Raw genomic sequence first — 60948 nt, 5'->3', positions numbered from 1 at the left:
CACCTCATTAGGAAAAATACCACACATTCCTGTCCCACTGCTGTGTGCACTCACATCAGTTCCCATGATCACACCATTCACAGACTTATTATAAACCATCAGATAGAAATAATATGTCCACGTGAATAGTGAAAATATTATGAAAAGCTGATCTGTCTAAGAAACACAAGAAAAGCTAAAATGAATATGGTTTATGAATGAATATGGACTATTTTGTCTTTGATGAGACTGTAGCGTGCAGGCTAATAACTTTGAGCTTATAGCTTGTTATAATAGCGTTGTTCTATTCAGTTAAAAAAATCTCTAGAACTGATATAATGATTTTACCAAGCTCACATTTGGTTGTTCCCCGCTCCTCAGGTATGACACACATGCTTCCTTTATGGAGACGCATGACTTGGATCTGTCCTCCGGCAAAGAGGATGTCAGTAAGACATTAATCCAAAACTCAAAAGCACAGATTGTGCATGTAATACATACATTTTCATTGGAGGAACAGTGCAGACAGAGCAGCTATAACAGCTATAATGGTCTTGATTATCCTCAATGTCTCTACATCACTGATATTATTTTAAATTATAACACTGGCTTTTAAGAATTGTAATTCAGCACAGAAAGTATTGTATTTAAAGAAGTATTTTTGTCATTTTATCCAGTAAAATATCATACATTTAAACATCATAAAATTGTGTTAGATATTAGGATTTTATATGTAAGATATTAAGACCAGTTTTCAGAGAATTCTGAATAGGTTTATTTGCTCATCTCATTGTTAATCTTATCAAATGTTTACCGGAAAACAAAAACTTACCAAGAAAATTATTTCTTATGTGCTCTAAACCAGATTACCCTAACAAGACATAATTAGTGGTCTTTACTAAAAAAGCATTACAGCATTGACCATGTGACAACAGGAAAGATCAAGTGAGCTGTTACAGGGAATTGGGTCTAGAAATGGTTGATAGGTATTCAGCCAATGTGTTGAGTTACATCTCATGTTTTACAAGCATTTTCATTACACTCTGAGAATGAGAACAGACAAAAACACAAGACAGTTCAGGCTTAACCTTATATAGCTTGTCAGCTATCCTATATGTCCTAGTTTGATGTTTTATAAAGCTTTAAAACTTTATAATATGTGACCCTGGATCACAAAACCAGTCTTAAGTAGCAAGGGAACATTTTTAGTAAAAGACAAAAATACATTTTATGGGTCAAAATTATCGATTTTTCTTTTATGCCCAAAATCATTAGGATATTAAGTAAAGATCATGTTCCATGAAGATATTTTGTAAATTTCCTACCTTAAATATATAAAATCTTTATTTTTGTGAGTGGATGGCCTGCCACAGTGCCCCTGATTAACAACTTCAAAGGCAATTTTCTCAATATTTTGATTTTTTGCACTCTCAGATTCCTGAGTTTTAAACAGTTGTATCTTAGTCAGATATTGTCCTATTCTAACAACTCATACATCAATAGAAATCTTATTTATTCAGCTTTCAGGTTATGTAAAAATCTCAATTTCGAAAAATTGACAAATAAGACTGGGTTTGTTGTCCAGGGTCACATATATGAATATATGTCATGGCTGAGATCCTACACCTCACATTTATGGGATGAGACGTGTCACAGCATTCACATGGAACAGGTCAAGCATTTGAGTCAGGGTACATTTGACATAAAAAATGAGTCAGGTGATTGGACAGAGCACACCTCATTTCTGAAATAAGTGTAAATGCTCATTTGCCAACAGTGAACCAACTGTTTACATCTAAAACAACTTTCATGATATGTACCTTGATATGTCATTTATTGTAATTCCATTTGTTTTAATGGATCCTAAAATATCTTTATAATGTTAATTTCAGTTTTTAGAAATTAGGATTAAAATGACTACTGTCTTATTTTCTATTGATTTGTTTGACATAAGGCATAAAAAGAAAATGAAGAACATTATTTTAAGTCTAGTCAAACTAAATCATGGAATGTTGTCTTGATATTCTTATTTAAATAGAAGCAAGTTCTAGAAGCCAGCCACTATTGCTGAACATCATGTTATTTCTTGACCAAAAGATTTCTTGAAACTAGTGCACAAGGTTGCCAGATTTTCATCTTTAAAATTAACCCAAATTATTTACTCTACTTAAAAATACGTATTTACTTAAAATACTTGAAAATCACTCTATAGAAATCATAAAAACTCTTAGTTTTTATAAATAACTTCATCTCACCTTAAAAGTGACCTCTTAACAAACATTATATGCCTTTAATGAAATGAAAAACAACCCATGGCAACATTTTAAAAATAGTCAAATTCTGCGGGACAACCATGCACCTGGCAACCCTACTATACAAGATAATAGACAAACACAAACAAAGAAATGAATCATCCTTGAAGGGTTGAATAAAATGGCCACAATGAAACACCTGAGGTGTGCAGGCACCCAATGAAGACCTGCAGTTCTTGGTAATATTTTTTCTCTCCATGCTGATGTCACAAACAAATATTAGGTGCTATGGCATCTCTGTGGCAGTGATCCATTCAGCTTATTAAAAAGATGCCTGCAGCCTCCCACAGAGCTTAAGAAAGCTTTTGAAACTGACACTCACTTAGACATGGTGCAATGTACAGTATCGGCAACCGATATTACATTTCAATACATATTACATATCTTTTTAAGCTAACAGTCTAATTTTTAAGTTTTATAGGCATTGGACACGTGTCACACCAGTAAAATGGCAGCTGTCATGCAAGGCGCCTACCCTTGTGACTTCTTACTGCGATTCAAGTGATTCACGGCCAGATTCAAAATAGGCTGTAACAACTTGCTCTCGTAAAAGAAGCAAAGTGAAATCCAAGAAGAAAATAGTATCATAAACGAAGACATACAGTCAACACTGATTATGATGTTATGTGTCATCATGTAACTCCATATACATTTCCTGTCATCTTTGTCTATGATATGGCGTGGCGGACCCCCCGGCTTCAGGGCAACGGCAGCTAATAAGTACTAGAGCGTCTTTATGGCAGGCACCTCAAAGTCCGCTTCATGTTCCGTTCAGGTTACAGCTGCATTCCACCCAATGTCTAAAGCATTTCACTCCTCAAAGTGGTTCATTTTTTACCCTTGCCCCCTCTAAAATGCACCTGACATCAAATCACACACAGTGACGCATGGAGCATGACCAGAAGTTCCAAAACATGCTCAGATGTGGGAGGGGGCAGATGAACATCCTGGTTTTCACCACAACATATATAAGTGATGCTTGGTTCAGATGCTTTAAATTTAATAGAATAAACCAATATTGAGGAGAATTGGAACATACACATTTTACTGGGATCAAGTCATGGGAATCCTACAGGTTGATGAGCTGGTATGCACTTCTAAATAATGTTTCAAGAGCACTTTTATTTTTAACATGCAGAAGATTTAATATTTTAACTGATGCTCTTTGTCAAGATACACTCTTAGAAAACGCTTCACAATGCCATAAAAAAAATTTTTTTGACTAAATGGTTCTACAAAGGACCTTTAACATCCAAAGAAACTTGATGTTTCACAAAAAGTCTTTTGTAGGGTAAAAACTTTCTTTAGATTATAAAAAAGGAAATATTTCTTTCTGAATATGGTTATTCTATGGCATTTTTGTGAAGATCGTTTTGAAGCACTTTTTTGTTTTGTTTTTAGTTTTATTAATATTTTACATTAGCTTTAATTTTTAGATTTTTTACATTAATTTGTTTTTATTTATTTTTTATAATTTTAGTGCCTTAAACTTGTCTTGTTTAGTTTTAATTTTAGTAAACTAACATAACATGGCATGGTCACAATTTGGATTAAGATTTTTAGGTCATTATAATCTCTTGTGTTACTTTATATCTCAGCTCAGGTTTTTTACTTGTCCAAAGAAAAACAGGTAAATTTAAGCTATATGATAAATATTTGGAAAGAACACATGAGAAAAAATGCCTTTTTAAAGTACTTGACATACTTAAATATGTATTACACCTCTTTTTATATTTATTCTATACTGTCGTTAGGTCACAGGGATTGGAAACAAACAGGAGGACCAATATCCACCTGAAGAAAGCAGGAGTTCTGCAGGCCAATTGAAACAAGATAACAACCTTCAATGTAAAAGTGAAGTTATTCTCAATAGCTTTAATGTAAGCCAAAATATTTATTTCATATACCTTGGTCACACTTTATCTTTAATGGTTTTGTAAACTGATAACTACACTAATGACCTCCAGATCCCAGAAGACAGTCAAAGAATAAACACAAGGGCACCAGAGATAGTGGTAAATATCTCCGCAGAGTGACTGCATTGGTAATGGCTTTTCAAAATAATCATCATTAGTAGGAAGGCAACTGTGAAAGAATATCTCATCATCTCACAGAATGATTTCGTCGATGAGGACGACTTCCTGAGGGCGGCACTGGAAAACAAACTGCCAATGATCAAGAGTTACCTTGCCAGGGGTGCAGATCCAAATGCTTGTGACAATGTGAGTGTTTAACCAAAGTCAATTCTATTTCATAATATCCAGAATAACTAAAATGAGAAACTTTGTTCTTTGTAGTTTAACCGAACAGCTCTACACCGAGCTTGCTCAGAAGGCAACGTTGAGATTGTGAAAGTGCTTTTGGAGGCAGGAGCCTCAATAGAAAATAAGGACAAGGTATTGCACGTCTATGCATATTTCTGTATCATACTTTTCTATAGATATAAACATGGATATATTTGTATCCATATGACAGCATACAACATGGATACACGTTGTGCACACTGAAAGTTTTGAATAGTCCTAATAACTCACATGGGCTAGATCAAACAAACAAAACAACTGTATTTCCAATATTTCTTTGGTTTTCTTGAGGAACGCAAGCATGAAAGTTGTTTTCTGACTTTGGACATCTAATAACATCAGAAAACAACTACACTACTTTACTCATGGTTGTGTTAATCTCGTGTTCAGCTTCAAGCAACTGAAGTTCACTGTGCTTGTCGTGGTGGAAGCTTGCCTGTGCTTGAGGCACTACTTAACCATGGCGCAAAGCTGGATTCAAGAGACAAGGTAAAATACGATCATTTAAATACTTTGTATAAAAACAATTTTATACTGTAGCTGATAATATTGTTACTGCCATGAAATGCTCACGCTCAGCTTGGCAGCACACCCCTTCACGTGGCTGTGAGAACAGGAAACTACGCATGCGCCGAACATCTCGTTCACTGTGGAGCAGATGTCAACGCAAAAGACGTTGTAAGAAACGTCACTCTTAAGTTTGTTTAATAGTTAAGAAAGTGTAACTCCAAACTTTAAACGGTTATTTTTTGTTTACGCTATTTGTTTTGTCTCAGGAGGGCGATACACCAATGCATGATGCAGTGAAACTGAACCGCTTCAAATTCATACAGCTTCTTCTGTTGCACAGGGCAGACTTGAAACACAAAAATTTTGTAAGTATTTCCGAATAATAATAATTAAGTTGCCCATGTTTATTTACACAATTTAGAGTCGCAGAGGTTTATCAATCTAAATGTATTTCACTGATGCATCTTTAAACTGTGCATGGCTCCATCTGCTGGCATTATGTAACATTAATTTCCTCTTAAATGGATACTCCACCCAAAAATGAATTACTCAACTTTAAGTTAAAAATTTCTATTATTTTTTTCTTGTTTCTTTGTTCTGTTGAACACACAGAAAGATATTTGAAAGAATATTTAGAAGAAAATTGGCAACTCAGATTTCTGGGGTAATCAGGTGCCCCAGAACTGTTTGTTTTCCTAAATTCTTCAAAATATCTTAACAGAATAAAGAAAAATATAGTCATTTTTTCCATATGGTATTCAATGGCGCCCCAGAAATCTGTTGCTAACATTTTTCTTAATATCTTTGTCTGTTTTCAACCAAACAAAGACATTTTTACAGGTTTGAAAGAGCTTTAGGGCGAGTAATTCATGACAGAATTTTCATTTTTGGGAGGACAATATCCCTTTAAACATTTTTTTAGTAAGTTAGCGGTTTAGATATTTCACAACATTTTGTATCAAGGCAAATTTGCTTTAAATATTGTTTGTTTACATACCTTTGCTTTGTCTTCTTTAAGGAGGGAAAGTCACCTATGGACTATGTTTGTGATTGGCAGAATGGAGCTAAAAGCCTCTTTGACAATATTAAGGATGAAAAAAAACTAGAAGCCTGTACATAGAAAACATTTGTCAAACACATATATTGACAAAATATATCTGGGGTTATACTTAAACATCTGCATTGTTATGTTGTCTGTGTATTTAAATCTCAGAAAGGTGCTTTATAGCACTCTACATGACATCACACCTTTATAAAAGGAAACGTTTATGAGTGTTTAAATATGAAGCATGGTACAGTCACTTTTTATTAAATGATATATGAGGCAAAAAAAAGAAACCTAATGGAATAAGGTGCTTTCACTTTTCACATGAAATGGATTGCCTGAATATCTCAGCAATTGCTGAGATAACATATACCTTTAAACCATGTTCGGGCATGTTGATGGTATTTTTTATATATGTATTATAAATGATCATGTTACTACAAAATGTAGGAATGCATGGGTCATTTTGTATTCAGTTTAATTCATCTGTACATTTTGCTTGCAATCATTTTACAGGTTGGCAAGATAAATCTGAAATTTTACCCTATGTGTATGATCTGTCTATTTATAGTGGATTGCAATAAAGTGAAACAAAAAATCTTCAATGAAAAAAAATGCACATGTATATTTAAAAACGCCCTCTACTGGCTATGCTGTTTCTGTTTTGGCCTTTTTAGATGCCGGTTTGTCCTCTATTTGCTCCTCGAGAGTGTGTGGTTTCTTCATGGTGTAAACAACACCAGATGCAGTGGCTCTCGTCTCTGTTTTAAATGAAGCATGTAAAGTATCTGTAAACAGCATTTTAAACCCATCCATATCTAATATACATGAAATATTGCAGGATGAATGCTACACCTCTCATACCCATCATTATAAATGCACATACAGCAAACCAACAAGCGATCTTACTCCAAACACCACACTATATAGATTTATGCCCGTACCAGAGAAATAAAAAATAGTGCATCTCTTGCGAGTCATTTACCTCCATGCATCAAGACAGATCTGCAGTTAGTAGAAACTGCAGCTTTCGCGTCTCCCTCAGACAGGCCAAACACAAGCCCTCTGTAATCTGAATTAAGAAACATAACACACACACTGACAGTACAAATGCAGTAAAAGACTTCATTCAGTTTCATTTTAAAAGGATACAAATTGGCAATGTCATATGGCCCTCTCATCTCAAGAGACTAAAGAACAGGGAAGAAATATTATTTCACATCATACTGTCCACACGAAGGGCTCCACAATAAAGACAGACCCCTAGTCCAGGGTCGGCATGTTAGAGTTCCATTTACTGAACCGTCATTTGCCTTAATCACTCATTCATCTTTTATACATTTTATGCCTTAAACTTGTGACACATTGTTACAAATTCTGTTGATTTAAACTTATTATCTAGCTGGATAACATAGATGAGTTTTTGTGTAAATTGCACTGATAGTTTGTATAATCATGCATCAATGAATTTATAGCTATCATGCAATTGCATTATAGCTGTGCAATCTCCATATATTAGTCATCTAGTCCTTTTTTAATAAAGTCATAACATTTAATGAAAAATAATAAATACTTATTTTGGCACATTATAATATTTTGTGATGGTCCAATGCAAATATGCAGGGCAACTGAAAACATGAGGGAAAAAATCTGAACCCTGCACACACGTTAGCTAAATATATTAAAGCCTGTTCTTAAATATGATGTTAACTATATATCATGACTTTTACCTTCTCAGCTCCACTGGATATGATGATATTCTGTAGAAATGGTTCATTACATATTTAGTACCAGAACATTAATCATTAATCTTTGTAAACAGTTATGACATACTTTCCCTTTGCAGACTTCCATAAGGCAGGTGGCATTAGCAATGGTGTATCTCCTCATGCTGGAGTCTCTGATGGCTGCTGTATAACTTATGTCAAAGAACACTCCCCTGTCAATCGCCTGCATTGACCAACATTGAATTATAGAAACAATGATGAGACCCTTCAACTACTTTTACAAACACCCTATATAAAGGGATCTCTATTAGATTCACAGTGTTTCTATCTTATTACTATTCTTCACACGCATCACTGACAGCATGTAAAATCGGGATTCAAAATGCTATAACTCACCCCATTAACTGGAGCTCTTTTAAAATGGAAGGGCTGCTTTTCAGCCACTGCAATGCAGATGATGTCAACATCAAAAGTCATGCAGGCTGCCTAGCTCAGAGGGGGATAAAATACATATGAATGTTTATATCACAGTAGTTTGTCGTCATCAGAAATGAAAAGAAAATAATCAACGTATTTGCCAGAATAACAGGAAAACAATTTAGAAATCCATTTTCACTTACGTGAAAGAGTTTTTCTGTCTTAGGGTACACAGCCACAAGGTCAAAGAGCTTATATTCATTTGTGGGTCTCTGAAAAAGAAGAGTACCAAAATTTCTGTGTAGAAAAATGCATAACAAATGTGTTACAGCTGTTGTTAAGGTGCACTTACAAAATGAGATGCATCAGATGCCACAATGGTCAAACGATTTAATACTTTGATGGGTGTTGATTTGCCCTATAAAAAAGCAGTGATTTTTTAAAACATAACAGTCCACATAATTTAAATATAATATTATGGAAACATATGTCAAATAATTTACCTGTACTACAGGGAATTTCTCAAATATATCTGATACACTCTGTGGTTTAGGAATTTCCTGTAATAGTTGGAAAGAATGCCATCATCACGTGAAGTTTTTCTAAGTTTAGAGAATATTGTAATAAAAATGTATATCATACCGATTTCTTCTTTTGTGGTTCAACTACATAGTTTATTGCCACTGTTGAGTATCCAACTAAAATATAAACGTGTTGATGGCATCAGATGTAGATATAAAGCAAACGTAAACAGTTTAACCTTCACAACCAGACATGAATTATTTGTGAACACTGTAAATAATTAATGAGCAACGCACTGACGTTAGAAAACACTGCTGCTGTAAATAAATATGCTAATGCTTCTACTTACGGTGAGCAGCGGTTTCTATTATGCTTCTGAGTTTGTTCTTATCGTGACTACTGATGATGTTTAAATCCAAAAACACAGACATATTTAATTCATTAACGCTGATATGTTAAGTTTTATCGCACGAATCCTTTAAACTCATGTACTGAGAGCCACATGCGTACACACATCCTCCTGCTAAAGCTTGAACATGACGCGTGCGTCACGTGAACGAACGGCGTTTTGTGGGTTTTGTAGTTCTGATGTGCCCAATCCTCCGCCAATCCCCCTTTCCAGCCGACCGTAAAAACAACAATGCGGTTCACTTCCTCTGATGGGGCGGAGCTACTCTCTAGCGAATATTCTGATTGGTCCGATTTGAACAGAAAGCCGCGCGACAACAAGAAAGACTCGTGTTAGCGAATAGCATCGTATATTATAAACAAAGTAACCAAACAAAATCGAGTAAGAAACGTGTGATTGTAAAAGCTAACGTTACATTTACACGTAATTCAAGATGTATTTCTAAATTCCTGTTTAGTAGGGATACGTGTTGAAGGTATGGGCTCATCTTTCCTACTCGTGGTTTTTGTTTCGTTTGAAGCCTCTTAATCAAAACTTTACTATATTATAATTACACTGTTGTGTAGCATAAATAAATTATGTTATTAACTAAACATTTCCGTACAGAACAATCAGAACAATGGAGTCATGTCTGAATTACAAACCCGAGCGAGTTGGCTCGGTAACGGTTGAAGACCTGAAAAAGGATCTATTTGCGGAGTTCTCCAAACTATCAAGGGTATTATTCCAAGATATACTTTGTTTTAAAGCTCTTGAAATAGATGCAAATATATTTAGTCTTGCATGTTAAACCATATTTCTGTTCTCTGTAGGAGTCGGTGTCACTGAAGAAAGAGCATTTGCAGGTCTATTTGCGTGTGCGTCCGTTCACTGCTGCGGAAGGAGAGGAGGAGGTTTATATATTTATATAATAAATACTGTCTAGATAGGCGTTCAGTATAGAAAAACATCTGCCATGTCACAAATGATTCTTTACAAACAGAAGTGTATCTCAATTGAGACACCGGATACTGTGGTTCTGAAGGCACCAAGAGCATCTCTGACAGCCAGACAAAGTGAGAGACTCGGACCCCAGCTTGCACAGCGATTTCAGTTCTCACAGGTATGAGGATGACCACAGGCAAAGTCTTTCATTGTACAAGCCTTGGTAGCGTTGACATTTAAAGGAACAATACGGCATTTTTAGGAGGATCGTTTGACAGAAATACAATATAATATACAAAACAATTTCTTCAGAGGTGTATAAAGACCTTACGTAATGAACCATTAAGTTTGTAATACCTTAGAATAAGTTATTTATATCTACATACAGAGCGGGCCTACATACATTGAATTCGCCGCCATGTTTTGTACAGCAGCCCTAAACGGACAAACAACTCTACAACGCGCGTTTTCTCTTCCTCTCCGCCGCGGTATCGTGGTGAAACGGATCGTGGGATGATCCGTGATCCGTACGGATCGTGCTCTCCGGTGCAGAACGCATGTGACCCGCGGATTAACTGAAAGTTTATTCATCATTGAGTAAAACAGTAAAACGCGCTCTCGCTCGCTCTCCAGATTCAGCTCCAACGCGCTCTCGCTCTCTCTCTCCAGTATCTGGACGAGTACAATATTAAAGCGGTTCCAGATAAACAATGACGCTCAAAACTGCTCCGTCACACAGCTAATATTACAACAACAACATATCTTGGTATGTGTTACTCACATACTGATCCGAATCAAAGCAACCTCCTCGGGGGTGATTTTTAGATGATCTTTCTCCAACGTCTCTCTGCTGGAAAGTATCTCCATAGATATCTGTGAGTACATATCTGCTAAAAGACTTAGTCCTAACGTGTCTCTGCTGGAAAGTCTTTATAATATTAACTCAGGTCCTAGCTCCTGCCTGACTTTTATGCTTCTTTTTAAACTTAAAATCCACAAACCTTTTATTTTATGTAATACATAAGTCATAGCTCTTTCTACAGTCTTTCTAATGCCTGCAAAATCTCTTCCCTGCGTCAACATGAGAACGACATCTTTTTGTACTGTGGTGGCCACCGTCGTGTTTGGACTAAGTGATTCCTGGCAAATCTATAATACAACGCTAGTGGCCGCTGTTAATTAAGAACTGCGCCTTTAATAGAAAATCTTTTTTTTAGGTGTATGGCCCAGAAACAACTCAAAGACAGATGTTCGATGGGACAACAAAGAGTCTTGTGAAAGAAGTGCTGGAGGGAGGAAATTCCTTGATCTTTACTTATGGAGTTACCAATGCTGGGAAGACGTTTACATTTCTTGGTGAGGATTTTGTATAAGGCGTCTTGTAGTTTGCTCTGGATTTTAATGCTAGCAAGGATAGTGAAACTAAATTGTTGGCCATTTTCCTAATATCTGGTAACAGCAGCACTGCACATGTAGTTTATTTGGCCTTCTTGCATTATGACTATTACAATTATAAATTTATTTTAAAATACACCACCTGTAAAAGGTTTTGACACAGTTGAATTTATTGTTCTAATTTTTATTATCATATTAATTTGGCTTTTTTATAGTCTTGATAACTGTAACAAAATGTGGAAAAGTAGTGTATATAATGTACAAAATAAACCTAATCAATTTTTAGTCTAGTATACTGTGTGTATAGATGTCTGTTTAATGTTATGTTTTGGTACAGGCCCTGAATCAGACGGTGGAATTCTGCCAAGGTCCCTCAATCTGATTTTTAACAGCATAGAAGGCAGAATTTATTCTGAAAATAACATTAAGCCTCATCGATGTGTTGACTTTACAAGACTCACTAAAGAGCAACAGGATGATGAAGCTACAAATAAGAGAAACCTTCTTCGACGATTTAAAGATGTATGTATGGTTTTTGAATTGTGATGTGTGAAACTTTTCTCAATGCTGAAAAACTAACAAACAACCAATTGTGTTATTTACTTTGTTTTCAGAGTGACTCACAGAAGACCATGTCAAGTATCTCTAGTTGTTCGTCACTTGAAAGTAAGAATTAACAAATGTTAATGTACTGCATTTGATTTTTTTTCTGACTTTGAATTTTTGTGAAACAAAGAATCAGCCAATGGGATGTTCCACGTGTTAGGTTTATTTTTTTGTCATTTTAGGCTCTACCTCTAGTGATATAGACGGAGACTGTGTGTGTTTGGATGAGTCCCCTCACGTTAAATTCTCAGTCTGGGTCTCTTTTTGTGAAATCTACAATGAAAACATCCACAACCTGCTTGATGTTGTTCCAAATGGCTCTCACAAGAGGACCACTTTGCGGTTAGCCCAAGATGTTAAAGGGAATGCTTTTGTCAAAGGTAAATCACTAGTCTAAAAGTACTGTTACTATTATAGGTTTACTGATTAGTTTGTACATTATTTTCTTTATGGTTACCTGTATGGTTATGAGTGGTGTCTTTTTTTAGATCTGAAATGGGTTCAAGTGAACAGTGCAGATGAAGCATACAGATTTGTGAAAATCGGAAGGAAAAATCAAAGTTTCTCATCCACTAAGCTCAACAACATCTCTAGCAGAAGGTTGCAATTTTCAGATCACTTTAACATGAGCATTTACAAATTGACCTCAGTTGTTTTCCTCAATCTGATCTTTTTATCTGGATATTTTTATAGCCATAGCATATTTTCCATTCGAATATTGCGGATTGAAGATGTGTGTGTTCCTCGAATACAGACAATAAGCGAGTAAGTGACCTCAATCTTTTTATACTGCACTCTTAATTTGACTTCAGCTGGATATAGAGCTATATGGAGCACACACACCATTTAATGTACACACCATGTATTTCATCATATTAATTTTTCACAAAACTCCTGTATAAATAAACTGATTTACCTTAATGAATTAGCTTTACGTGAATCTATTGATTTGTTTGACATTTGATTTTTATAGGTTGTCATTATGTGATTTGGCTGGATCTGAGCGATGTGCAAAGACTCAGAACAGAGGAGACCGGTTAAAAGAAGCTGGAAACATCAACACTTCACTGTTAACTCTGGGAAAGTGCATTAATGCTCTGAGGCTCAATCAAACTCAATCCAAGTAAGTCTGAATTATGTCCACCTTTATTCATTTAACGGCTGCATTATGATGTATTTTTACAACGATTTTAATATTCTAACATAAAATTGCACTGATATGTTCTTTTCCACAGGTTTCATCAGCATATTCCCTTTAGAGAGAGTAAGCTCACACACTTCTTGCAGGGTTTCTTCTGTGGTCGTGGAAAAGCCTGCATGATCATCAACATTAACCAATGCGCCTCAATGTACGACGAAACCCTTAATGTCCTCAAGTTCTCAGCAGTGGCTCAGAAGGTCAGTAGGAACCTTCTGGATCTTTAGAACCATTGTGGTCTTTTGTTTTCTTTGCTGTTTATTTATTTTGCACTTTTACACTTTGGCCTTTATAGGTAGTGGTCCTCAATCCAAAACCAGCTCCTACCATCGTGGCTAAGAGATCTGCAAGAGATGTGTCCATGATTATCAATAATGCTGACCAGAAGAACTGGACCAGGAGAAGCTCACTGATGAGTTGGGAGATGAGCCTAGAGGATGTGCAGGAGGATGAAGATGATGACATGGGTGAGGAAGAAGTGGAGAGTGATGATGAGAGCATGGAAGAAGAAACTGTGCTAGATGCTGCAGACAGTCAAGAGCTGCAGGAGGTATTCAGTAAACACTATTTTTTTTATAATTCTCAATAAAAAGTTGCTTTTTGATATTAATTTGAGCTGTAAAATGTCTGCTGTAGCTTCAGATGAAAATCGAAGAGCTCAAAGACAAGCTGTCCAAAGACGAGTCTGAAAAGTTGGCCATGGAATCTCGAATTCGTGAAGAAGTCACCGCAGAATTCATGGAGCTGTTTTCTAACATGGAGAAGGATTACAAGTAAAGCCAACACTTTAGCATAGAAACTGTCTGAAAACTATTTTACAAAGAGGATTTCATTTGCATTGTTGCTTTTTTCAGTGAACGTCTCCAAAGAGAAAAGGAAATTGTTGAGGAAAGAGCAGACAGGAGGCTTGAGATACTTAAGAATCTGGTAAACAGAACCATTGGAGAAATAAACTCTGACCATTCTAATGAGAATTCTGCAAAGGTGAACGCAAGCTTTTATCGAATAACAACAAAAAAGGGACAAAATCGAGCATCATTCACAACCACTGTTATATTTAAAATACTATATTTAAAAATATTGTTTCTTCTCTTCATTCTAGGAGGCTGAGATTAAGTTGTTGGACAGCATCATTGAGACAATGCAAGATGATCTAACTAAGATAAAAGGCGATGCAGAGGCAGTACAGACATGTCTGACAAACGTTCCCGACTTGCTCGAAACAGTCAATCATCTGAAGACACAGCTGGAAGATACGACCGAGCAGCTTGGCAAGAGCCAACATATTCTCAGTCTTAAAACTAAAGGTGCGTTCACTTGCCTTAATAAGTAAAATTGTAATGTCTTATGACATGCGTTTAATTCTGCTTTCTCTTTTTAGAGTTTGAAGCAATGTGTGCTCAGGCGCGGGAATCAAATGACCAGCTTCAGGAGGCAAAAATGGTATTCTTAACTTGACATTTTCTCTCGTGTCTGGTGTTATTGGAAATTGACTTTTTTTTAAATGAAGTGCGTGTGTACTGATGTTTGTTGTTGTCTCTTTCAAAATTATGAAAACCAGAAAGTGAGATGTCAGGAACTGATGTCAATCTGTCAGGAGAAAGATGACATGATCTCCAAGTTACAGACAACTTTGGACCAAAATGTTGAGGCAGCTACTAAAGATGTAAGTTTAGGATATCTAGGAGTCTAATTTAGCCATGCTCTGTCTTCATGGGAAGATCTGTGAGAAACAGTGCTGATCTACAAATACTGTAATAGGGAATTACGGAATATGCCGTTACCGTGGAATAAAATGTCAACCGTAGGAACATCTCCTATTCTATTCTAACATCTATTCTAACATTCTATTCATTGTACTCCACGGAATGTAAATAAGTAGGCGTGGTTAACTAAGTTGGGAATTATTATGAAAAAACATGTGAATTAATGCACCCACAACCAAGTAACAAATCAAATACTCTTTTGACCTTTTTTCACTCTGTAGTTTTGTGATTCGCTCCAGTCCGGTGCTTTCTCACTCACCCGAAGTGCTCGTGCAGGGGTGCAGGCATCTGTGCGTGCATATTAAAAAAGCTCATTCTCATGTATTTCAGAAGTCAGATTGCTTTCTAAACCCCCCGTTTTGGGAGACGCATGTGGAGTCATCAGAGACTCGCAGTGCAAAGACAAGCGTGAGAATAAACAAACCTAAAGACAGAGAGTCTCAACACACGAAAAATGTGCATCTAATAGAGTAAAGAGCGATGAACACCAGTTTATAACACCAGTCATATATTGTATTCTCATTGTTTGTGCATATAATCATACTTCATTGTTATACTTGTTGTCTATCTTCCTACTGCATACATATGATATAGCCAGAAGATAAATAAATAATACATCTCATTATCAGAACTTAATTTGATATCTTTAGGACATTTTCATAACTTGCATTTAACTATGGTGAGCATTCAAATGAACTGTAATAAATAAATAAATTAGGTCAATCTAAGAAAATTTGTTGATTTAAGAATTCTTGATTTAATAATTTTTAGACATTTATTCTGGAAAACAAGACAAAAAGTAATTTGTTGCAGTCTTAAAAATCCTTTTGAATTATGAACCAACAGGAGATGCAGTAGCCCTAAAACCACATTTAATGTGTACATATTATTGCATTATGTCACTTTGCTTGACATTTTGTTTTCTGTCTGTAATGACCCTTGTTGTTCTCGTGTTTCCATACATATATAGAGGGCCTTTATTGACACCATCAAAGAGGAAATCCTTCATCTGAGAAATAACTGTACGTGTATGTCGAATGAAGATGGTGTTCCTAGAGAGGAGGAAATACTGACCCAGGAAATTCAACAGCTCCTTCAAGATCTGAAAATGAAAGATGAGCAACTGAATGAGCTTAAACACGAGCAAAGTTCACTGGAGAAGAAAGTGTGTGATCTCAATGATAGATTGGCAAAGCAGACACATGTAAATGAAGCCACTGCTTCCTCTTTGGTGATGGAGAGAGCAGAGGTCACCAAAGTCACTAATGAAAACAAAGCACTTGCCAATGAGCTGCATCAACTTCAGCAAGCGGCCAAAGACATGAGCTCACAGCTCAAAACTGTTCAGATGGAACTGCAAAGTCAGGGGAAGGTGGCCAATGAGCTTTCGGAAGAACTGGATGCAGCCAAATCTCAGATTAAGAAACATCAAGAAGGGTCTTGCGGTCAGTCTGAAACTATCAAATCATTAATGACGGAGGTGGATCGTTTACGTCAAGAACTTGGTGCTAACCAGTCATCCCGTGGCGAAACGGAGGCACTCCGTCATGAATTTGAGAAGAAGGTGGAGCCATCTCAGAAGAAGAACAGACGGATTGCCGACCTTGAGCAGGAGCTCAGCCAGACCAGAGTACAAATGTGCCAGCTGGAAGAAGTCTGCAGTCAGCTCGAGTGTGACGCCCAGGTGCAGGAGCACAAGAGCCTACTGAGCCATCATGAAGCAGAGAAGCTCAACACGGCCCGAATAAGAAGCAACTCGGAGCTGGTGGTACAGCTGAATGCTCTGAAACAACAGCAGGGGATGCTGGGAAAACAGGATCAGGGCACCAGAGATGAGCGCTGGAAAACTCTGGTGGAACAACTTGTGCAAGTGCTGAGCGAACTGAACCAGAATGATGAGGTTCTAAACATAGCAAGAGCCGTTGTAGAGCAGCAGCTTTCTAAGGCCAGTGAGGAAACCGAGCAGAGAATAAATGAGATGCAGAAGGAACTGGCTCACAAAAACACAGAACTTGAGAAGAAAGCCCACGAGCTGTTCAAGTAGGTCCTTGTTTTGTATTCAGACTTTCTGATCACTTTTTGTTAAGTACTATGAGATTCTTCTTTAATATACACCACAGTTTTTAATTGTCCTGAAAAGTAGTCAGCAAGATATTTTATTAGTACTACATTCATTTTTTATCATTACTTTATTTCACCTTACATTTTCTTTATTTTATATTTTTAAAGATTTAGCTCACACAAACATTATTACTGTAACATCCAAACATAATTTAGTCACCCTAATGCCATCCCAGATGTATATGGCTTTTCTTCTTCACCTGAACACCAACAAATTAGATCATATATAAATGCAGCCATGTTATCTTATATGTGACTCAACTAGGGCTGCAACTAACGATTATTTTGATCATCGATTAGTTGGACGATTTTTTTTTCCCGATTAATCTGATAAAATGTAATTACATCTTTTGCTTATAATAAGTAAATCAGATATGGGAAAAGTATACACAACTGAACTCATTAGCCTTCTCCCAAAATGTTGTGAATGTCTCCATAATTAACACACCTGGTGAGTTGATTCATGTGTGTCATATTAGAAGCAACTGACAATAGTCTCTCCCAAACGTGGGAGCGAGGGGAGGGTCGGCCTAGGAAATCATTTTTTTGTGCCATGAAAAGTGAGATATTTGTCATTCAAATGTAGTGAAGTACAGTAAAAAATAATCAGAAAAAGTAATACTTCAGTACAAATACTCAAAAAGTGTACTTAAGTACAGTACTCAAGTAAATGTACTTCGTTACCCACCTCTGAACTAAATAAACCACCAAATCAGGGTATTTAGCCTATTATGTACTTTGCAAAGTGCAAACGCCACAAATTGGGTTTTACTAATATAATCTTTAATTTTGTCATTTAAAACACCTCTCCCCTTTAAACTTTAAAACTGCGCAGCTTGAAGAGATGCATGCAGAACACGTCGGACTTTAAAACTCGCACTCTGTGCAGGAGAACGCATCCCGAGAGACACTTGACTTTAAAACTGCGTACCTCGCGCTGCACGGAGAGACGCATCCCGGAGACACGTGTGACTTTAAAACTGCGCACCTCGCGCTGCACGGAGAGACGCATGCACCGAGAAACACGTCTGACTTTAAAACTGCGCAACTTGTGCCGCACGGAGAGACGCATCCACGGAGAGATGCATCCACGGAGAGACACGTCTGAATTTAAAACTGCGTACCTCGCGCTGCACGGAGAGACACGTGTGACTTTCACACTGCGCATCTCGCGCTGCACGAAGAGACGCATCCACGGAGAACCACGTCTGACATTTAAAACTGCGCAGCTCATGCTAAAACGGTAATTTTAAAAGGGAAGAAGACGCGCTTGATTTGTAACTGCGCAGCTCGCAAGTGACGTCACAGACCAACTAATCGATAATGTAATTTGTTGACAACGAATTTCATTATCGATTATTATCGGTTTTATCGATTAGTTGTTGCAGCCCTAGACTCAACATGGTGAAACTTAAAAAAAACATTCAAATATCAAATCTCTTTAATTCTCACCCAAAAACTTGAAACCTTAGCTTGTATGATTTGTGACGAAACAACTGCAATATGATATGACTAGTCATGAGATGCTCGAGAACCAGTGAGATTTGATGTTGTCGACATGCTGTCTTATTTGAAGCTATTGCTGGAATATTAATCATTTTTTAGTCAAATATGAATAATTTTCTCTCAAAATGCAATTTTTTGCTTTGAGAAGACTTTTTTTTTAAACAGCAGAGTAATTTGGATTGCTTTAATGATGAATGTATGTGCTTTATTTGTGCTTGGCCATTTTGAGTACCATGTTAGAAGATGACTGCATTGTAATATAAATTCATCAAAGGAAGTCTTAGGGTGCGTTTACACTTGGCATTAACATGCGACCTGTATCTGGATGTTGTCCACATACACATTGAAAAGACAAGTGTAAACGCGCTTCTGATCGGAATGTCATCCGATCAGCGTGTCCTGATCCAGAGGTAGTCGAGGACGCATTGTGATCGGATCTCAGTGTAATGTAAACGCAATCCAGACAGCTTATCTACATTTACCGGTACAATTTCACAGAAAACCCCGCCCGCCATCATTATTCTCTCGTCTGTCCGAAGCCTCTCAGACTGCGGAGCAGCTGACAAATGCAGCGGAAAGTTTACTCTTGCTCACGAACGTTGCACAGTCGTTCGTTTTCCCACGAAATGATCATGGATACTTTAACCTACAGAGGATTTATGTCAAATCACACGAGATGTTTTACTTGACCACTTCAGCTGTATCATCGCTGTATTTGTGACTGCCACGAATGGCGTTGACTCGCGCACACAGCGCCAGCTTAAAACGCATGATTTGTTTGGCAACACTATACCAGCTTGTTTCTAACATACGTTTGTGTATTTACTGTAGCCTATACGGCGTAATCAACTCTCCGGTTCCCCGAGGGCTGCTGCTGCTTGTGTCTCGTACGGCTCGCACTAAATCCTTGGTGTTTCGAGTCTGACGGCATCACCCAAACGTGTTTTTTCATCTTTTTTCGAGTCTGCCGTCATCACCCAAACGTGTTTTTTCATCAATTTTAACAATCATAGGTAGTTTAGATGGTTAGAGTAAGGTTAGGGTTAGGGTGTGGGTTAGGGTAAAGGTTTCGTAAGACTTGAAACACCAAAGATTTAGTCAAAACCAACAAGCCACGCCCACGGATCTGACTTGAAAGTACCGTCCCCGGAAGACAGATTAAGCGGCAGACGGGCAGCTTGAAACGGAGCTCTGAATACACCGTATATCATTTACACACAGAAACAAGATTGTATAGTGTTGCTAATAGCTGATGTCAGTAAACACGCTATTTAGGGCGCAGACCAAAGAAACGACGCGCTGTCACTTTCAGCCGAACCAACCCAAATAGACGAGAACGATGTAAGTGGTCGCTTTTGATCATAGAACTTCGGCCTACTTATGTGATTATTTTATGTGTCTGTGACATGAATAAACAAATGATGTGTTTAAAAACACCGTTAGAGTCTGTGTGTGTGTGCGCGCACTAGTGAAACCCGCCACAGCTCAAGTACAAAAGCTGTTGTTTGTCATTTTACAAACGTCCGCTGCTTATACTTTCACATAGGAGGGTCGGCCTAGGAAATCATTTTTTTGTGCCATGAAAAGTGAGATATTTGTCATTCAAATGTAGTGAAGTACAGTAAAAAATAATCAGAAAAAGTAATACTTCAAGTACAAATACTCAAAAAGTGTACTTAAGTACAGTCTCAAGTAAATGTACTTCGTTACCCACCTCTGAACTAAATAAACCACCAAATCAGGGTATTTAGCCTATATGTACTTTGCAAAGTGCAAACGCCACAAATTGGGTTTTACTAATATAATCTTTAATTTTGTCATTTAAAACACCTCTCCCCTTTAAACTTTAAAACTGCGCAGCTTGAAGAGATGCATGCAAAACACGTCTGACTTTAAAACTCGCACCTCGCGCTGCACGGAGAGACGCATGCACCGAGAGACACGTTGACTTTAAAACTGCGCAACCTCGGCTCGCACGGAGAGACGCATGCACAGGACACCGACTTTAAAACTGCGCACCTCGCGCTGCACGGAGAGACGCATGCACCGAGAAACACGTCTGACTTTAAAACTGCGCAACTTGTGCCGCACGGAGAGACGCATACGGAGTGCATCCACGGAGAGACACGTCTGAATTTAAAACTGCGACCTCGCGCTGCACGGAGAGACACGTGTGACTTTCACACTGCGCATCTCGCGCTGCACGAAGAGACGCATCCACGGAGAACCACGTCTGACATTTAAAACTGCGCAGCTCATGCTAAAACGGTAATTTTAAAAGGGAAGAAGACGCGCTTGATTTGTAACTGCGCAGCTCGCAAGTGACGTCACAGACCAACTAATCGATAATGTAATTTGTTGACAACGAATTTCATTATCGATTATTATCGGTTTTATCGATTAGTTGTTGCAGCCCTAGACTCAACATGGTGAAACTTAAAAAAAACATTCAAATATCAAATCTCTTTAATTCTCACCCAAAAACTTGAAACCTTAGCTTGTATGATTTGTGACGAAACAACTGCAATATGATATGACTAGTCATGAGATGCTCGAGAACCAGTGAGATTTGATGTTGTCGACATGCTGTCTTATTTGAAGCTATTGCTGGAATATTAATCATTTTTTAGTCAAATATGAATAATTTTCTCTCAAAATGCAATTTTTTGCTTTGAGAAGACTTTTTTTTTAAACAGCAGAGTAATTTGGATTGCTTTAATGATGAATGTATGTGCTTTATTTGTGCTTGGCCATTTTGAGTACCATGTTAGAAGATGACTGCATTGTAATATAAATTCATCAAAGGAAGTCTTAGGGTGCGTTTACACTTGGCATTAACATGCGACCTGTATCTGGATGTTGTCCACATACACATTGAAAAGACAAGTGTAAACGCGCTTCTGATCGGAATGTCATCCGATCAGCGTGTCCTGATCCAGAGGTAGTCGAGGACGCATTGTGATCGGATCTCAGTGTAATGTAAACGCAATCCAGACAGCTTATCTACATTTACCGGTACAATTTCACAGAAAACCCCGCCCGCCATCATTATTCTCTCGTCTGTCCGAAGCCTCTCAGACTGCGGAGCAGCTGACAAATGCAGCGGAAAGTTTACTCTTGCTCACGAACGTTGCACAGTCGTTCGTTTTCCCACGAAATGATCATGGATACTTTAACCTACAGAGGATTTATGTCAAATCACACGAGATGTTTTACTTGACCACTTCAGCTGTATCATCGCTGTATTTGTGACTGCCACGAATGGCGTTGACTCGCGCACACAGCGCCAGCTTAAAACGCATGATTTGTTTGGCAACACTATACCAGCTTGTTTCTAACATACGTTTGTGTATTTACTGTAGCCTATACGGCGTAATCAACTCTCCGGTTCCCCGAGGGCTGCTGCTGCTTGTGTCTCGTACGGCTCGCACTAAATCCTTGGTGTTTCGAGTCTGACGGCATCACCCAAACGTGTTTTTTCATCTTTTTTCGAGTCTGACGTCATCACCCAAACGTGTTTTTTCATCAATTTTAACAATCATAGGTAGTTTAGATGGTTAGAGTAAGGTTAGGGTTAGGGTGTGGGTTAGGGTAAAGGTTTCGTAAGACTTGAAACACCAAAGATTTAGTCAAAACCAACAAGCCACGCCCACGGATCTGACTCGAAAGTACCGTCCCCGAAAACAGATTAAGCGGCAGACGGGCAGCTTGAAACGGAGCTCTGAATACACCGTATATATCATTTACACACAGAAACAAGATTGTATAGTGTTGCTAATAGCTGATGTCAGTAAACACGCTATTTAGGGCGCAGACCAAAGAAACGACGCGCTGTCACTTTCAGCCGAACCAACCCAAATAGACGAGAACGATGTAAGTGGTCGCTTTTGATCATAGTAACTTCGGCCTACTTATGTGATTATTTTATGTGTCTGTGACATGAATAAACAAATGATGTGTTTAAAAACACCGTTAGAGTCTGTGTGTGTGTGCGCGCACTAGTGAAACCCGCCACAGCTCAAGTACAAAAGCTGTTGTTTGTCATTTTACAAACGTCCGCTGCTTATACTTTCACATATAAGATCATTAATCGCTTTAACCATGGTTTACTTCCCACCGCTGCCTCGAGTTCAACATGGCGGTGTATCAAATCTGTAACATGCTCATCCTCCCCGTTATACGTGTTGTGTGAAATCTCCCCGCACCGGGGCTATTTTTAAATTGCAGGCTTATTAAAATAATGGGCGGGAAACTATAGAGATCCGATCACATTATCCAGATGTGGAAGCCACTTGCTGACAAGTGTAAACGCGCTGTGTCCTGATTGTCTGAAGATCCGATCTGCTTGTTCGGATCACCGAGATCGCATGTTAATGCCAAGTGTAAACGCACCCTTATACATCTGGAATGGCATGAGAGTGAGTAAATTATAAGAGAACTTTCATTTTCTCGTGAACTATTTCTTTAAGTATTAAGCATAATTCACAGCAGTGTAATTTGACATAAATATACCAAAATGTATTTAAAATATAATAATTTTATGCTAAATATACTGAAAATTTATTTTATATACTATAAAAATTCTGCAATTGTATTTTTGGTTTACTAAACGTCTGCTAATTTGGAACAACTAATTTTGTACTTAATGCACTTTAATTGTGCAGAAGTAGTGCTGGGGTCCAACTAAAGTTATACTTAAAGTGATAGTTCACCCCAAAATGAAAATGGACAGTTAACAACATTTTCAAAATAACTTTTGCGTGTTCTGTTGAACAAAGAAATTGTTTGTTTTGTTACTGAGCTCAGCGGTGTGTTGTTTTTTTCTTAGAATGTACCAAATTGTTGATTTGGCCGCTCTTAATGTTCCTGGCATCTTTCTGACGGATGTGTAGTGTTTTTAAAATCTAACTATGGTCTGTTTCACTTGCATGGCGATCTCCCTGAACCCCATGATGTGGGTTCACAGCAACAGCTTCCAAATGCAAACACCACATGTAGAATCAACTCCAGACCTTTAACATGCTTCATTTATGACAAAATTATTTAAGGAAAAGCCCATACATGTGAATAAAACAGCTTTTTATTCAACTGTCCAATTACTTTTGGTCCCTTGAAGAAGGGGGGCGCTTCATATTAAAGAGCTGTAATTACTAAATCCTTCAGCTAATCTAGATGTGAATACACTCTAAATAAAGCTGAGAGTGTGCACTTTAAGACAATATCTATTATAAAACTGTAACTCGAAAACATATTGATACACAGCTAAAATAACAAAAAATGTGCCTCTGTCCAAATATTTATGGCCCTAACTGTATGTTAATACATTTAAACTAAACTTAGTATAAAATAATTATACATGTATTATGTATTATAAATGTATTGCTTTTTTACTAGGGTTTACAGAGGAGTTTTGTCTCGTTGCCATGTGTAGAGCATTGACTAGTTCTATTATTATGAGACAGCCTTTAAAGTCCCAGTGAAATAAAAAATTACAATGCCTTTTTATTACAAATTACAAAAACATTATCTTTTTAAAATCTGTGTGCCCTCATAAATTCATGGATTAAAGTTCTCCGTCGCTACGACGGATTTCCGTTAATTGCAGCGAGTCTACGACGAATTTCCGTCAATTGCAGAGTTCCAGCCTGTCCTTAATGTCTTTAATTCACTTTTCATAATGTTGTTAACCCTTTGACGCGTACGATCACACCGGTGTGATTAGAACATTACGCGCTTTGGCTGGCACTGAGCCAGAGACAGACTCAATCCTGTCACATATCACAACTATGCAGTGCTTTCAACCACATAATGTTTAATTTAGCCGTCAGACATACTATACACGTGCCTACAAAATACATTTAGAGATTGCATAATACACACTGATGTCTATGGAAGTCTCCTCAAATGTAGTTTGACGGATGTTTTATTCAGATCAGACACAGTATCTGCAATTTAAGCAATTGTTAAGATCACTTTAGTTTGTGTTTTTAAGAGAAGTGGATGAATTCACGTGATGTAAATCCGACAGATCTCAGACCACGGCAGAAACAAACATGGCGGCGGCCGTTTATAGCTCAACTAACGCGATCATTATAAAGGTGTTTAAACAACAAAACACATTCACATGCACATATCTGACAATCGGAATGTCAGATATTTCATGACATAGTTAACAGTTTGTGAATTTTTTTAGTAAAAAAGAAAAATGATGTAAAAGCAATGCATCAGTCATACAGCTGCTGTGGCTCTGCGGTGTGTCACATGATACGCAGTGCCGCGTCACTATGGAAATGTTAAAGCGATATGCTACCTTCTTAACGGTCGCCTTGGACAAGCTAGTCAAACACTGCAACTAGTCACTGTAGCTAGTCAAACACTGAAAGTAGTCATGTAGCTTGTCAAACACTGAAACGGGTGTCAGGTGTAGCCAAGCTTCAGGAATATGGTTTCAAAGCCAAAAGGCAGAAAAAGTGAAAAGCACTCTGGAGACATATTCAAACAACATTTTTGGTCTTTAGTGGTCCTTTTTTTTTTTTCTTTTTTCTGTTAATTATTAAGAGTTTCAGAAAACATTGTTTGGTCTTATAAGATAAATACAAAAATGCACTGAAAAGTTATAGATGGTTGATTATTTGTCTAGGTAAGTATATTTTTTTCATAGATTAAAAATAGCTTTTAAAATACGCAAACTGGAAATACTATGTAAAGTGGTTCAAAACATCTCCCTTTAAAACGCTATTGGTTAAAGGAATATGACTTGGCCTGAAAAAAAGATTTTTTTTCACTTTAATCCATGTAAACTTTAGTTAAAATCTGAAAATGCACTTCCTTCCTGTAATGACTATCCATCTTAAATGACGTATGTTAGACGGCTTGGGCAGAGCATCCGTTAACTCCTCCCATTCAACTGTCAATCTGCTGCCAGTTCCATTTTAAAATGCAACGGCTGTTTTTATACATCCAATCAAATCGCAGAGAAGGACGAAAGCCACGGCCACAATTTTTCTCATTAGAAATTCCATTTCACTCGGAAATGTGTCAAAATATGGAAGTAAAACTTTACACCTCACACCAACTCTGACATTCTCTCTACACAACACCTATCACCTTCAGTCACCCCACCTCCTGCACTTCAGATCAGTGAAGAGGATGTGTGCCAAGTCTTTAGGAAACAAAAGACAAGAAAAGCACCAGTCCCAGATGGTATCTCCCCAGCCTGTCTTAAAAGCTGTGCTACTCAACTGGCCTTCATCTTCTCACAGATCTTCAACAGATCACTGGAGCTGTGCACAGTTCCTTCCTGTTTCAAGTGCTCCACCATAATCCCCATCCCAAAGAAACCCAAAATCACAGGACTGAATGACTACAGACCCGTCGCTCTCACATCTGTGGTCATGAAGTCATTCGAGAGACTGGAACTGGCTTATCTGAAGGACATCACAGAACCCTTACTGGACCCCCTGCAGTTTGCCTACAGAGCAAACAGGTCAGTTGAGGATGCACTTAATATGGGGCTGCATTTTGTCCTGAAACATCTGGATAGACCAGGGACCTATGTGAGGATCCTGTTTGTGGACTTCATCTCTGCTTTCAACACCATCATCCCATCACTGCTCCAGACAAAGTTAACCCAGCTATCTGTTCCTGGCTCTATCTGTCAGTGGATCACCAGCTTTCTGACAGACAGGCAGCAGTTAGTGAGAATGGGGAAACTCACATCCAGCACCCGCACAATCAGCACTGGCGCCCCCCAGGTGTGCGTTCTCTCCCCACTGCTCTTCTCCCTGTACACAAATGACTGCACTGCCCAGGACCCTTCTGTCAGACTTCTGAAGTTTGCAGACGACACCACACTCATTGGCCTCATCCAGGATGGTGATGAGTGTGCGTACAGACAGGAGGCTGATCAGCTGGCTGTCTGGTGCAGTCATAACAACTTGGAGCTGAACACGCTTAAAACAGTGGAGACGATTGTGGACTTCAGGAGAAACCCCCCTGCACTCCCCCCTCTCACCATCATGAACAGCACTTTGGCAGCAGTGGAGTCATTCAGGTTCCTGGGCACCACCATCTCTCAGAACCTGAAGTGGGACAATCACATTGGCTCCATTGCTAAAAAAGCCCAGTAAAGGTTGTACTTCTTACATCAGCTGAAGAAGTTCAACCTACCACAAACTCTATTAAAACAGTTTTACTCAGCTGTCATAGAGTCTGTCCTCTGCACATCCATCACTGTCTGGTTTGGCTCAGCCACAAAATCAGACATCAGAAGACTGCAGAGGACGGTTCGGACTGCTGAGAAGATCATTGGTGCTCCCCTGCCCACCCTCCAACAACTGTATATATCCAGAGTGAGGAAAAGGGCTCAGAAAATCACCCTGGACCTCTCACATCCAAGCCATCATCTCTTCACAATGCTGCCGTCTGGTCGGCGCTACAGAGCACTGAGCACCAAAACAACCAGACACAAAAACAGCTTCTTCCCTCAGGCCATCTACCTCTTGAACAGTTAAATGTTTTTACACACCGTGCAATTAATAACTCTGTGCAATAATAATTAAGTGCAATATTAATTATATCCTCCAGATAATACACTATCTATTTTTATACAACTTTTTCTGTAAATTATATTTCATTCATTCTGCTGTATATAGCACATACCTTGTACTACAATAGTCTATTCTTATTTTTTACTTGTACATATTTACATACATACATAGCTTTACACTCTCTATATCTTTATCTTATGTTTATTGTATTGTATTTCTTAATTTTTTATACCCATAGGCCCTTATTTAAATCATTGTGTACTGTATTCTATTGTGTTATGGTCTCTGTGTACTGTTGTTGCTGTTTCTGTGTTCTGGATGCTCCTGTCACCAAAACAAATTCCCTGTATGTGCAAACATACTTGGCAATAAAGATCATGCTGATTCTGATTCTAAAAACAATCGCAACTTCCGGTTCACGGGGACTTTAATAAATACTAGGAACAACTAAAGGATTATTACAGCATGGAACTTGGGTAAAAAAGGTTTGCTGATTTTTTTTCAGGTCGAGAGATCTCGTGAATGATGGACTGAATAAAATGGAGACCATGAGTTGCTCATTGCAGCAGCTGGAGCAAGAGCGATCAGATGCCAGAGAGAAATTATGTGAAGCTACAGCGCAAATTGAACAATTACAGAAACAGGTGATTACTTTCATTTTCGATTTCAGTACAGTTTAATGGTCATTTATATCAGATTTCTCTTAAACATTGCTTTTTACATCTCAGATCTCGAGCTTGAGTGAGGAAAACCGATTGGTTCAGCAGAGACCATGTAAAGTTGAGGAGATGAGGGATCAGGCTCGGCACAGCTTGAGCCGTAAAGAGCAAAGTATTGATCCATTGCAGTCTGTGAGTGACTTTTCCCCTCTGCTTTTTCAAATGTGTGATGTTATCAACTCTTACACGGCTAAATCTTACCGTTTCTTTTCACTTGCAGGTGCAATCCAACCGTTCCAAAGAAAATATACAGCTTTGCCAATCAACATATCTAGGTAACTACCACGTCTTTTAATTTAAACCTCCTTTTACACATTTAACCAATGGCTTAGATTCTGACTTTAGTAAGATTGATTTTGTTTGCAGATATTTTGGCAGAGCAGACTGAGGTGATGCGTGTAACCTTCAAAAAAGAGCGTGCACAGATAGATCAAGAGGAATCGCTTGAGGCCGGATTAAATGATACTGAATCCATAACTGAAGGTGACCGAGTCCTTTCTAACTCTAGTTTGTATAAATCTCGAAAACTGACAATAAACACCGCAAACATCTAATTTTTCTTGTCAGATCGTGCAAAACCGCAGGACACATGTCGCAATGAAAATGCTGGCGATCCCAAGCATCATAGCATCAAAGAGGTATAAACCTAGAAGCTTCCAATCCCTCAGATTTCTGCACAACTGTGTGGGATTTGCCTGTAATGTGGCTTCTTTTGATGTTTCAGCTGCCTAATGAGCAGGCAGATGATAACCAGGAAAGAAGGCAGGAAAAGGGACTTCAAGAAGCCATGGGGGAAGAGGTGAGAGCGGTCCAGACATCAGGGCAACTAGAGGGCCACCAGCATGGCATGCTGCAGCTGGAGCTGGTAATAGGATTAGCCTTTTTGTCGCTCTTCCCATCTCGTTATTTTCTGTCTCGCAAGCTCGAGGGGAGGATTTAGCCCAGAGTAGTCATTTATTTACGCAGGAGGTTCCTTTTCAAGTGACCTGCCATGAGAAGGAGTAAACAGGACTGTGCAATGATAGCAAAGCAGAGCAATGCAGAACTCTGCAGAATTCAAAGTTTATCTTTCATAAAATGTCTATATATAATAAGTATAAAACTCACAGTACCAGTCAAAAGTTTGGAAACACTTACAGTAACACTTTATTTTACAGTGCCCTTTTTACACATAACACATTTACTATAGTATTTACTATAACTTTTGCATAATTACATGTAACTAACCCTATAGAAAGTACATGTACTTAATTAATATTACTTAGTTCTTAAATATATAGTTACACTGTAACATCAGATACTTAAATAAAGTGTAATCCCACAATAATTCAAAACTATTTTAAAGTTACCACCCTTTCACTAGAATTTGCAAAATGGTTTTTGGGCATTTTATCATTTAGCTTCTTGAGGTCTCAACCTAGGAAGCTTTTTAAAGAGTGTGGAAGGATTTCTTCATTATTTGGTAACTAGATGAGGTAAAAGTTTGTGAAAAACTTTGTCGGCTTGAGAAAGCCTGACTTGAAAGTGAAGTAAATTTAAGTCAGAAGATTAAAAAAAATAGATAGATAGATATATAGATAGGTAAAAAGGGTTTAGGTTAAATAAATTTTAACATGAGGAAAACAAATACTATGTTAACCGAGTCTGTGAAAACCAGGCTAAAATCTAAAGAAAACTGGTCTTAGTTTGTTATTAGCATGATGGTAACGCGATTAGTATTTGCTCGCATGATACTCCACGCCACCAGTGAAACGAACCGACCATGTCTCTACAATGTTCTGATGCAAAGATATAGGTCTGGCTAAACTTGCTAAACTAATCTGTTTGGTTGCTATGGGCGTGGCTTGACAGATGCCAATAGATGATGCTCTGAGCCAAAAGTGAAACGAACCAACCCCCGTGTCTCTACTATGTTCTGATGCAGAGAAATATGTCTTGTTAAAGAGGTCATATGACTCAGCTAAAACTAATATTATCGTTTGTTTTAGATGTAATGCAATGTGTATACACGATTTAAGGTTAAAAAACGCTGTATTTTCCACATACCGTGCATGTTTGTATCTCCTCTTTGCCCCGCCTCTCTGAAACGTGCTGATTTTTTACAAAGCTCATCGCTCTGAAAAGCGAGGTGTGCTATGATTGGCCAGTTAACCAGTGCGTAGTGATTGGTAGAATACTGCATGCGTTTCACGGAAATGTAACGCCTCTTACCATATTCGGAACATCATGTTCCCACGCAATTGTACTGACAGTTCAATTCAATTCAATTTTATTTATATAGCGCTTCTCACAATGTGCATTGTTCCAAAGCAGCTTTACAGGAGCAAATAAGAAAAACACAGAAAGTTAAAACACAGCACAGTGCATGGTGTTTGTAGACCAAGCAAGATCATTATAATAAATAATATCTAATAAATAAATAAATAAATGCAGTCTCCCGGTGAGCAAGCCAACACTGCACTGCTCTGCTGTGGCGAGGAACCCAAACTCCAATGCTGAATAATGGAGAAAAAAAACCTCGGGAGAAACCAGGCTCAGCCGGCAGGGCCAGATCTCCTCTGACGTGTCATAGCTGCACTCAGTGACCCCGACCAAAGTCACCGAGCAACATCCACGAAGAACAGGGAGAGCCCGCGACCCAGGAAGCCCCACCCGCCGAAACCGTGCAGGTCCAACCCGGTCCCATTCCGCGATCAACAACAGACAACAGAGGAACAACCAGGGAAAAGTAGTAATGGCATAATTAACTTTATTCCTCCGTTGTCCGACATCGACCACAAAACAAGACCAACCAGACCAGACCAGACCCACACAGTCCCAACAAATGAAACGCCCCGAACCACAACCAACAAGCCCCCCCACTCCCTACAAACACCCACCCAGCAACCTCCAATCAAAGTCACTGAGTGCAGCTATAACTTCAAACTGCTGTCATGTGATGTAAGTTTAGCATTAAATACGAAGTATTGTAAATTTAGCATTAATGTGAAAGGTAGTCCGTCTTTGCTCTCGGTTGGGGATGGAATTGTCTGAGCTGGGCCGGCCAGATGGTCGCCTTTTTCTTGGGTGGTGATGGAATTGCCTTGGATGGAGCTGGGATGGTCAGTCAGTCCGCAGGCTCTCGCAGGAGGATGGCACGGGATTTTCCGATGTAGCTGGCGTAATCTCTAGTTGGGTATGGGCATATGACGTTCATCTGGGCCTGGCGGAATCTCTCCCTACCTCGGGATGGGGATGGGCATCCCGAGGCGAGGGCAGAAAGAGAATAATTAGTGTAGCTGCTGTTCATTAGCTATGTATTAGTGAATGCTTGGCTGAAAAGATGTGTCTTTAATCTAGATTTAAATTGGCAGAGTGTGTCTGACCCTCGAGTAGTATCGGGGAGGCTATTCCAGAGTTTAGGTGCTACGTATGAGAAAGCTCTACCCCCTTTGGTGGATTAGTTATTCTAGGTGTTATCAAAAGTCTGGAGTTTTGAGATCTTAGAGAGCGTGATGGGTTGTAGTGTGGTAGAAGCTCTGTTATGTAGGTAGGGGCTAAACCGTTTAAGGCTTTATAAGTAATTAAAAGAACTTTAAAGTCAATACGATACTTAATGGGTAGCCAGTGAAGGGATGATGACATTGGGGTTATGTGATCGTATTTTCTGGACCTGGTTAGAACTCTGGCAGCTGCATTCTGAACTAACTGTAGTTTGTTTATTGATGCTGCAGGACAACCACTAAGCAGTGCATTACAGTAGTCAAGTCTTGAGGTCACAAATGCATGAATAAGCTTCTCTGCGTCAGCCGCACATAAAATATTTCGCAATTTGGCAACATTTCTAAGGTGGAAGAAGGCTGTTTTTGTGACATTTGAGATGTGATTTTTAAATGACATGTTGCTGTCTAATATAACGCCGAGGTCTTTAACTGTATTTGTTGGAGTAACAGTGCAGCCTTCAATTTGCAGGTTATAATCCTAAATATTCTGCTCACGTGTCTTTGGTCCGATAAGTAATATTTCTGTTTTATTAGAATTTAAAAGAAGGAAATTACATGTCATCCAATGCTTTATATCGTCGATGCACTCTGCCAATTTGGATAGTTGGAAGGAATCATCTGGTCTTGATGAGATATATAGCTGAGTATCATCTGCATAACAGTGGAAGCTAATTCCATGTTTTCTAATAATGTTTCCAAGGGGCAGCATGTATATGGAGAATAGCAAGGGTCCTAAAACCGATCCCTGAGGTAATCCATAATTTACTTGCGTTAGATTTGATGATTCCCCATTTAAATGGACAAATTGATGTCTGTCTGATAAGTAAGATCTGAACCATTGTAGTGCCTGTCCCTGAATACCGGTATAATTGTGTAAGCGATCTAGAAGTATTTTATGGTCTACTCTACAGTATCGAACGTAGCACTAAGGTCAAGCAGGACTAGGAGTGAGATGTTACCTTTATCTGATGCTATAAGCAGGTCGTTTGTAATTTTAACGAGCGCAGTTTCAGTACTATAATGCGGTCTAAAGCCTGACTGGAATTTTTCGTGTATGTCATTATTTTGTAAGAAAGAGCACAACTGAGTGGACACTACTTTTTCTAGTATTTTAGACAGGTAAGGGAGATTTGAAATCGGTCTATAGTTTCCTAGTTCATTGGGGTCTAAGTTTGGTTTCTTGATAAGAGGCTTAATGACGGCCAGTTTAAAGGCTCCTGGGATATGGCCTAGATTAATTGACGAGTTGATAATGTTATAAATGGGCTCAATTGCAATGGGTAATAACTCTTTTAATAATTTAGTTGGTATGGGGTCTAATAAGCAAGTTGTAGGTTTAGATGTTGCAATAAGTTTAATTAAATCTTCCTGTTTTATAGGTGAAAAACACTGTAGCCTTTCTTTTGGGGCGATGGTTGGTACTAATTTATAGGACAGACTTGGAGGTTGAGTTTTTACTATTTTGTCTCGTATGTTTTCGATTTTCTCTGTAAAAAAAATCATGAAATCATTGCTACCAAGGTGTGGAGGAATACCCAGGTCAGGTGAAGTCTGTTTATTTGTTAGTTTAGCAACTGTACTAAATAAAAACCTTGGATTGTTTTTGTTAGTTTCTATGAGGTTACAGAGGTGCTCAGCCTTTGCTGCTTGTAGTGCCTTTTTATAACAGTGGGCACTCTCTTTCCACGCAATTTTAAAGACCTCTAATTGGGTTTGTTTCCATTTGCGCTCCAGTTTACGTGTTTCTCTTTTAAGGGCGCGAGTGGTGCTATTGTACCATGGTGCTGCGTTTTTCTCATTAATCTTTTTTGACTTCATAGGTGCGACAGCTTCTAATGTATTAGAGAAAATAGTACCCAATTTGCTGGTCATGTCATCGAGCGATTCTGTATTTATTGGTATGGTTATTAAAGGAGTCAGATCTGGCAAGCTCTTTGCGAAACTATATTTAGTAGTCGATGTAATTGTTCTACCCTGTCGATAACGAGTTAAACGGCTGATTTCTGCAGTGCGCAGTGTACATGTTATAAGATAGTGATCAGTGACATCGTCGCTTTGAGGTATAATATCTATATTGGTTAGATCGGCTCCGTGAGATATAATCAAGTCTAGTGTATGATTAAATCGATGAGTGGGTCCATTGATGTGTTGTGTTACTCCAAACGAGTGTAATAGCTCTGTAAACGCCACTGCTAATGCATTGTTAGCACTATCTACGTGGATATTAAAGTCTCTGACAATTAGCACTTTATCAACGTTAACCAATAGGTCCGATAGGAAGTCCGCAAACTCTTTCAGAAAATCAGTGTAGGTACCAGGGGGTCTATACACTGTAGCCAACGTACAAGAAAGCAATGATTTTTTACTGTCAATTGGAACAATTATGTTCAACGCAAGCACTTCAAATGATTTAAATTTATGCTCCGTTCTCTGAGTTACAGTAAGAAAGTCTCTAAAGATTGTTGTGACACCGCCACCTCGACCAACCGGACGTGGCTCATGCATATAACAGTAGCTTGGTGGTGTATACTCATTTAGACCGTAATAATCATTTGTTTTAAGCCAGGTTTTGGTAAGGCAAAGTATATCAAAACTGTTGTCTGTGATCATTTCATTTACAATAACTGCTTTTGAATTTAGTGATCTAATATTAAGTAGGCCGAACTTTGAGTTTGTTTTGGTCATTTATTACATTGTCCTCAGGTTTAATCATGATTAGATTTTTTCTCTGAGATTTGGCTATTTTGTTATTTTGTAGTATTATTCGGGGGATAGACACAGTCTCTATGCATTTGGAAGCAGTAACATTTCTAACAGATGAGTGGGAGGAACACAGACTATGGTTGAAGTTTTGACTTACCGCTGGGAGACGTAGTCAAGCGGTGCGTAGCGTCTTTGAGATGTTGTCAGACAGAAGAACCGCTCCGATGCTGCTGGGGTGCAGGCCGTCAGGGCGGAAGAGCCTGGGTCGCTCCCAGAACAGATCAAAATTATTAACAAAGAGCAGCTTCTGTTCAATACACCATGACATCAACCATTTATTTAGAGCAAATAGTCTACTGAACATTTAATTCCCTCGTCGGTAGGTAGGAAGCTGCCCTGATACGATGATCCTCGCCGTGGGCGATGCGTTCCGTACTGTCTCAATCAGACTCCTGAAGTCCCTCTTCAGGATCTCCGACTGCCGCATCCTGACGTCATTCACCCCCGCGTGCAGCACGACAGCTCCGACGCAGAGACATCAAGAACACGGGCGCCAGGAAAACAATGAGTGCGCACCTTACCTTTAGTGGAGGAAGCGCGTACGTTCCGGACGATTGAGTCTCCGATGACCACAGCGTTGCATTCCGTCTCGCAGAGGGCGGCAAAGCGGTTCCTGGTCGGGATCTCGAAGACCGGTGGCGGCGGTTGGGTCATCGCTCCAGTCCTGGCTCGCTCCTTTCGCCGTGGGTGTGCCGGTGCAGGAGTGAAGTTCATTTGGGCTGACCGTGTTCTCGAAGCCTGGGCTCTGTGCAGAGAAACACGCGGAGTAGAAGTGGAAGGAGTATTAAAATCGCCATGAAAACTTACCGCGGATTTGCGAGCGTCAGCTCTGGATGTTTCCAGCGCCGTTTTACATTCTCGCAGCCATGTCTGCTTCTCTAGTAGATCCTGGATTTGCTTCTCCACAGCCTCCAGTTCCGACTGAAGTGCGATCGTTTCCTCATCTGCACTCAGAGGTACAAACACATCTGAAACATTAGCCATTAGTGATGTAATAATGAGAACAGTGTGTTAAGCAGTGAGCAGGCAGGCTGGGAATGCTAACAGCCTGAGGCTAATAGCGAGTGATCCGATAAAAATAAATTATCGGTGCGTTTAAGGATGATTTTTGGTATGGGATATACTTAAGGATATGTTTTACCCTCTGTGAATAACAATTTAAAACACAAGTCAGTTGATAAAATGTCATCGGTACTTCCTTATATCAATTCGAGCCCGAATCTGATACGGAAAATGACCGTCAATTCAAATTCAAAAATGTAGATCAGGGGTCTCGTTTATAACCGTTGCGGACGCACAAAACCTTCCCTCATGGATTAAAGTTCTTTTCCGTTAATTGCAGCGAGTCTACGATGGATTTCCATCAATTGCAGGGTTCCAGCCTGCCCTCAATGTCTTAAATTCACTTTTCATAATGTTGTTAACCCTTTGACGCAATAGTGTCTGTCTGCGGAGTGCAAGAGAGGGGCGTAACTGGGAAGGGGCGTAACTTGGAAGGGGGCGTAACTTGAAATTGTCCAAATCACATGGACCAACGCGAGATGTTATCGGCAAGATGGCCGATTGCGGACATATAAAAGTGTATAAATGAGGCTATGGGTAATGAAATCAAACAAATCTCGTTTTTACTATTTTAGTTATTTACTATAATAAAACCATGGTAATTTAAAAATATCAAAAGTGATGTTTTTTGCTTGTTAAGCAGATGTTGACCCAGAAATACTAGCGTGTATGTTGCATCAAGCTTATATGCTCATATGTTTTTTCGTAAACTTAAATTTTAACATGTCATTTTAATGCTATTATTTTACCCAGCGTATTTAGCTCGAGATGTCGAGATAACAACTTTGTGATCAGGCATTACAACTACCTACTAAATTGGGTCCTCAGCAGACACAATTCACACGGGAACAGAATTTTTTTATGACAACTTCTCAACAGAGTTGCAAAACACATTTGCTGTGTCCCAATTCGCCTACTTATTCTATGCCCTAATAGTTTAGTATTTTTATTGCTGAGCAAAAGAGTATGCAGACACAGGACCCAGTGATTTTATGAGGGTGACCAATAAATCCTTACAGACAGAAATTCTTTAACTTCTACTGTAATTTACACCAATTCTTCATTACACATAGTTTGCTGGACAAAAACATACACAAAGAACGTCAAGTAAACTATTTATTTGCAATGCTTTCATGTGCTAACATTATTTTAAAATATTTGCTAGCTATCATTTGCAGTAAGTTTGCATTTTTTATAGAAAATAAACATTGCAGTACCCCAATTTAAACTTTCGCGAAAATATAATTAATGAATAAAATCCAGTTAAACAAGAATTATTTTGGGCCGGTTGCACCACCTGTGCGTAAGTTACAACTTAGCCTACTGTAGTTTTGACTTAAATGGGCACTAAGTTACAACTTACGCACTACAAAATATTTCTGAGTTGCACCATTCAACTTAGTTGAAGCGTAACGTTACGTATAAACTAAATATTTACAGAAGCCTCCTATCAGCAGTAACTGTAGGAATAAAATAGCAAACTAACTGAATAAGCTCTTGTTTCACTCGACATTCTTCAATGATTTACACACATGATAATGCTGACATTTACAGTCAGTTACCTTTGTGATGACATTTAATTTTTGACTGCTCTAACACAAACCGTCCTAGCGCGCCTCCGTGTGTGTATATCTGCCTGTGTTGTGCACGTCAAAATGAAACGATCTTCTTTTAAACAAATTGGCGGTTGGCAGTAAAATGAAATCACCCATATTGCATGTCATTTATTATTGCATTAAGTAGGCTGTATTGTTTTAAACAGCATTTGTTTATTAATCTACTTTTAAATACGTTATTCATGAAAGGTAGTATTCTATATACCGTTTTTACCGTTATTATGAGAGGTAAAATAATTTTAAATCAAGAATGTTTTGAAATTCACAACATTTCAACACAACTTTTCCTCACGAATTTAAAGGCTGCTATTGGACTGTTGAAGGTAAACGTCATATTATGCGACTACGCATTACTTTACAGAGAGCTTACGAGCTAGCTACGTTGTGCCTTAAGACCAAATGGTGCAACCGAATAACATACAGATTACAGATTTAGTTACAAACTAGCTAGTAGTAGTTACTAAACCTCTAGTGTGGACTTTACGTTCAAGTTTAAGAAAGAACTTACGAATGGCTGGTGCAACCCTACCCTGATCCTTCTGCTCGCGATGAACTTCCATGGTACACAGAAAGTACTGTACGCTGTCACGAAGTGTATGGCGTTCCAAAGGGTCCTAAATATGGCGCTCGCTTTGTATCGTTGGCGAACGAGGCTGACAAGCACGACAGATAACATGCGTGTGAGCGTGCATGTACGTCTCCATTTGTTTTATATGGAGACGTACACGCAAATATCACGTCACGTAGACACGTTAGTAACGTGTAGCTGTTGATCTATACAGACGTCACATTGACGTCACGTTAGAAATTAACGTGTGGATTACGTCTGCCGTCTGCCAGCCATAAACGTCTTAGGCAATAAACGTCTACAGACACGCCTGGAGAACGTGCGTCTGCCAAAGCGTCTGGAGAACGTGCGTCTGCCATGCGTGTGGAGCTGTCTATTTTTCTTTATTTCTTCATATATACAATATATTTACTGTTATACTGTAGATAGGCTATCATCATAGATAATCATGCTTATTTTGGCACAGTTTATGTAGGGCTACATTTGATGCTTATTTCTATAATTCTGAATTTCTGTTCATGTTTGTTATTGTCAGAATTTGTAAAACTGTGTTGTGCTCTGTCTATATCTGCTTGCTATAAATTAAGATTTATGAGATGCAGCTCTGAGCTATTTTAGATAACAGATTGATAATTGGTTGATTTATGCTTTATGTTTTGAGGGATAAGACTATTCAACAGGAAACCATATTACAGTGCCGCACAGAATTCCGCAGTTTTTTGTTTGGTAGGCCTCCTATTTGCACCTCAGTATTGTTGTAAACTGTTTGGGACAATAAACCCTTACACCTTAACCATACACCTAAATGTGCTTATTATTTACAAGATTTCTAAACATTTCCAAATATTTTCATAATTTTGTTAAAAGCAAATGCCCCACAATCTGATATGTGACGGGGGGGTTGGGGGGGATGTTCAGCAAAAGGCGGATTCGAGCCTGCAACGACATGAAGTAATTTACACACACTTTATGCTCTATGCTACTGGGGCGGCTGCAATAACACTATATTTCTACATTTTCTCTATTCCAGTCAGATACTGGTGGGCGGAGTCACTGTAAATAGCAATCCAATGCTCTCAATTGACTTTCTATTGCGGAAAGCTGCCTTGTCATTTCTGACTTATAACAAAAACAGAACAATGCCTAAAAGCTGCTGTGTGACAAGTACAGTAAACAAGCTTAAAAAACACAGAACTACAATTTTTATAATAGATAGATAGATAGATAGATAGATAGATAGATAGATAGATAGATAGATAGATAGATAGATAGATAGATAGATAGATAGATAGATAGATAGATAGATAGATAGATAGATAGATAGATAGATAGATAGATAGATAGATAGATAGATACTGTAGATCGATACTGTAGATCGATACTGTAGATCAGGGGTGGCGAACCCGCGGCTCTTTGACTGCCTCTTTGCGGCTCTTAAATCATCTATCCACAAGTTGCTTCTTAATCGCATTTTTTGTTTTTAAATAATATTAAACTGAACTAAACTAAACAGAAATGTATACAAATTAATTTTGAAATAAAAAAATGAAATGTATCTTTTTTAAATAATTATTTTTGTACTGAACGTCATGCGCTACTAGCGGCTAGCCTCGTCTAGTTCGTACTGTAATTGGCAATCATCATGGCGGAGTCAGGGAAGCGTACAGCTAAACGCAAATATGTAGATGAGCACAGAACATTTCAATCTGAATGGGAGGATTTATCTTTTTTTTGTTGAAAGAAACGGAAAACCATTCTGCTTGATATGTCAGACTTCACTGTCGCATTTTAAGGCTTCAAATCTTGAGCGCCATTTCACCACACTCCATCCTACCGAGGGCCTGGAATTTCCCAACTTCGAAAGCACAAGGTAAAAATGTTGAAACGTCAGTCAGAGAAGCAAACTCAGCTCTTTCAGAAATTTACCAAACATTCAGAGACGGTCACATTAGCATCATATCAGCTGGCATGGAATATTGCGCGAGCTAAAAAGCCATACCGTGAAGGGGACTTCATTAAAAAGTGCCTCAATGATGTTATTGATGTTTTTTGTCCCAAAAACGAACATTTGAAACGTTCGGTAGCGGACCTTCAATTGTCACGACACACTGTTGAACAAAGAATATCGGACATTAATAACGCTGTTGAAACGAATTTATATTCCGATCTTTAGAAGTGCATGTATTTCAGCATTGCTGTTGATGAATCCTGCGATGTTCAGGATAAGCCACAGATGGCAATATTTGTTCGGTCTGTGTCAGAAGACTGCACGATTAAAGAAGAGCTGCTTGACATTATGCCACTGACAGACAGGACTCGTGGCATCGACCTGAAAGAGACACTGATGACAGCTGTTGAGAAAGCCAATCTACCGTTATCAAAACTAACCGCAATTGCCACGGATGGAGCGCCATCTATGGTCGGATCTAAGAATGGCCTTGTAGGGTTGTGTAAAGCTGATGAACGTTTTCCAGATTTTTGGAAGTTTCACTGTTATATTATTCACCAAGAACACTTGGTGTCTAAAAAACTAAACTTAGACCACGTAACGAAACCTGTGCTGGAAATTGTCAATTTTATACGCACACATGCTCTCAATCACAGACAGTTCCGAAATCTCATTGCTGAACTTGATGAAGATCTTCCATCTGATGTGCTTCTGCACTGCACTGTGAGATGGCTTTCAAGAGGTAATGTTCTTTCCCGCTTTTTTGAGCTTTTGAATCCAGTGAAGGTGTTTCTTGCGGAGAAAGAGAAGGACTATCCTGAGCTGCATGACCCCCAGTGGATATCAGATTTGGCATTTTTGGTCGACATGCTGCATTATTTGAATGGACTAAATGTGGATCTGCAAGGGAGGTTAAAGTTGCTGCCTGACTTGGTTCAGAGTGTTTTCACATTTATCAACAAACTCAAGCTGTTCAAGACACATCTACAAAAGAGAGAGCTCACACATTTTCCCTCTTTGTTGAAGGCAAGTGAACAAGTGGCAGAGGTTGTAAAAGCGAGTGCTGAACGGTATGCAACACTCCTTGAAAATCTTGAGCAGTGTTTTGAAAACAGATTCTCTGATTTACGGCAAAAAAGATCTGAGATTACATTCCTCATCAACCCGTTCACTGCTGAAACAGACTGTTTGAAAGCCCCGTTAGTGTAAGATGAAGCAGCATCTCAGCTTGAAATGATTGAACTTTCTGAGGATGACAGACTTAAGTGTACTCTGAGGGAAGGAACCGTGGAGTTTTGGAACATGGTGCCAACTGAGAGATATCCCAATGTCAAACAGGCTGCACTTAAACTGTTGTCAATGTTTGGGTCGACTTACATCTATCTCTGTGAATCACTTTTTTCCACCCTGAAACAAGTCAAATCAAAGCATCGCTCTGTTCTTACTGACAGACATGTGAAAGAGTTACTGGCTGCGAGTCGCCACAACTGAATACAAGCCAAACCTAAAAAGTATTGTGGAAATGAAAGACTGCCAGGTGTCACACTAATGTTAAAAAAGGTCGGCTTATAAAGGCTCATTTATGTAATTTTGTGTAAAAGTTCTTGTTAGACAGTTTTTTCCATATATGTGGCTCTTTGCAGTGATAAGGTATATTTTTTGGCTCATCATGCCAAACAGGTTCGCCACCCCTGCTGTAGATAGATCGATCGATCGATCGATAGATACTGTAGATAGATAGATAGATAGATAGATAGATAGATAGATAGATAGATAGATAGATAGATAGATAGATAGATAGATAGATAGATACTGTAGATAGATAGATAGATAGATACTGTAGATAGATAGATAGATAGATAGATACTGTAGATAGATAGATAGATAGATAGATAGATACTGTAGATAGATAGATAGATAGATAGATACTGTAGATAGATAGATAGATAGATAGATACTGTAGATAGATAGATAGATAGATACTGTAGATAGATAGATAGATGGATAGATACTGTAGATAGATAGATAGATAGATACTGTAGATAGATAGATACATACATGCATACATGCATACATACATGCATACATACTGTAGCTAGATCGGTACCTGATGTGGAAATATACTGTGAAGCACATAATGAATATAAATAAATGGAGAGTCTTTAATAAACCCACAAAGCAATGGAGAAATACTGAAGCAACATCAGCTTTATAGATGTGCATCTTGAGACAAAAAAATGGCACTGATGTATTTTAAGGGTATGGCGTACCGAAGTGTTCGTGCTACCGAAGCGCCACCTAGTGGCTGTTCCGACTCTTGGTATCTGTGGGATGTTTTGTGGTATTGGGGTCGTTGGGCATCAGCTGGCCTAATTCTTCTGTTAGAAAGAACTGCAACTAGTCCAGAGTGAGATTGTAAAATCCAGGTATTTATTTAAACAGTGATGTGCATGTGGTTTTCAGGAGGCGATGTGAACTCCGTTACACAGAACTGCTGACTAATGTCTCAGCGCATGCGCAAGATGAGATCAACAGGTTAGGCCCGCCCATGCGCAGGGAATTCTGCACAGTATCTATACTGTTTGGTTAATGGGCACACAGAAGGAAACAAAACAACAACAACAACAAAAGAACAGAGACAAACATGTAGGCCTAACAGTTAGAAGGAAATTATGAATGGCTCCAAATACAAATCAGTTATCACACAGAACCATCTATTCGTAGGATGTCCATGCACAGGATATAACCTCAAATTGCTAATTTTTAACATTTTAGCAATGATTAGAAAATATTCCCAAATCAATGATGACAGATTTTTATCCAGAAATCAAAAGGTGGTTAAAATAGTTTTATTAATAAAATATAATATACATAAATATACAGCCTATATGGTTACTGTAGTAAAACGTTTTGATTCAGAAACTAGGGTTAAACGTGCTTAGTGGTTAACTTTCGTAAGTATGGTTAAAATACTTATTACTCCAAGTATTGATTTCTAGTATGGCAGTAGCCGATGTGGTGTACGTTGACACGTCTTTAAGCTGAGTAAGGAAAGAAACGATACAAAGTGAGCGCCATACTCCTGGCTTTCCATAGCAGACAGACACGTCTCCTTTGGCACGTACGATCACACCGGTGTGATTAGAACATTACGCGCTTTGGCTGGCACTGAGCCAGAGATATAATCACATATCACAACTATGCAGTGCTTTCAACCACATATTGTTTAATTTAGGCTTCAGACATACACGTGCCTACAAGCACAAAATACATTGAGAGATTGTATAATAACAGCGGCAATAACAATCTCCTCAAATGTAATTTGACACGTGTTTTATTCAGATCAGACACAGTATCTGCAATGTAAGCAATTGTTAAGATCACTCAATTCTTCTACCAGTTCACCAGGCACTTCCGTTTGTGTTTTTTAAGAGAAGTGGGTGAATTCACGTGATGTAAATCCGACACATCTCAGACCACGGCAGAAACAAACATGGCGGCATAAACGGGTGTCAGGTGTGGCCAAGCTTCAGGAATAGGGTTTCACAGCCAAAAGGCAGAAAAAGTGAAAAGCACTCCGGAGACAAATACAAACAAAATGTTTGGTCTTCAGTGGTGCTTTTATTTTGTTATTTTTTCTGTTCATTATTAAGAGTTTTAGAAAACATTGTTTGGTCTTATAAGATAAATTAAAAAATGCACTGAAAAGTTATAGATGGTTGATTATTTGTCTAGGTAAGTATATATTTTTCATAGATTAAAAATAGCTTTTAAAATACGCAAACTGTCAATACTACATAAAGTGGTTCAAAACATCTCCCTTTAAAACGCTATTGGTTTCGACTATTTAGATAAAGTGTCAGTTAAAGGAATATGACTTGGCCTGAAAAAAAATCAGTCAGAAGAATTTTTTTCTCTTTAATCCATGTGCACTGAAAGAGTAAGGGTCTTATGAAAATAAGGTACCGACAACTTTTTTATTTTTAAGTACCGACTTGGACCCGAAGTACCGGTACGTTTGACAACACTACAGGTGTGCGTATGCACGGTTTTATAAATCTGAATATTTTTTGGCGTACGCTATTTTTGGTTTTCGGGCGCACGTACACTTTTAGTAAGGATCCTACACACTTTTATAAATGAGATCTGGATCATTTTCACTGAATCGAGCGGATCATTTAGGGGATGAAAAGTTATCAATGTTTTATTTTTTTCACTCTTTATTCTTTTTGTATCTTAATAGCCATACTGTGGTTGAGAAAAGTGGTCCCAATTTATTTTCATCATTATTATACTTAAAGGAGCAATGTGGATATTTTAACGGCATCTAGTGGTGAGATTGCGAATTGCAACCAATGGCTTGCCTCTCCCCCTCACTTTCGAAGCACTACGGTGGCTGCACAGCAGTGTTAATTTCGTTGACGAAAACTACGACGAAAAGTATTCGTTAATGACATGTTTTCACTGACGAAAACGAGACGATAACTAAATAAAAATGAATGCATGATAACAAAAACTGTAATAAAAATATACTGACATTTTCGTCAACTAATAAAAACGAGACAAAAATATTCTTGTCCCACCTGGCGGACATCAGTTTGCACGCATGTGCTTATCTCATATAAACGGTAGAGAGAAGTCTCTGGGAGAAGGGGATGCACAGACATGTATTCTTTGTCTGCACGCGGTTTACAAAGCGTCTTATTTTCCTTCACGATCGCCGGTAAAACGCCGCAAACTTGAAGCGCGACTGCAGGCGAGTCACCCCGAAACACATTACGAAGGCAAGCTCAAACGTTTTTATATGCCAATGTTAACTTAACACGAGCTGCTGCATAACGTGAAATGCAACATAAAGTCAGCCAAAAGAAACCAGCGCTGTCCTCTACTGATTATAGAAGTGATGAAGTGAGTCAAACTGTACATTCGAACCAATTATGTAACATGTTTGCATGACTAAAGAAATGTAATACAATTTATATGAAAGCTATTTCTCATTCATTGCTGTCTCAAGCAAAGACAGTGCAGCTCTTTCTTCAAAGATGCATGCCATGAGCCAATAGCCTTTGAGTGTGAGCCCTGTCAGAGCGTTTCATTGGTTGAATGAACACGCCCTACTTAACGAGTCAATTGAGTTAAATGGGATTGAATGAACTGGAACATTTCCTTCATGGTCTAATATTCTGTTCCAACAATGCAAATCTAGTTACTGAACTTTTCTGAAAAATAAAGATAATGACCTGGTTTAATTTCATTCTAAGGTGAAGTAAATTATGTCGAAACAGTTGAATCTTTTTATGGAACATTTAATTACACCAAGTAAATGATTTAAACCTTAGATTTTAGTAGACTTAAATACAATGTATATTTATTCGACTAAAATGTTTTTCATATTTCGTCGACTAAAACTAGACTAAAACTACAATGATGGGGATGACTAAAATGTGACTAAAACTAAATTTCATTTTCGTCAAAAGACTATGACTAAAACTAAATCAAAATTTGCTGTCAAAATTAACACTGCTGCACAGAAAGATGTCGTCGCATTTTCGGTGCTTTGCAGAAGATAACATATTTACAAAACGCGCTCTGTAGAGCAGCTTGTCTGTTTAGGGCTACTGTAGAAACAACATGGTGAATTTCAGATGTATGTATGTAGATAGAAATAGCTCATTCTAAGGTAATAAAAACATAACGCTTCATTATGTAAGGTCTTTATACACCTCTGAAGACGTAGTTATGTATATTATATTGTATTTCTGTTAGCAGATCCTCCAAAAAATCACACACTGGACCTTTAAAGCATTAAATGTTTCATTAATGGTAAGATTCAGAGAACTGTTAATTTATAAAATATTTGAAAACAGAATAGGTGCACTATTGGCTATATATGGGCATCTGGTAGATTTTGAGTCCTAAAGTAACGTTACGTAAAATAATAACTTCTCTTAGCCCATCTGACACAAGTCTTGGCTAATATTTTCCATTGCCATTTTAAAATGACTGATATCTGTCTAGTTAGGATGTGGAACCAGTGTCTAGGAAAGTAATGTTTTGAAAATATTTTTACAAATCCTAATGTTTTAGGTTTGGAATAATAATAAAAATGCTGAGTGTCAGTTATATAAAGTATATAATTACATTTAATGTAGATTTTTAGTTTCCCCTGTTCTTTAAGTCTCAAAATGTTCCTCACATTTCTCACTTCTGAATATAGGAAATGTTAAAGCAGCAGCTGGCTGAGAAACAAGGTGCCATTTCAAAATTACAAAAGGAAAGGGATGATTTGGCTGCTTCTTTTAAATCTGAAACCCAGAATAACATCCGTTCTGAACAGGCTTCCGATGTGAAGTCAAATGAAGGTGACACTTTAAATCCAACACAAGAGGTCAGTATAGTGATATTAAACAATGCACACATGCACGCATCATGTAAAGATGATAATCACTTACTCTTTTTGCATTATGTGTGTATTTTGTTGATTGTTATGAGCAGGTGGCAGTACTGGACTCTTCCGTTCTTTCCACGAAGAGTCTAAGAGAACAGCGCTTCCCTAAACCTCAGCTGGAAATTAGTTTCACTCCACTTAAACCTGACCGAATAAATGTCAGGAAACCAGGAGAGGAAGAATCTGTTACAATCAAACTCAGACGCACAGCCAGAAAGAGAAAGAGCCCAGAAATGCAGGTACAGTATGTGGAAACCTTGACTAAAAATACTGTTGAAAAATTGCCAACAATATAAAATAGTTTCTGAAAACTTAACAGTCATTTACAATGCAATACATAAACATAGAAATTGTATTTTTAAGGGTGTTTGGTTTTGTTTTAGAATGCGGTGGAGTCTGAAAATCGAAAAAACAGACGGCTCAGGGTGAACAAGGAGAACATCAATTCTGTTGAAGTAACTACACGACTTCTACCTTTAATGTTCCCGTGACATCATTTAATGTTTATTAACTGTGTTCTTTATTTTTTTTGCACCCAGACTCCTACAGTGCAAGGAAAAACAGCGAGTCCGTTAAATCAGAAAGATTCTCCAGCCAGCCTGAAAGCTAAAAAAGACGGCGCGCTCCAGAAGATTGGTGACTTTATTCAGGGTTCTCCAACTCTCTTTGGTAGCAAAGGTCAGCTCTAACTCTTCAGTTTAGACAATGGCATCGATTGCAGGTCTCTGCCAAAAGTGTTTCATACTGTATCTCAGCATGACACAAGTTTTACCTCCCACCACAGCCAAGAAGATCATGAGCATGGTTAAATCCCCCGAACCTCTGAGGCCTTCCAAGAACAACAAACCCAAGAGATCCAAACGGAAGCTCTTTAAGACCCACGTTTCCTCTCCGATGGACATACCCTCTCATCCTGTAAGTAACATGTAACATTCTGTGCATAAATGATGTAAGAGTGAATCAGGAAAGCTTTATGCACATATAAATAAATCATATGAGTGCCATATGTTGTATCATGACAACTAGACTTGACAATTGATTTCTTTTAAAGGCACAATATGTAACATTTTTGGATTCAAATATCTAAAAACCACTAGCACAGTGTAACAAAGTTTGTTCACTTGTGTACTCGCATTATTTCAAATATTTTCAACAATGTTTGAGTCCGGAGAAATTCACATTTTCTTAGCAAGAAAAGGTACGCCTGTTAATGACGTGCCCATGTTATTCTTTGTTTCCACTTTTACTGCCATAGCAATGCGCAGACCGATCGGCAGATGATATCAAAGTAACGCGAGAACTATTTGAAAGCTGTACTGTCGCGTAGATCTTGCCAAACTTTGATGTCATAGGCCGATCGATCTGAGCAATGCTGCATCTCATGTCGAACACGCCTCATGGCAAACCAATGAGTCTCATGAATAAACGCAAACGTTGTGTTGTTATTATCATTGTGTATTAAATTCAGTAAATTATTTTACAGGTTGGAGGTTGTGAGGATGATAAAGAGAGCGATCATTTGATTATCAAGAGAAAACTGAGAACAAGAACTGCTAAGTGATTATAAAATCCTTATTTTGATGATCAAGTGTAATTGAATTTTTTTTTATCACTGGAAAGTTTTGTAAATAGTTATAATATGTTTGTTAATGTTTTTGGAATTGTGCTTTTTACTTCAGCTTTTGATATCCTGTGGACAAAATATGTAAAAACAAAATGTCAATTATTAAAATAATTGAGATTTTAAACTTTGAGTTGTGTGGGGTTTTTTATACATTGGAGAAATATCTTATCAGTGAATGCTATATAAAGGATAATTAAAAGCCAGCCGGTTGTTATCGCAGACTAAACCCTGATAGTGTGATAAGGACCTTAAGGTGATAAAAAGTTTTTTTGCAACAACAACTGGTTGGTTGTACATTATTGTGCTTATTACACGACTACTTGCCTCATGACTAAATTCATCTAAAGTATTTTATTAGCTCATTTGTAATGAATGCAGACCTTCTGTAAGGAAAAAACATTAACTTTCTGTTTCAAGCCAAGACACGAATTTCAAACAAGATAAATGTGCAATTAGATTTCATTGAAACCGTTTATGTGGGATATTTAAAAACAAAGTGACAACATAAACAAACGTTACTGTGCAGTATGCATGCGCGCATCGGTGGACTGCCCTTAACTTCCGGTACACATTCGCAAACAATAGAGTGCCTTTAGATTATTTCTGATAACAAGCAAAAGAAACCAAGAAGAACCGTTACTTGGCTAAACTTGGTCAATGTACCATACAGTTTCTTTAAATGCGTCCAAACTACAGGACCCATTCAACAAATTGTTTATTTGGTAAAATTAACATACCACAGAATTCAACAAATCGTTTATTTAATACAATTATTATGCAATAAAATAATAATTTAAATTAATATTAACATAAATTAAATAGTTATATTATTAGACACTAGCCAAACACAGACTGGATGTTAACTGCAGTCCCGGCATGCGCGTCCGATGAAATGGTCCAAATATGCTATAGCCTGGCCCGAAGTTAACTTCCGGTCTGTGTTTGTTTATTGGTCTGGCTAGTGGCTAATACTGTAATGATTTATATTTAATTTAATATACATTTGTATTATAATTTTATTGTATGATAATTGTAATACATAAACGATTTGTTGAATTTGTTGTGTTAATTTTATTAAATAAACTTTTTTTTTTAATAAATATTTGTTAAATGGATCCTACGAAATCGTACGGAACATTGACATCCATAGCGGTTGAGCTTGGTATCACAGTCTAAATTAAAAATATTAGAGAGGCAAGTTTAGCCAAGTAACGTTTTTCTCACTTTCTTTTGATTGTTATCAGAAAAAATCTACAGGGACTTTCTGGCCACAAAAACACACATGCGCAGTTACGTTTGTTTATGTTGTTGCTTTGAAACCATCTATATGTTAATAATTAGCCATTTTATTTATGTGCAATATTAACCAACACCGGTCATGATAACTCGCAGTATCCGGATGCATCTTATTAGTTTTGAGCGGCTGTTATCGGGAATGTTGCAACTAGCCAATCAGAATGAGGTATTCCAGAGCACTGTGTAATAAGGATTTTTAACTTTTTAAATTTCATGTTATAAAAACATTCTGCTGTTGACAGCTTTTCCAAGTATGCAGAGGTGAAAGGGATGGAGAATGTACCAGATGAATGTTTGGGGTCAGTTTGTTGTATGATAGTCATTTATTACCACTGTCAGTATATGGGGGTTGGCTGTCATCAAAGAAGAGTAAGTAATATATTTTACCTGCACCTCTTGATCTCTACACACCACATTGGACAGGTCACACCTGTACTAACACACTCACTTTCACAAATGTGACATTGAAAACTAATCTCTTCTGGTGTATTTACGTATGTCAAGACCACAGCAATTATAAATGGATGCATTGACATGCCTGGTCAGCATTTACATCCCCGCTGCATCTAGTATTAAAAAACTATACACATGATAACAATTGTCCTTTGCTGTTCTGTTTAATTTGGTTGCCACCGTGTGATGCGTGTTTTAATGCATGTACATTTCCAAACACTGTTTTATGACATCATCTTATGTTTTAAAGCCTTAAAATGTTCAAAAACGTGGAAGTGGTTTACAATTGGAAAGCCTCAAGAGTGTAGAAAGTTTTTGGCTCTGGTCTCTGCCCCTGCCACAGTTTGATGGATTGATTGACATCTTGTGTCTGTCGTGGCCGTCCATCAGCATTCTCTGTAGGCAGTGAGTGGTCCGGTAAGGACAGTGCTTGTGTTTTCTGCTGTTTCTTTTGCTAATATGGTCATTTGAAGGTTGAAGGCATTAGGCTCATCCACTTCAAGGTGATGAGACTGAATTTTCTTGTTACTGCCAGTGATTTCATCCAAATTGCTTGACACTGTTTTGTCTTGTTGCATGTGGGTGACAAACACATATTGCTGTTAATTTGAAGGAACAGTTGTGATTGTTAGCGCTTAATGTTCTAAACAAAACCTATATGCCTGACGGGAGTATTGGGTTTGTATCGTGCTGTGAGTTACAAAGCACTTCGGTGGGCTAATGTAAACTCTGTCAAGATGCCTGGCTTGAGAGACCACAGATGAAAAAATGACTCATGAAAAGTGGCATTAAATATTGAAATCAGCGCATGCATGTCAGCTTTCATTTTCTACATTTGTTTGAGTGAAAATCGTCCTCCCCGACCGCCGCCTTCATTTTTTTAGATTGCGATATTGAACTTCATTACTCTGTTTTCAAAAGGGGTCACTGCACCAGCCCGACAACTTCAACTCATCAACTACTTACATACCAGTGAGATCCTCTGCCAGACAAGCAACTTATCATTCGGGTGGAAATTACTTTTTAAATGAAACTGCATGTAGAAACATCTTCATTGGTTGTAGTATTGGTTTTCCCTAGAGTCACTAACCCAGAAACAAATTATTATTGTGGATATATATATATTTATATTCACAGTATGATGCCAGTCCACCTTATTTATACAACAGATCTGGATATAGGGAACAAAGAAACATTTCATTGAACAATTTATGAGAAACATACATTTCAATGGTTGTAATTCTGGCACAGGCAAATAGTCAATGTAATTGCACTATGGCTGTCATGATATTAGATTTTCACTACATGGTTATTGTGGCCAAAGCATTCCTAATAACAACGTTATCGTGATATCTGTTTCTTTTGACAAAGAAATAATCAATATTTGGCCATTGAATTACTGTAGTGTGAGAGACTTTGTAACCACTGTGGTTTTTAAACGGACAGTTCACCCTAAAATAAAAATTCTGTAATCATTTACTCACCCTCGAGTTGTTCCAAATCTGTATAAATTTCTTTGTTCTGATGAACACCGAAACCAAACAGATCTTGGCCACCATCGGTCTTTGTCAGACACGTGAGTTTATTGTGTGTGACGTCACCGATTCACCATTTTGGAGGTATCGCAGCATTGAGCAGTGAACTGAAAGTATACAGAGCTGAAAGACCAATTAAATCATCATACTGGAGAAACAGAAGCAAACCAAGTACATACAATACCGAAATATAATCTTAGTCAGGAACCGTAATTTATATAATTTTTCATTTATTAACAACACAGATACTACCTGGGCGCAAATAGTCGAGTGCCCCAACAGTTTTGGATATTACCATCTTTACGGTATAAAAACGTACATTTACTTATACTTGGTTATATGTACTGTATTTGTCTACCATTGATTTGCACACAATTGTAAGCAATAGACATTATGTGAGTCTCTAACGTAACCAATAATCCATACCCTGTTAGTTCAACATTTTCTGTAATTCATTTGGCTGTTAAGTAATACTGATAACAATCAAAAACACATTTAGGAAAATTCCATTGTACATACTTTATTATTAAAGCAACACTGGGTTAAAAATCTGTTTTAAAATGCATAACAGAATGTGTTATTACTTGCTGTCCATAATCGTTTAGATTGCCTATTGGCTGCTTCGACCATAATACACTGATTCAGACGTATACCAGAATGGGCACTGACATTGATTATGTGACGGATGTGGAGGGGGCTGTTCTCAGGCCCTCATCTTGAAAAACCATCAGGAATGAGCTATAAGGCTCAGGAATAGAAGTGACTTTTTATCGGGATTCTAGCGTATTGAGCTCCGGAGGTTGACGTCACACAATCTGAACTCCGCCATTTTGGAAGGCTATCAGGAGAGCGCTAGATCTGCTGTAGCATTGGTATTGACAGCGGTCAAACAATAATTTAAAACCAGGCTGTTTAGACTTTACAAATCGTACTATTTTAACATGGATGGATAGCTGCTGTGCAGCCAGGATGGCAGAACAGGCGGGGGAAAGCAAAGGGTTTTTTATAGATAGCAGTTAGATGGTGGCCTTTGATTAAATTGATTACCCTGGTAATTACACACATCTTAAACAACGGCTGAAGAAAGTCATATACTGTACACCTAATAGCATGGCATGGAGGTGAATAAATTACGGATTCAAAATCATTTTTGAGTGAACTTTTCCTTTAACTATGCTTAGATTGGCCAAAATGCGAAATTATGCAATGAAATATAGGGATGTAACGGTATTGTAAATATCGAATTATCGAGATAGCAAATCTTGTCGATATTATCGTGGTCGCATGATGATAGATCTTTCAGGCAAAGTGTAGTTTTTTCAGCCGAATGGAGCGAGTTGAGGTTAGCGGGAACTACAATTCCCATCAACCCATGCGTGCCCATCATCCTCTGTGCTCTGCTGCCGCCCGCTACAGATCAAGTTGAGCGAAAATGGGGGAAAGCAAAGGGCAAATCATTTTATCATATTCCCAAGGATCCCGAATCCCTGATAGATGATTAAATGGTTAACTGCAATAAACCATTTACAAAGAACAAAAAATGAGTGTTGGTGCTAACCAACACGTCACCGCTATCTCTTCCTCTCTGTCGTAATGCTGCCAAATCTTAAACAAGACACATGAGAGCAGCACTCACCTAGTCCAGCTGTGCAATCGCAGTGGGCTCCTAACACAACCCCCTGGAGGGTCATTTAGTTTTTTGGGGAATGTTTAACCTGCAAGATCAGTGATCTAGCTATGCTGGCTACCTACAAACAAGGACAGCTAGGGTAGATTACGTTAGCTAACAACACAGTTGACTTTCAACCCTCCAATGATGACAAAGCAGGTTAAAGCTGGCAGACTCCAAAGTTGAATATCCATTACAAAGTTCACGTCAATTTTTACCACTCTAGGCTTTTAAAGAGTCTCTGGAGTAGGACGATGAAAAGTTGATGAGGTAGTTGTAGATATTTGATCAGTTTCTTTATAAATACACGTTAAGGGGCATTATAGGGATCTGTTATGTTTAATACATGCATTTAATACATGTTTTTACATAAACACTTGATTATTTGTGATGTTCTTGGTAAAGTGATGGCCTTCACATGATTTGGTTTTGTAAAGAATCTAAACATAGCAAGTTTTTATGGCTGTGCCTCTTCCCATATGAGCTTATTAATATCTCATTACCTTTTTATAGATAGCAGTTAGATGGTGGCCTTTGATTACATTGATTACCCTGGTAATTACACACATCTGAAAGAACGGCTGAAGAAAGTCATATACTGTACACCTAATAGCATGGCATGGAGGTGAATAAATTACGGATTCAAAATCATTTTTGAATGAACTTTTCCTTTAACTATGCTTAGATTGGCCAAAATGCGAAATTATGCAATGAAATGTAATTAAAATGATGTTTAAAGGCATATTCACTTGCTCTTGTGTAGGAGCTTAGGATGTGTATTTTTGTTTGAGTATCGTAGGTGTATTTACTGTTGTTTGTTTAGTTGTATTGTTCTCCATTTTTAGTTTTTGGATATCGTTGCTGTCCTTCCATAACCTTGGATGTCCAAATTTGCTGTTTTTCAGGAAATGTAAAACCACTACTTTTTAAATGATTATATACGGTGTTGTCAAAGTTAACAAACACTGTTTAGTTTATATTGGTTAGAAATTTGCAAAACCCAGTGACAAACATAAAAATCATGAAATATGGAGATGCAAGGTTTTATGAGGACAGCAGCGATATGTTGTTTTATAAGACACTTGAGATTTTAGGTGCTGTATAAATAAAAAAATCCAATATAAACTTTCTCATAAAACTTTTTCCAAGATCAAAATAGTTGAGGCTACTCCACATCCACAAGTTGTGTTCTGTATTGTATGTGAAGATCTGTCTCATTTGCCTGCATTTTCCCTTAGAAAGAAACCTAATAGAAACATCACAGAAATTCTAATGGTTTCCATTAGAATACCCTTACGACCCAATAGCATTTTCCATTTAAAACCATTACAAAATTACTTTTTGTAATGTGTTTTAGGCATTATTCCAGTAGGCTTTAACATCCCACCAACAGAATCCATCACATAACAGTAGACCCCACTACAGTTTCCATTAAACCAATACAAATCCCTTTAAAACCATTACAACTTATTAAATGGTTTATATTGTTTTTTCAGCAGATATGAACCACAAGACAGTTCTAGCTGAAGGGGCATTCTTTGTTCTTGCTAACATGTATATTAAATTATTTTCTAATGGAACGGCACCAAACAGATTCAATAAGAACTGTTCTAATAAGGATGAACATCATTACATTTTGTGACTGAGCATTTTAGTTTCCCAGCCTCAAACATCAGCACATAATCTAACTAAAACGGCTGAGAAGGCAGGCAAAGTGCTGTTCTCTAAGAAATAGTAAATTTAAATGGTCTATATATTCATTTTAACCCACTGCCATTTAAAAAAAGGCATCTCCGCACATCATGGTAATTGATTTTAATAGAAACTGATTGACTTTTGTTCCAGATTAATATCCCGTGCTGTTTCAGCAAGGTCACAGAACTGCTATTAACCAATTTTATATTAGAATTTGAATTACTCGTACAAATTATTCAATTTGAATCTGCAATAAAGCCTCTGATGAATCAAATCATTTTCAAATCGAGGCATGTAAATGAAAGAAGTCACATTAAAAATATATATGCTGTATATATGGCAATGAGGTTATTTTTCGATGTGAATTATTTGTCGAGCATCATCGTACTTGACTGTGCCTCTTACAGGTCTGCTCCATTAAAATGTACAGCAAGAGACGACTGTGTGACCCAAAACCTTGGTTAGGATATTACGGGCTGGTCCAGTGCGTGATGCACAAAGAAATATTTTGCAGACTGCTTTTAAAAAATCCTCTGATTTTGAGTGTGTTGTCTCATGAGGGGGGCTGAATGTGAACAATTCCACAAATGAGATGCAACCTTAGAAAAAAAACACAAAGACAACTGTGTCATCTGATTGCAATTTGCACCGTGTTTCTAGCTGGCACTTTTTTCACTTCAAAAATTGTTCTTTCATTCAAACGCTTAGACACACACAGATGACTTGTGAGGAATTTTACACAGAATCTCAAAAGAACATTTTGCATCTCTCAATCATAATGTTTTTCCCCACAATCTCAACGTAGTCCTCCATTGATTGAGTATTGGCTGTGTCTTTAGGAGATAATGCATGTAAAAACAGAACCAATTCCTTTAGACTGACACTATTTATAAGATTTATGGCGCTCTGGGACTTCATTGAAAAACATGATGTGATTGAGTTCTCTGTGGGTTTCCAATTTAGATTATAAACTTGACAACTGACATTCAATAGAGAAACATTTGCCACTTTATTTGGCTTATAAAGTATGAAGGTATTCAGTAGCAAAACTTGAGAGCATGTAGATTTTAATTTGTGAACTTGTAAAGTATTTGTACCTGTACACTAAAATGTACACTCGCAGCCCCAATGTGAAAACTTCTAAAATAAAAAACTGAAGTTGAATGTTGAGATTTGCACTCGTGGACAAAACTCACAAATCTGTCTACTGAATTTGAAGTTGCAGAAAAATACTCACAAATGTGTAAACTGGCATTTACAAAATACGTTGGCAGACAAATGCATATAGCACATATTTACACGTTTTCCTAGATTCAGATTTGAATTGCAACCACAAATAGGCATCTACAACCTCTCAAATCTGTCACTGCAGTTTCAAATCTTCCCGCCTTGACTTTTGCTACTACTTTCCCGATAAACCCTTTGCAAAACTAACTTGTGCACTTGAAAGCTCAGAGGCGAGAGAAAGAACGGCATTTGATGACGTCACGTGGCTGAGCCACACCGCCCCCTAATGGCAGGACAAAAAGGGTTTTTACAGTATTTAATTTAAGGTGAAACTCTAAATCAATAAATACATTTTCCTTTACAAAAATACTACTTACTGCAACTTTTTACTATAACTTAACTTTTCTATTTTATTCTCTTTTATATTTACTGTAGTATATCTTTGTTCTTAGTTTGTCCTTTGTTATATGTTTTATTGCTTTTCTACCCCATCTGCAAAATAGAATTTCAGGTATATGACAATAAAGATCTTGAATCTGATAAGGTTGGTGTATAAATTAGCAACCTAATTAACAATCTAACTTGGCTGAAGCAAGTTCGCTGATGATAATGATCAATATTAAATAACAGAAAACGTACAGTCAACCTGTCATTGTGTAAGGCTCCTATATCAGAATGATCAGAATCAGTTCTTTTTTTTATTCGGCGATAACAACCGACTGGATGCATTATCCTGCAGCTAGTAATTACCACATGAGTAAATTATTGTACACTAAATATTGATTAAATATTTTTAAACTCATCTGTAAAAAATCCAAACCTTCCATGAGGAAAAAAAACTTCCAGTTGAACCCACAACCCCAATACTGTATATGGTGGCATTGCACAGTCCTGCATACAATTTCTGTTAATTTTCAATGTCTTTACCAGTGTTGGTTAAGTTACTCTGAAAAAGTAATTAATTACCAGTTACTAATTACATATTCATTCGTGTAATTAGATTACTGTACAAATTACTCTCTCCAAAAAATTATTTAATTACTTACTACTAATTTATCCTACATCAACCTTAATTAGTTAAGTGATTCAAGGATAGACATGAAACGGCCCACTTAATTCATTCAAATAAATAATATAAAACTACACAAAGTAGTATTATTAACTGACCAAAGTATTAAAAATGTGAGAATTATACATAAAAGCACAGATTTTAAAGTTAGACTTTGAATTTTGATGTCAATTCCACTATCGCACACACATATATTACACAAAGTATTTAGTTAGATTACATCAGAAGTAACTGTAATTAAACTAGAGAAAAAATTGAGTAATCCCTTACTTTACTTTTTCAATGGAAAAGTAATTAAATTACAGTAACTAATTACTTAGTAACTAGTTACACCCAACACTGGTCTTTACATATTGAAAATAATAAAAAAATATTAAAAAGTAGAAATAGCTTAAAAGTGCAATAATGGTCAGTATACATTGTCACTATACAATACATTGCTCACGGAATTTAATTTACATTTATATTATACTACCAGGAACGTGTTTTTTAAATATGAATATAATATTGGTAACATTATAACTAAAGCAATAATAATTCTCAAGGGTTAGGCTATAGAATCATAATGTTGAACTGTGTAAATGTACATTTTTTTTACAGTATATCAATGAACATTATAGTATACATATACATTACATTCTTTCTCTCGCCTCTGAGCTTTCAAGTGCACAAGTTAGTTTTGCAACGGGTTTATCGCGCAAGTAGTAGCAAAAGTCAAGGCGGGAAGATTTGAAACTGCAGTGAAAGGTTTGAGACGTTGTAGATGCCTATTTGTGGTTGCAATTCAAATCGGAATCTAGGAAAACGTGTAAATATGTGCTATGCATTTGTATCTGCCAATATATTTTGTAGATGACAGTTTACACATTTGTGACTATTTTTCTGCAACTTCAAATTCAGAAGACAGATTTGTGAGTTTTGTCCACGAGTGCAAATCTCAACATTCAACTTCAGTTTTTTATTTTACAAGTTTTCACATTAAGGCTGCAAGTGTACATTTTTGTGTACAGGTACAAATACTTATTTTACAAGTTCACAAATTAAAATCTACATGCTCTCAAGTTTTGCTACTGAAATACCTTCATAATAAAGGGTGCTTAAAAATCATGAATTTGTCAACCAGGCATCATTTTGTAAGTGAAGCTATGTAGATTATGAAAGAACAAGAATTTCCTAGAATATTGTGTGTCAACTTGAGCTACATCTACTTATGTAATATACCCATTGATAAATATGAGAATGAGATGTGAGTAGTATATATGCGGGTCATAGTGTCAAAATGATTGACAGGTATGATTGATGGGGTCATTGACCTTTGCGGAGGGGGGGTTGGGGGTGTTGAATTACTTCCGGACCACCCACGTTGCAAGGGGGCCTCCCCCTTTGCGTTAACCTTTGACCGTATCCGCCCCCTTAGTGTGGTACCGCCCACGTCGTGGTGAACTTTTGCCCTTTGGCAGTATCTGTCCACGTTGTGAGTGATTGTCCACGTCTCAAGTTTTGTCCCGTATGTTTACCGAACATTTTTCTCCCTTTTCCGGCGATCATTTTTGGACATGTTTTTATGAGGTTGACACGTATCTTATGCATGAATAAATAAAGCAACGAGTGATTAAATAAAGAAATGATTAATTAAATACATGAATAAAGCAACGAATAAGTAAATAAAGCGGCGAATAAATAAATAAAGAATTGGTTATATAAGTGATTAAATAAATAATGAATAAGTATATACATGAATAAAGCAACGAATAAGTAAATAAAGCGGCGAATAAATAAATAAAGAATTGGTTATATAAGTGATTAAATAAATAATGAATAAGTATATACATGAATAAAGCAACGAATAAGTAAATAAAGCGGCGAATAAATAAATAAAGAATTGGTTATATAAGTGATTAAATAAATAATGAACCTTTCTCACACGTGTCTAATTGTACAGGGGCATCCATGAAAATGGCTTGACCAAATAAATGTTTGTACGTGTGCACAAGTGTTGAGCGGTTACCTTCCAGCGTTCATGTTTCTGAAAAATGAAAATAAATCTGAGTATCCATTCTTCAAACTGTGTCTACAACACTGTATAATTAAAGCGCATGTTTTTCCTAACTGCATGGAGCTGTGTCTTTAAATGGTGTCCATGATGTTCCCCCTATCCTGACTGTTTTCCTTCTGTCTGAGGAGATGCCAGTGCGTCCACCAACCAAGGGTGAAGAAAAAAACATCTTTATTGCTAGTGTTAATAGCATCTCAGCAGGCAGTTGGGTGATTCCTTAAAACACAAAGCAGATTTTGATTGAACAGCAAGAATCCTTAAATTGAATGTACGTCATGTTCATTTCATGAATGTTTTTTTATATCATGCCTCCAGGTTGTATCATAAAATAAGTCTGCATAAGGTTTTCAAAATATTTTTTTTTTTTTTTTTTTTTTAGATTAAAAATAAAAGTGATTCTATCAAAGGTATACCTTATAACATAATTGTTTATATGATTCTAAACTGATATTCTTTAGAACATTTAGAACAGTCAAATCTCACACATCCTGTTATTAAGAGTTGTCTTTGCACATCTGTTTTAGTGGTTAGTGTTAAACTGTGGCAACCCCTTAACACCTAGACACTATTCTAAGATTTACTGACATATAGAGCAGACTCTGAGTTCTTTTCAGCGTCAAACCTCTTTATTAATTTGTGTTGAACATCTGATTGTGTAGCAAGGAAACTCAAGAAGTAGACATTCCATCCTACAGTAAGTGTTTCTGTTTACTTTTAGTTTAAACAAGGTTTTAATTGTTGTTGTTTTTAAACAGTTTGCTTTAGATTCAAACTTTACACGCACAAAGTATACGTTGAATCACCTTTTCTTCATTTTATCCTCACCATTTTCTTATGTTTTGTTTTTGAGTGTCTATTGAATATACTAGGCTATATTTTCTTACACAAAGCAACTGAGCAATAGAGGTTTTCACTGCAAGTATATGAAGTAAATAGCTTTATATATTTTTTTCATACTCAGATCAGACAGGTTGCGTGTTGGATTGTGTACTACAGGTAAGTGGTAAAATGTAGTTAAATTTAGGAAACTTTTAAAAATATATCCTTAAAATAAACCTAAAAAGTGGCTAAAGCATGCAAGAAAAATGGTCAACTTGTGCAGACAATGCATTATCTGAAGCGCTGTGAATTGACTTCAAATGAGCAAAACATACTGTATAGTGCTCTCAAGATAGAGATGCTCCGGTTTCAGCGTGTTCCTGATTTAAAAGTTTATTTATCATATTCAGCCAAATTCTTGTGTTTTCATATTTTCTTCACCGCTCTATAAGTACTTTCAAACATACATTGCATTTTAATTTGCCTTCACCTTGTCTTTCAGTGATGTAGACTTGCATCGGCATATGAAGGTAAGCCCACATGCATCACCCATTCCAAATCTCACATGTCAGCAAATGACAGACGTAAAGATACACTTCTTAAACTGCATGTCCGCTATAGACCAGTGCTTCGGAAGTCGTAATTTAGTTCACACTTCTCTAATAACCTGATGTGTGAATATAATTACTATGTACGTGTCATTTACGTTTTTAGATAAATGCTTATCGGCAATCTTCCTCAGATTCATAGCACTCTTAATGCCGTATCGCGTGTCAGGTGCCATTTTTCAGAGGTGGACAGTAACGAAGTAAATTTACCTGAGTACTGTACTTAAGTACACTTTTTGAGTATCTGTACTTTACTTGAGTATTATTTTTTCTGAGTACTTGTACTTTAACTTCACTACATTTGAAAGACAAATATCATACTTTTTACTCCACTACATTTATAAAAAGGTCCAAAAGTAGAAAATGGTTTCTATGCAGCGGGGTTTCCTGTGTGCGCAATTTATCTGGCTTGCGATCTGCAGGACCTTTTACTGTTGCCAAGTATTTCAGTTTTTCTAAGCACGCGGTTTTCCGGCCAACTTTGAATGGCCATTTGGCAGATTTTTTTAATGCAAATCTGGCAACTCTGGGATCTTCCTCGCTAAACTAATGTAAACGTTGGTGCTGCTACACCATTGATAGCGCTCTAAAAAGGCAAATAGAACAATAAAAGACGAAAAAGGCACATGTTAAAGTGTAGTGTAATCATGTGTGGGCTACGATCAGTCAAAGATCGTAGAAACATTGTCATGAAAATGATCGGCATAACGGCTAAACGGTAAATAAGCATCACATACACCTTGAGCTACGTGTGCGTGTTAACTTCTGATCTGCTGCTGTGTCATTTAAAGCGATTTGGAGAATGAATGATGTTTTTACTGAAGTAACTATAGTTGAAGTATTCCTGTTGAAATAAAAACAATAGAACCCTGCCCAAAATACAACATAAAATGTAATGGATTTAATGGTTATAATGGGAATTGTACTATGGATACTTGTTGTCTACTTGTATGTGATGGATTCTATTGGTGGGATGGTAAATCGTATTGGAATAAAACCCAA

General features: G+C 37.6%; 3 protein-coding genes across 5 annotated transcripts; 2 read left to right on the top strand and 1 right to left on the bottom strand.

Annotated features, from left to right (window-relative positions):
• The first annotated feature begins 4274 nt into the window (after window positions 1–4274).
• ankrd1b (ankyrin repeat domain 1b (cardiac muscle)) lies at window positions 4275–6295 on the top strand. The gene is made up of 7 exons (XM_057358655.1): window positions 4275–4306; window positions 4406–4513; window positions 4589–4687; window positions 4985–5083; window positions 5174–5272; window positions 5371–5469; window positions 6123–6295. Exons 2-7 carry the CDS (start codon window positions 4463–4465, stop codon window positions 6222–6224), a joined length of 549 nt encoding a protein of 182 aa, XP_057214638.1. The 5' UTR covers window positions 4275–4306; window positions 4406–4462; the 3' UTR covers window positions 6225–6295.
• A 303-nt stretch (window positions 6296–6598) lies between these two features.
• Window positions 6599–9357, bottom strand: rpp30 (ribonuclease P/MRP 30 subunit). The gene is made up of 11 exons (XM_057358654.1): window positions 9165–9357; window positions 8936–8991; window positions 8797–8853; window positions 8646–8711; window positions 8497–8565; window positions 8273–8362; window positions 7983–8099; window positions 7880–7909; window positions 7302–7339; window positions 7135–7214; window positions 6599–6910 (listed from the first exon to the last, which is right to left on the bottom strand). The coding sequence occupies exons 1-11, from the start codon at window positions 9244–9246 to the stop codon at window positions 6798–6800; spliced, it is 798 nt and encodes a 265-aa protein (XP_057214637.1). The 5' UTR covers window positions 9247–9357; the 3' UTR covers window positions 6599–6797.
• A 183-nt stretch (window positions 9358–9540) lies between these two features.
• kif20bb (kinesin family member 20Bb) lies at window positions 9541–47602 on the top strand. Of its 3 annotated transcripts, none has more exons than XM_057358211.1 (31): window positions 9541–9699; window positions 9831–9942; window positions 10037–10117; window positions 10207–10326; window positions 11366–11504; window positions 11881–12065; window positions 12158–12209; window positions 12332–12529; window positions 12638–12749; window positions 12843–12914; window positions 13123–13272; window positions 13385–13547; window positions 13643–13897; window positions 13984–14120; window positions 14202–14331; window positions 14450–14654; window positions 14729–14790; window positions 14909–15013; window positions 16084–17153; window positions 27795–27933; window positions 28018–28140; window positions 28229–28283; window positions 28375–28491; window positions 28576–28646; window positions 28733–28807; window positions 45665–45835; window positions 45940–46134; window positions 46279–46350; window positions 46435–46573; window positions 46680–46810; window positions 47379–47602. In XM_057358211.1, the coding sequence occupies exons 2-31, from the start codon at window positions 9844–9846 to the stop codon at window positions 47454–47456; spliced, it is 4701 nt and encodes a 1566-aa protein (XP_057214194.1). In that variant the 5' UTR covers window positions 9541–9699; window positions 9831–9843; the 3' UTR covers window positions 47457–47602. The 3 variants fall into 3 exon arrangements, with proteins under 3 accessions (XP_057214194.1, XP_057214192.1, XP_057214191.1); XM_057358209.1 differs by having other exon boundaries at window positions 28733–28873; window positions 45943–46134; XM_057358208.1 differs by having other exon boundaries at window positions 28733–28873.
• Window positions 47603–60948: the final 13346 nt, after the last annotated feature.

The sequence above is a fragment of the Triplophysa rosa genome, linkage group LG18, assembly GCF_024868665.1.
Source record: "Triplophysa rosa linkage group LG18, Trosa_1v2, whole genome shotgun sequence".
NCBI classification, from domain to species: domain Eukaryota; kingdom Metazoa; phylum Chordata; class Actinopteri; order Cypriniformes; family Nemacheilidae; genus Triplophysa; species Triplophysa rosa.
This window is presented reverse-complemented; position numbering and strand designations above follow the sequence as displayed.

Bases quoted from the DNA above. Each gene is read 5' to 3' on its own strand.
- ankrd1b (XM_057358655.1), top strand. From the start codon at position 4,463: ATGATCAAGAGTTACCTTGCCAGGGGTGCAGATCCAAATGCTTGTGAC. The intron at 4,514-4,588 runs GTGAGTGTTTAA...TGTTCTTTGTAG, and splicing joins ATCCAAATGCTTGTGACAAT to TTTAACCGAACAGCTCTACA. The intron at 5,084-5,173 runs GTAAAATACGAT...GCTCACGCTCAG, and splicing joins AGCTGGATTCAAGAGACAAG to CTTGGCAGCACACCCCTTCA.
- rpp30 (XM_057358654.1), bottom strand. From the start codon at position 9,246: ATGTCTGTGTTTTTGGATTTAAACATCATCAGTAGTCACGATAAGAAC. The intron at 8,992-9,164 runs GTAAGTAGAAGC...TTTATATTTTAG, and splicing joins AATAGAAACCGCTGCTCACC to TTGGATACTCAACAGTGGCA. The intron at 8,100-8,272 runs GTGAGTTATAGC...TGGTCAATGCAG, and splicing joins AAAGAGCTCCAGTTAATGGG to GCGATTGACAGGGGAGTGTT.
- kif20bb (XM_057358208.1), top strand. From the start codon at position 9,844: ATGGAGTCATGTCTGAATTACAAACCCGAGCGAGTTGGCTCGGTAACG. The intron at 46,135-46,278 runs GTACAGTATGTG...GTTTTGTTTTAG, and splicing joins GAAAGAGCCCAGAAATGCAG to AATGCGGTGGAGTCTGAAAA. The intron at 46,351-46,434 runs GTAACTACACGA...TTTTGCACCCAG, and splicing joins AGAACATCAATTCTGTTGAA to ACTCCTACAGTGCAAGGAAA.